Source organism: Numenius arquata, chromosome 2 (assembly GCF_964106895.1).
Source record: "Numenius arquata chromosome 2, bNumArq3.hap1.1, whole genome shotgun sequence".
Lineage (NCBI taxonomy): Eukaryota > Metazoa > Chordata > Aves > Charadriiformes > Scolopacidae > Numenius > Numenius arquata.
In genome coordinates, this window is record NC_133577.1 from 75,817,247 (window position 1) to 75,886,810 (window position 69,564).

General features: G+C 52.4%; 2 protein-coding genes across 2 annotated transcripts; both read right to left on the reverse strand.

Moving 5' to 3' along the window:
• Positions 1–20,593: 20,593 nt before the first annotated feature.
• MFNG (MFNG O-fucosylpeptide 3-beta-N-acetylglucosaminyltransferase) lies at positions 20,594–30,948 on the reverse strand. Its single transcript, XM_074168218.1, has 8 exons — positions 30,607–30,948; positions 25,076–25,124; positions 24,435–24,537; positions 24,189–24,342; positions 23,640–23,725; positions 22,149–22,314; positions 21,506–21,591; positions 20,594–20,660 (listed from the first exon to the last, which is right to left on the reverse strand). Exons 1-8 carry the CDS (start codon positions 30,946–30,948, stop codon positions 20,594–20,596), a joined length of 1,053 nt encoding a protein of 350 aa, XP_074024319.1.
• A 5,110-nt stretch (positions 30,949–36,058) lies between these two features.
• On the reverse strand, positions 36,059–52,625 carry CARD10 (caspase recruitment domain family member 10). Its single transcript, XM_074167517.1, has 21 exons — positions 52,619–52,625; positions 50,460–50,705; positions 49,977–50,114; positions 49,330–49,655; positions 47,234–47,416; positions 46,737–46,892; positions 46,482–46,607; positions 46,114–46,308; positions 45,869–46,015; positions 44,983–45,098; positions 44,687–44,727; positions 43,877–43,997; positions 43,226–43,406; positions 42,276–42,399; positions 41,685–41,925; positions 41,308–41,377; positions 40,860–40,959; positions 40,228–40,386; positions 37,905–38,026; positions 37,143–37,258; positions 36,059–36,897 (listed from the first exon to the last, which is right to left on the reverse strand). The coding sequence occupies exons 1-21, from the start codon at positions 52,623–52,625 to the stop codon at positions 36,690–36,692; spliced, it is 3,123 nt and encodes a 1,040-aa protein (XP_074023618.1). The 3' UTR covers positions 36,059–36,689.
• Between the last annotated feature and the right edge of the window lie 16,939 nt (positions 52,626–69,564).

The window sequence follows — 69,564 nt, forward strand, 5'->3', positions numbered from 1 at the left end:
CAGGGACATCAGACCTGTTGAAAATGACACATAGGAAGTTTATTGTATCCTCTTTTACCTCAAACCTCCAAAATCAAGTGGGAAAAAAACACACAGAAACACACACACTCCTCAGAGAGACAAGAGGTGAGCAGCTCTGAGAACACTTCTGGATGTTCCCCATTTGTAGATGTCTGTTCCCAGTGGATTGAATGCCAAAGCTACTAACTCCACCTGGGGTGAGAGGAGAAGACAGCTTCTCTTGGCAGCTGAAAACTTCGATTTCCTTGCCTTCATCAGTTGTGACCATGGGGGTTTTCCTCCAAGCATTTTTAAAGCCAAAATCTAAAGAAACAGAGACTTGCTTCCATTTTTTCTACCTCTTCCAAGGACAGGCACTATCTAATCTTGGAGGGCGTTGAAGCTGGAGGAAAGGTTTCCAACTCCAAATCAACACAGCATTTGTTCCTGCTTGAGTTCCTCCAGGATCATCTTGCAGTCTGTTTGGGATGGGTCTCCCAGCGGCTCTCCTGCTGGCACAGATCCATTCCGGACTCAGAAGTGCTGGGGCAGGATCCTTGTGCTGCCAGGGCCCATGGGGGTCAAATGGGCCTCACTCATACTCCCACTGACCCAGGAACAATACTGAAATCCAGCAGAACAGCCCCAAGAGGCAAGCAGAAGTAAGCACCACATCCCCAGTGGTGTGGGACATTTGGGTCCTTAATCTGATTGGAAGCCAGCCCCCCGATGTTTATTCATCCCTTTGCAGATGATCATCCAGAGGGTAGAGAAGCTCACCCACATGTTTATTTTGCAGAGGCTCTGACCTTGTCAAAAGCCCGGGAAAGACTCTGTTGTTTGTTACTTCACAAGTGAAAAAAAAAAAAAAACTTCACCAAGAAAAAAGCCTCCTAAGGACGTCATAGATACTTTAAGTCAGCTGCAGAGGTGCCTCATTCTCTATGTCCAGCACAACAGAAGAAAAATCACCTTCTAATTCTTTTGTGCTGATGTCTCTGAGACCACCACCCTCTGCCCCCTTAACAGGGATGGAAACAGCCCCGAGAACCAGCTTGGTTTACACCTTTCTGCTCAGCTGCTGCTCTGTTGGGGTGCTACATCCCCTAAGACTGGAAACGCTGTTAGGGGTGAACAAGGGAGCTGACCTTATTAGAGCAATTCCCTAGTGTTATTCCAACATATGCCAGGGAGCTGTTAAGTCCCGGAGTAGCCCAGAATCTGGGAGTCACAAAGGTGATGAAAAAAATGATTTTTTAACCCTCTGTGCCCAGACTGGGGAGTACTGGAGGTAATGTTCAGCGTGGATGGTACCTCTAGGGAACAGGAACTGGGAGCACAGACAGCCATTCCCCCCTCTTCCCCATCACCTGGACCTTGTGCCATTTGCCTGCACGAGGAGGGAAGAGTCAGGCAAGGAAGGCAGCCACACAGTCTGCCTGCACTGCCTTCGGTGTGTGCTGCCAGGGACGGGAGTCTCACTGGGAGCGTTTCCAGCTCATGGAACCAGCAGATCAGCCCTTCTCCCTCTCTGCCTCTTCCCCTGCCCGTCTGCCCGTCTCCCCCAGGGATACAACCGGGTCCCACAGCTGGGGAAAATGGGCCCCGGGAGAAGGCTGGGCTCTGCCCTCGCTGCAGTCAGAATCTCTCCGCTGATCTATACTGCGGTGAGCAGTGACAGATTGATTTTACAGCTCTGCTTGGAGCCGGCCGCTGGCCCTGGGCTGTGGATGAATCAGCTTTCTCTGGGCCTTGGCTTTTATTTCATTATTTTCCTGCAACTTCCCTCACAGGCAGCTAAAGAGAGAGCGAGAGGGAGAAAGATGAAGTTGGCAGATTTCCTTCCCTGCTCGTGCAGTCCCAGCCTTCCAGCTTGGTTTACGGATGCCAGGAGGAGGGAGGGAAGGGATTGTATTCCAGGGACTGACAGCTGTCAGGAATAAAGACATGAGGCTTCTTCTACATGGGTAACTGCACATTGCAATGTCCGTGGGAGATGGCAAGTACTGCATAAGCACTATGTAGCATGAAAGGTTCCTGCACTGTTATGCCAATGCCTCCTTCTTTGTTGAGTAGAGAGGGGCCCATTTTTCATTACAAGCAATAACACCCCATGGACGCATTGGGCATTAATCTGCTCAGAGCCTCCAGCATGGAAGTTCTTCCAAGTTCTCCCCTAATAACTGTGGACCTAAAGGAGGGGGCAAGGGTGGTTGCATGCTGATGTCTCTGTCAAGCTGAGAGGTCTCTGAACATGCCACAGCTAGGAGGTTCTCCCAGGATGAGGTAGCACCTCCAGGCATGGAATCGACCTTCTTCCCCCTCCTGGCTGTGGATATTATAGACATTGCTCAAGGGGAGCGAGGCTCAGTCCTAATTCTGTTGATTTTTGTGCTGTCAAGAACTCAACCAAGAAGAGAGCAGTGAAATTAAAAGGTAGAAAAGTGTTAGGTTTTCCAGCCCTAGTCTGCAACCACAGTACGACAGTTCAAGCCCTCAAAGGCCCCAATAGCAGAAGGCAGTCTGGAGCAATTGGTGTCCCAAGGAGAGCAGAAAAACAGAGGGACCAAGCCAGCATGCAACTATCATGTTCGTCTCCACACCCCCAACACCTCAGGAGCGAACAAGAACAAATATCTGCTCTATCAGACTTGCTGCTGAAAAATCCCTTTGTCAGAGCTGAAGAGCTTCGTAAGGGGTCCCTCACCTGTGCTGGCACCTGCCCTGCAAGAGGAGGTATAGCCAAAGGAACGCACCGCCAGTTTGGTCTTCTCCAGTCTTCTTCCCACACACTCTCCTCCTAAGAGGGGCTTCACATCATCATGGGTGGTACATTCATCACAATGGGTTCAGGATGCCTTGGAGCTTTTTTCTGCTTTGTCTCCAAAAACATAGACTGCGTGGGGAAGGAGGGTTCCTCAGAAGAGAAATGATAGATTACTAAAGATGGACAGTTAGGACATTATGTCAGCGGCATTCCCGATCTCACACATACCCTTTCTCTCTCCACCTGCCCCTGAGCAAAGATCAGAGTGGCCTTAAAGATGGTCAGAGTGGCTCAAACACTCAGAAGGCAAGGGCCATTTGATCTGTAAAGATCAAGGGGTGGGAGGGGAAAGGGAGGGGAAAGGAGGGAAAGGATGATGGGAAAAGCAGGAGAGAGAGGCTTCCCAGAGGTCTGTCCCAGCACAAGGGAGGGAGGCAGCAAAGTCCATCTTATCCACTTTGTGTAATCTTTTAATCTCTTAGTTTTTAATCTTTCACATCAGGAATGAGACACATCATTAAGAGCAGAAGAAATCCCAGTTGGAAGGGACACAGGGATGGTGAAGGAAACAAAAAGATGTCTTTTTTTCTAGGCCTTCTGCCTTGTTCCCTTTCTCTCTGTCTCTCTCTCTCCCCCTTCCTTTTTCCTCTCTGCTTAGACACAATAATATAGGTAGTGACCTGACAGACACCAAAACACACTGGGGGCCTCAGCATCTGGAGAAAGGGCTGTGCCATGGCCTCTGTGCGATGCAGGTCAAGCCCTCCCACGGTGACTGTCTGCAGGGGCACAGAGGCACAAGGCTCAGTTCCCCAACTCATCCTCAAAGGCTCTTTTGGGGCCAGAGATGAACAGCAAACATTGCTGGCAAGGTTTGTCCTAGTCAGTCAGGGTGACTGGAAGAAGCCAGTCCACCCCTGACCAGGAAAGGAGACAAGTTTTTGGAGGGCAAGGGAAGACTTAGTGGCATCTGACTGCCTCATCCCACAGGCTCAGGCTGGGTGCTCCACGTCTCAGCTTCCCCCATCTGTCCAATCCTGTGGATAGTAATCCTCACCTCTCAGAGGGTGATTGCGAGAGGTTAATGAATTAACATTTGTAAAAGCTGTAGATAAAAGGCTAAGGATTATTACTGTTGTTATGCATGGAAACAGCTCCTAACGAGCATTTCCCACCTCCTCCCTCCTTCGAGCCTGGGGGATCATCTGACACAGATCCTGCTGCACAGGAACTCCCCCAGAGATGGAATTACAGGGAGAGTAACAGAGACGGCTGCAGGCTGCCAGAGACACTAATCAGGAGAAGACTAATTGGGGGCACTCCATCAACCAGCAACCTACACCAGGCTGTGGGGCCGAGAGCCTCTCCACTCACTCTCTAACCAACAGCGACAGGTCCATCCCACTCCCATCTAAGTTCAGCCGAAAACGGGGCCGCTGATTTCTGACCAGGGCAGGCCAGCCCCTCCTCTTGCCCTTTCAAGGCTAGTTGTGCAAGATACATTTGCTTTAAGGAAAGCTTAATCCCCAAAGGAAACTTCTGTGCTGCTGGCTTGGGGCAAGACTCAGAAACAACCCAGATAGACATTCCCATCATAGGCACAGGAAGAGGCTGGCTGGGATCAGATTTTGGTGTTTTAAATCTTGTGCAATTGGGGGAACTAATTCAAAGCAGGAGTCTTAACATTGTACATCTCTGCCTTACACACAAGCATAACCTCGAGAGAGAAAAGCCCTCCCTAACTCGCCTACTATAAATACACCAAACCACTTAAAATGGCTATGTTAAAAGAGAGCTGGTAATTTGATAGTGGTCTCCACTTAATTAGATTAGGCTCTTCTTGAACTCAAGGGCTGTAAGCAGCTGATCCTTCTTTCTTTTTCAGTATTATCCTGTCAGCTGCCATGCTGACGTGACCATCAGTCCTCCCTCCCTGCTTGGTCCTCATGGGATGCTGACAGGGAAACCCTGGGGGACCAAAAGCTGCTGTCAGGCAGTGACCCAGCAGAGCATTTAAATATGTGCCCCTAACCCCGCACTGAAGTGCCCACTTGATGAAGCAGGGGCAAAGTGTTCCCTCAGCCAGGGAGGTTTCAGTGTCTGCCCTGCAGCCAGCAAAGATGTGGAGTATAGCAAAGAGTATGAAGATCACAAGGACACAGAGACCGACCAATTTTTGGCCAAGGTGACTGGCTGAGGACCTTTACAGGACCGCATGTGAATGCACATTTCCATGACATCCCATACTAACGAAGAGGGAATGGGTGGTTTAAAGGTAAATCATGTCATCACTGATGTCTGGAGATGAAATCATGGTGCTCACCCATGCTCTGGCCAAGCTGGGTCACCAACTCTGCCATGGACAACATCTACACCACACAGTGCAGAGCTCCAGATCTCAGAGCAGAGTAGTTGCCCTGTCTCAGCTGCTTATCACTGCTGAAAATTAACAGTGCTGTGCCCAGCTTGGCAACAAAGTTTTTCAATCACATCTGGGGTAAAAATCAGCTTCCCTAACTACACTGCAATGTGTGGGAATTTGCACTTGATCTAGGCAAATAGCAAATGGCACAGTTAGTCTCCCCTGCAATGAGAGACCAGAGGACAGCACTACCTTGGTCTTCTCCTCAGGAGACTAGAGCAGATGTTATTAAACCATACACACAGCCAGAAACTTTTTTAAGATATCTCGTTTTCCTGATTTCTTACTTGGAGGGAAATAAGTGACCTGTTTGTAGGTTACTAGGGCTAGCTGGCAGAGTCTGTAGCCTGAACATCATTGATAATAAGACAGAAAGTCACCTGGAAGGAAGAAGTGAAGTTTTTGTGGTCTTGGGGCAGGGGGTAAACTTAGTCAACTCTTGAGGGCCAAGAGCACTGTAAGTGCTTGTCTCTCTGAAGTCTGATCCAGTTTTCACTCAAATCCAGGCTAGTAGTGGCATTGCTCTTAAAGTGCTAGATTGGATTTACCTCCTTCCTACCCAGGTCCTTCAATCCCTGCTCAGTGAACTTTATTCTGTCCCCAGCAGGGATGGATTCTGCACAAGTTGCCCCCTCCATAAAACACCCCCAGATTTGTAGAATTAAAATTCCCAGACCTTTTGCTCTCCATCAACAATGGAGGAAGTTGGCTTTAACAACAGACAATTTGCTATTCAATATCTTCTTAATTAATATTAAAATCTATGTCAGGTTGTTTTGTTGTGGGGTTTTTTTAAAATCCTCTATCTCTTTGTTATTTATTCGTTTCGATTTTTTATTTTACCTCGTTAATGTAGTGGTGATTTAGATGCAGTTTCCTCTCTCTGCTGCACTTAATGAGTCGTCAGCTTTATTCACTCTCACCCGCGTCCTCATGGGAGCATGCTTTGATTTTCTAGTGGGTGCATGAAAACACAGATTAAAGCAATTAGACAGAAATAATCTTAGGGAAAGGGGAGAGAGATCCAGAGCGCCTAATTATACCATTTTAATCAAGACACAATTATGCAGAGACTTTTATAGATTATAAATTAACCAAACTCCAAAGGCAGAAAAAATATCATTTTAAATATGGTTCATTATGCTTGTTGTTTCTGCCTTGTGATCTCTCCCAAACTGGACTTCAGGGTTCATTTAGAAAAAGTTCTGGATGAGGTTTTGCAGGAATGGAAGAGAAATAGACTCAGGAGACCCTGCTTGCGAGGACCAGGGTCTGGAAATGGCCTCTGAGAGAGGATAAGGAAGCACAGCCGCATTTCTCGCTGACTGATCTCACCAGTCTTTTCTCAATGAACCAAGTAAATGCACCTGCTGGTAGGCCAGGCTTGACTGAAGCCCTCCAGCTGTGTCAGGTAAGGAAAGACCTAGTTCAGAGGTCTGGGTTTTGCTTTGCCTTAACAGGCTATGCTGAGCTGCCAGCGAAGGACTGTGGGTACTGTAGTCTAAGAAGCAATTTTCCAAGCTACAAACATTCCAATTAGAAACACAGTGAGTGGGCAAACAAAACACATCAGGCTGGATGTGTTTTCTTCTGAACCCTGGAGGAACTTAAGCCAGCTGCTCCAGATTTATAGCTGCTCCAGATTTATTGCAGCAAAATCGCAAGGCGCTCAGGCTCTCAGAGCACGTAGGAAGGTGCTCTGCTCCTGCCGTCTCTGCAGAGGAGCCAGAAGACTCCCCTCCCCAAGAGCTCCAGGGAATCCCAGTTGCCCATGTTGCTGTCATGCTACTTTGTGATGGGGAAGGTGTCCAGAGCTCAGGCAGACCAGTTCAGGGACCTCTGATTTTGTGGCTGCAGCCCAGCAATGTCTGTGAGGCATCGTGCTGCTCCTTTTTGCTGTAAGCGCAATACTAGCGATCCCTCCTGCATCAGTGTGTGTGGCACTCCTTGAGCTGTTTGCAAAGAGCTTCCAGGTGTTAAGGAGACAGGAGAAGGCTCACCGCAGTGATCCTCAGCTTCCTGCAAGGTTTGCCAGAAAGTCTCCTGAAAGGTTTTGCTGCACTATGGTCTGCGCAAAACTCTTCTCCAGAAGATTCTGCTGCCAGGCATCTCTCACAAGGATGCTTCAACCCATCAGGCCTTCACCAGGCCCCTCTCCAATGCCATGACCACCCCATGCCATGAGCAGCAGTATTGAAATGACTGCTATCCTCTGCATTAAGGGCAACCTCACCTCTGCTAAGATACCAGCCTCGACCATCTTCCACCTGCAAGTCAATTCCGGTGACACTCACGCAGGCTGTCTGCAAGGTGGGGATGGCTGGTATATGCCCAGAGCTGGTCTATCAGAGCGACAGGGACACCATCAGGGTAGGCAGCTGGGGAAGGAAGGACAGTGCCAGCATTAGGCACTGGGGACCGACGGGCGCACAGCTATTGAGGCTCAGCAGTCCCTCCAAGGAGTGAAAGGGAGAGCCTGCCCTCAGCTGCCCTGTGCTGGAGCCACGCTGCACCCATCGCCTCAGAGGAGAAAACGCAGAGCTGTATGCACTTCATCCACCAACCATGTCTGAGCTGTGTCTGGGACATCGCTCCCTTGCAGTTTCCTCACCCATTTTCCCCTTCCCGCAGTGAAGAAAGCAGGGTTGCAGGCTGCTGCCCTTCATCCCCGTTGCCTCCTATACCCAGGGCAAAGCCGAGAAGAGCTGTAGGGCCTTGGAGTTGGCCCTGTTCACCGTCTGAGGGCTCAGGCCAGTGGGTGAGCGGTGGTATCGGAGTGCCCTCTGCTGGCCCTATTTCTGGACTATTTGGACTGCCCAAGCCTTGCATAACCCCAGTACCTCTGGAAAGTTGGGTCTTGGCTTGCCCCCGTCAGGCCCTGACACCCCCGTCATGGTGGGCACCACTCCAGCAGCAATACAAGCCAGGCCACAAGCAGCTTGGAGTCCTGTCAGTGCTGGGTCATAGCCCCAGAGGAGCCAGCATGATAGGGAAGCGGGGACAGAAACAATTATAAGTCAGCATTCAGCTCTGCCTCTGTGGGTGCGAGGTGCAGGCATCGCTCTCACGCTTGCCGAGTGTTGCTGCAGAGACGCGGCAGGGACTCCCAGCAGCTTTTGGGATACATTTCCAATTCCATGGGAGGAAAAGACCATCCCCTGCTTCTTTGCTCCAAGAGGCAAGAAAGTCAGAGGTGTGGTGAAAGGGGCTGAGGAGGAACACAGTTTCTCCCTTGAGGGTTGGTGCCATTCAGAAGGCTGACCCTGTGATGGGAGAGGGTGAACTGGCCACTTTGAATGAGTGGTACTTAGGGACATGGGTTAGTGGTGGACTTGGCAGTGCTAGGTTAATGGTTGGACTCAGTGATCTTAAAGGTCCTTTCCAACCTAAATGATTCTATGATTCCACAGAGCTGGGGCAAAACATCCTGGCCATTCACCTGTTCTGGTGGTTGGGACCCTCCATCATACTGGCGTGTACTTGCCTTCATTCTTCATCCTGACTTCTCCTCCAGAGTTCCCTGTGTTTTGACTATCCTAATCTGCCATGGCAAAAGCAGCCCGGAAGGCTGGGATCATTCTGCCTGGACCCAGGGCACTCAGGTTTGGACCTGCCGGTGGATTCCCAAGTTGTGCTAAGAAATCTCCCAAGATTGTGCACACAGAGTGGGGGTCTTACATCCCTATGGATCTATGCTGATTTACACCAGCAGAAAACCTGACACACTATCTTAGGGATCCAGAATTACAAAAGTGACCTTCTATTGCTATCAGTGGAAGAGAGAAGGAGAGAGCAAGATTACAATCTGAGGAGTTCAGGTACCTCTGTGGAGCTGGTCACTTTGTGCTTTGGTATCTAAGTCATTCAAGCAGGGATAACACTGACCTGACAGATAAGATGTGAGCTAATTAGCAGTGCTCTCTTCGGGCTCCTTCCAAGCTGAAGTGCTGCAGAAATGCTGAATACCAGGTCTGGTTACTGTTCAGGGAAATTTTTAGTTGGAAAGAGGTAATGGAAACTGGAATATTCAGGGACATGGCTTGGGTTTGAGCCTGGGATGCTGTGTTGAGGTATTTGGGGTCCTATGATGGAGAGATGCAGCGAAGTGCTAGACATGCCAGTGCCAAGGGGGCTGATGGAGCAGAGAGGAGTCCCAGATGAGTCCAGTAGGAGAGTCCCTGAGGAGAAACTTCTTCCCAGGTGTCATGGGTAGGCAGCTGAGCCCTGCGAGCACTTCCATCAGGAACTGCCTTTTGTAAATATTACAAAACAGTGATAGCAAAAAAAAAAAACCAAACCCAAACCCCAAAACAAAAACAAAACCAAAACCCAAACAAACAAACAAACAAAACATATGCAGGGGAAGGGGTTTGTTTTTAAAGAAACAAACAAAGTCATCCTGAAGCCTCAGCAAGTGGAACAGTTCTGTGTCCTGCACTGGAAGAAAACTGAAATTGCTTAGACATGCAGTCTATCAAAAGACTTCAGCATGGGACTAACATAGTGTAACCACCCTCAATAGGACTGCTCAAGGTCTTGAAATGCCATGTATGGCAGCTCTCTGCCAGGGAGGGAGCTATGAGTGGATGTGATTCTTCCTTGGCCTTGGTTATAGTAATGTAAAAAGTATACTGATAGCATCCAAGATGGAGCAAAAACTTTACTTTTCCTCAGCTTTTCATTAAACACTGCTGAAAGCACTGCCCTCTCTCCCTTGCTGCCAGTCATCTAAATGTCGAGCCACAGACAATGCGGAGCCAGCCTCTGCTCCTATTAACCCAAAGTGCTGGGAAAATCACAGGCCAGAAAAACTTTGTCTAGTAAAAATGTAAATGTCACTTACAGAGGACAACTCCAGCTTGACAGAAAATCCATTGCCTCTTCCAAACAGTTTGTGAGTTCTTCTGGATGTCATGCTGTGGCTTGTTGGGCAAGCAAGGTGGAACACAACTGCTATTTTTCCAGACATGTCTACTCAGTCCCCAGGTACTGCTGTCCATTTACCTGTGGATGGGTCTGTCACTGCCACCATTTTAAAAGGCACCAAAAAAAAAAGTGAAAGACAGCCAAGACATCCTTCCTTTCTCCTCACTACTCAAATCCAGATGCCTAAGGTGTTGGTATGGATCCCGTTCTCCATGGTCACCTGGCTAAATCCCAACCAAAATGGTGTCAGGCTGGGAGTTCCCTGGGCTCCTGTAAATGAAAATAATTTTCTGCAACTGAAATTGAGATCCCGTTATGCCAAACTGGATCATTTCCAAGTAGCACCAAAGCCCTCAGCCTGCTTACTTGCCCACTAGGTACCAGCTCCTACCAAATAAGTCAATGCACATTACTGGTGTCCTGCAGCAATGTTGAGACCCTGCTTCAGGGACGTCTCAGGGCTTGCAAAGCTCCCAAGTGGAAGCCAGGAGTGATTCCTGTGCCATCCAGACTGGAGTCTGAGGAAAAGAGAGAAGAGAGAGAAATGCTCACTGGATTCCTGGAACGAGCCCTCACCACAACTCCCTGCAAGCCTCCCCTTTCTGTCAAGGTGTCTTTGGCCTTCTGCCCCATTCCTAGGCTGGTTGTTCTGCATGGGGACAGACCATGAGGGAAACAAAGACCAGAGTTCTTCTGAGATATAGGAAAAAAATTTTGTCAGAGCCCTACCCAATCCACCTATCCATCAGCCAGTGACTCCAACTCTCTCCCAGACTGTCTGTAGCTTTAATTCCTTCTCTGTGATTGATTTCTGCCTCTGCCACCCTGGATGTTCCTTCTCAGTTCAGCTGGAATGCAAGGGACAGAGTGTGAAACAGTGAAGACCCCTGCAGAGGATGCCAAGCTCCATAAGCTGTAACAGGGTCCCCCAAAAAAAGCACCTACTAGGTATTTTGCACCTGATCTCAACGTGCAGAATTCCAGGGCAGAGAGGGCTCCCTGATAAACTAACAGCACTGTGGAAATGACCACAGAGAAACAACCCTGAAAGGGAATGGGGAAAAAAAAAAAGAAAAAAAAAAAAAGAGAGAGACACAGAAAGGAAAGCAGTAAAATACATACATTTGAGGGCAGCGGAGACACAAAGAGCAATGTGGAGATACAGAGCAGCAAAAAGAGAGCAGATGAAATGATATTCACAGAGAGCTGGCTATAGGGAAAGAAAAGGGGAGGGAGGCTTATAGAGGGAAGGGCACAGATGCAAGGAAAGAGACACAGAGTAGAGAAGAGAAGGGGGAAGACAGACAGGGAGAAAGGGAGGGATCTGGAGGGATTGCCTGATGTCAAATCTGATAGAAAAGAGGATTTATCTGCAAAAAATAACCCAGATCTAAGCCACAGCTCCAGAGCAGCTGCATACAGAGCCATAGCACTCTGTATTTGTTCTTAAGCAAGAGCAAAAAGGGTCTGGTGCAGGTTGCACGCCAGAGCAGGGTCGTGTCGTACCAGTAGGCTGCTCGCCAGCCTGGACAAAGACGAGGGGAAAGGCAAGGCAAGGGAAGGAAAGACAAGGCAAGGGCAGAGGAAGGCAAGACGAGGCAAGGGAAGGAGAAGGAGAAGGCAAGGCAAGGGAGGGGAGGAGAAGGCAAAGAAAGGCGAGGAAGGAGCAAGCAAAGGAAGGCAGGGGCGCGGCGAGTCCGTCCCTGTCCAGGGTGCTGACCAGAGCCTGCCACCTCCCAGCCCCACAGCCCCTCTCCTCTTCCTGCCCCCTTCCCGTCACAGAGGGCAGGGGCTACTCTGGGGACTTCAAACAGTTACAAAAGCAGTGTGCTTTCTGGATCGAGCTGAGCAAGGGGAAAAGAAAGACACGCTCAGCTAGATGTAAGAGATATTTTTTCCCTTCCTCTCTCCCGCCAGTGTTTTCAGCAGCAGGACTGGACTCTCTAAGGGTAGGAATAGATGACTGGTATTGAATTGTGTGTCCATGGCTGGGGAGCTGAATGAACATGAGGCATCTCCAGAGCTGCATTTCTGACCTGTCTGGAAAGGTCACTGAAAGAATCAACCATCCTCCTAGCCTCTCTGTGAGGGACAGACCACACTCCTCCTCAAGCTAGGCTCTCACTACTCCTAGCCTGTGTTGCCCTGGATGTGTCTGGATCTTCTCTGTCCCCATTGATGCTGGATCCCAGGCTCTCAGCATCCACAGAGCAGAGATTGAGATGGGAGGATGGACTCGGCTGTCCCACCTGCACTTGCTCTGTCTAGGTTGTATGACCAGGAATTGGCAACCACACAAATGCTGTGTGTGTTGGGCCACATTTGCCACCAGGGAACTTTTGGTGAAGAGATTTATCTCCATGGACTTGAGGATTACAAAAGGCTTAGTCTGAAAAGTGGTCTTAAAGCCATGGTCCACCCACAGGGTGGACAGGTGCTCTATCTCCACAGAGGCTCAAGACACTACTGTGGACTGCCAGGTCATTTTGCAAGATGAAAAGGCTGAAAAGGAGCTGGCCTCCTCTGTCCTCAGCTCTAGTATCTGTCTCTGCCTCTTTCCAAACATGTTCTGGCCTCACCAGGCCATTTTTGTTCCAGAGAATTGCAAGTTGTCTGCCCCACAGAGGACAAAGCAGTGCCCAAGAGCCTGACAGAGTTGCTCCATGAGCAGCTACAAATCAGTGTTAGCACAGAGTTGCAGAACAAATCTGTCTTTCAGAGATCAACCTGGTACCAGAGCTTTGTTACCAGCAATTTGGTTTTCCAATCTGATGCCAATAGTTTGGACCAGAACAACATGTTTTAAGAGTCGGTTGGAAAAACATCTGACAGAAGGGGTGTAAGGTGGCTGGCCTTGCTGCAGGACTAGATAATCTCCCAATAGCTCGATAGCACCACATCCTTAACCCTCTGTGATTCTAATATGTGACCAAATCAGAGGGCAAACTCTCCAATCACACAGACCCTTGTGCTACTGGACTAGTAACAACACAAACATTTCTTTCCAACACTGAAATCTTGCTCACAGTTGACATGTAGCAGGAACCCATAGTGATTCCTGCCATGACCATATAACAGCAAGCACAACTTCATGGAATCATATAATCATAGAATGGTTTGAGTTAGAAGGGACCTTAAAGATCACCTAGTTCCAACTCCCCTGCCATGGGCAGGGACACTTTCCACTAGACCAGGTTGCTCAAAGCCCCATCCAGCCTGGCCTTGAACACTTCCAGGGATGGGGCATTCACAACTTCTCTGGGAAACCTGTTCCAGTGCCTCACCACCCTCATAGTGAAGAATTTCTTCTTTATATCTAATCTAAATCTACCCTCTTTCAGACTTCATAATCACCATTCTCCGGGTCACCATGGAAGGCAAAATGCCCTTCAGGAATGCAGAAGCAGGGCAGCATATGGGCCCCAACTCTCCTGTCAACAGAGCAAATCAGGGAGTCTTTAATCAACTGGGCCCACGTTTCATGGGGGTGTGCCGCCTGCTAGAACACCCACCCCATCTTTCAGGATGACTGAAGCAAGGAAAATGCACAAGGAAGAGTCAGAAGAGAACAGCACAGTCCCAGACCAGCCAGGATGAACTACCTGCATTGTGGCATCTCCCCCAGTTCTGCTCTCCTTGGCTGTGCTGTGCCCAGCAGCTGGCTGGATGAGTAGCCATCCCTCTCCTGTGGGCCAGCACCACGTGTCCAAGTTGGAACATTATTCTCCAGTTCTAGGAAATTGGATTAAGGGTCAGAGAATACCGACTGTTATTTACCTTTGATTAAAACCAGCCCTCCTCCCTCCCGGGCTGGAGAGGCCAATGTTGCTGTTATTTATTCTGCTGCCAAACCTGGAGTTCAATCCCTGCCCTGCGGCACTCAATAAAAGCCAACGCAGGGAGCAGGGGGGGAAGCAGTACAGCAGGCAAGCAGGCAGGGCTGTGTGGGTGGAAGGGGAGCGATTATCCAGGCCACTAAGTCCAGTTTGTTTCTTTTGCATTCAGGCTCTGGCTCAGAAAGCACACGGGTGCTGGAAGTGCCTGCCTCTGTGGCTTGCAGTGCTGATGGAGATCCAGCCAAGGTGACTCCAAGCAAACACTGATTGCCCCCATGCCTGTCTTCTGGTCTTCTCCCCTCACCACATCCCCTCTTTTACACAGCTCCCTTTTTTCTTTACCTCCTTCTCTGTCTCTCTCCCCTCAGCCTCTGCCTTCACCCTCCTCTCCCCCCCATGACATCCCTGCCTCCCCTTTTTGCCTTTTCCTCTCTTCCACTCCCCCCTCCTTCCCACCCTCTCCCCCCAACCCCCGCCTCCATTTCTCATTCCCCTCATTCTCCTCCTTCCCTCTCCCCCACCCTCCAATCCGCTATTCCAGGACAATAGAGCAGATGGCAGGCTGTTTGTTTTATATGTCCCTTTGGAAAATCAGCTCAGCTGTTGATTCTGTGACTTTTTCTAAAAACAGCCACTGTCCAACACTAGCTGAATGCTGGGGAAAGGGAGGGGGGTATGGAGGGGCCCTGCTTTCCCTACCAGCTGCACGGCGACCTTGTCTATCTGCGTCCCACAACATGCCTTTGGGAAAGAGGACTGTCCGAGACCCTGGAGAGGAGCATTCTCCTCTGCACCACTAGAAGAAACACCATCACAAGCAGAGAGCTTGGCCAGCTTCTGCAGTCAGTCTCTCTCCAGCCAAAGATGAAGGTAATGTGGGGCAGTGAGGAAGGGGCAGTCTTTCCAACACATCCATCATGCTCATTGCCCCAGTCTGCTGCCTAGTTACATATGGTCTCCCCATGCAGAAGACACACAGCACAGAGTAGAGGTCAGTGCTGTTTCCAAGTCCTACATCTCCTCCCATGCTACTGGGGTGGCCATGAGCAAGAAGCCACAGGCAAGCGCTGAGTGTGTGGGTTGGGAAGACAGTCCTTGCCTTTTTTTTTCCAGCTTCCCCCTCATTTTGTTGAATCCCTAAGTACCAAGGTACCAGTCCTCAAAACAGCATTCATCAGTTGCTAACACAGCCATGAAGAGGATATAGATTTTGTTCTGGTTCTTTCTCTTATCCAAACTACTTTCTTCATCCCTCATCTCTTCCTTCCCATGTGCTTGTATCAGCCACCCTTCAGATTTGTTGCTTCATGGTATTTCTGGGTGGAAAGGGATCTTTGCTGCTGAACTCTTCCCCTTACTGTCCCAAGAACCATCTTGTTCCCCTTCTTAGATGTGACAGTACTGTCCCATTCATCCTGTAAGCCCTCCCCTCCTTCTCACCCTGTCTCTGCTTGTAAGTGCTTCAGAGTAGGTACCATTTTTCTCTCTCTTCAGCATCAAGCACAAACTGACCTTGGCTCACAACGAGGGTTGCTGGATTCTCCGCCAGTGCAAATACTGGATATTTCATGGCATATCCTCCACCTGATACACCATGGCCAAAGGCACCAGATGCAGATTCGCTCTGTGCCCCACTTCTAGGGGTGGGATGGGGAAAGCAGGGGTTCAGAATAGCTGCATCTCTCCCCACCCAATTGTCCTGTTTAGTTGCACTTTTTCTTATGTTGTTAACATCAACACTGTCTTCTTCTCAAGCAGCAGCAGAAGGGTCAGGGCCAGCAAATCCATGTACAAAGCACTCGGTTTAATTTGTTCTCAAAGTTCACTATGAATCAGATGCAGCTCCCAGCAAAACCAAGGGAGACTTGACCAAGGCACAGTCAGATGTAACATCTGAAGAGGCTCCTTAGCCTTGCAAAATCCTGGAAGGCAATTTAAACATGAGAGATAGGCAAGGAGCCCATTCTCAGGGTCTGTAATTAATCACATACAGTTCAAACAGGGAGAGAGATGAGTTCCCAGCTTTCTTGGAGTCCAAGCTGGATCAAACAGGGAGTAACAAAAATCTCAGGCTGTCAAGGAACAACCTTAAAGAAGCAATGCCAGCTGAGCAACAACAGCTCAGTCCTGCACTCCTTTAACCTCTCACGTAATTGGGCAGAAAGTCTAGAGGAAAAATTCCTGCATCAGCTGGTAAGAACAGACACAGTTATTTGTACATTTGTGATGTTGTTCTTCTTCTTGGCCTTGCTTAAGTCTCTGGTAATGTGTCCTCTTCAGTGGAGCCATAAGTCCAATGGTATTTGGGACCGAAAAAAGTCCCAGTTCGTATGAGATCCCATCTCTGGCACTAGAAGCTATCAGGTGCCTAGAGGAAGAGCATAAGGATAGTCCATGCCTTTCTGTGCCCATGCAGTTACCGAATGGAAGAGTCAGTCACCCTCCTTCACCTTTGCATCCATCTCAGAAGTGTGCTCAGGTGTGTAAAGCCCTGGTGGCCAGTGGTGCAAAAGGGCAAATCAGCTGTCTTGCAGGATTTTTCAGGGCTTTAAGACAAAAGAAATTAAATAAATGTAGGAAAAGAGCTGCTGATCCCATCCCTGGACTGTCTGAAAAGCCTGTATTGGAAACAAAGGCAGAAGAAGCCTTGAAATTACAAGGCCAAGTGTGCTGTAAGGAATTGAGTATACCTATTAGATTAAAACATATCAACTTATCTGGTGTGTGTTATTAAAAAAAAAAAAAAAAAAAAAAAGATTAAAGAGAGAAAAAAGAGTTTTGGGGCCAACCAACCTGATCTTACCTTTTCCAAGGTGAATTCTGACTCACAGGCTGGCATCCCCTCTGGCACTGGCGGGCAACAATTGTCCTGATCACAAAAACATCCAGAGCTGGGGGGCCAGGCAACATCCCCTTTCCCACTATTGCTGGGAAGCTCCCAAACAGCCCTTTCAATGAACAGCTGAAATTCCCATGCTCTCCTCCAAGGTCCCACTTGGTGGTTTCTTTCCCTCCAATCTCCTTTCTTCTTGTTCCTATTTCTCACCTTTTGGCTTCTGTTTAATAAACTGCTCATCTTTTGAAGGCTGCATCTGTAGCAAGAGGCCTGAGGAGAAAGCTGAAGGCTGCGATCTGGTTACAAGTTGGGTAAATCCCATGGTGGCTTAGAAATCTGTTTTTCTTCGGCAGCAGAGTTGTTAAAAGGAGTTGGCACCAGGGACAGAAGCATTGTACAGCGTTGTTATTCTTCTCTCACCCCTTTAAGCCTTTAACAACAACTGCAGTTTCCCACCTATTTCAACTAACTTCTCTTTTCCCCCTAAAGAAAGGATAGTCATTAGCATTTTTTGCACTGTCAAATAGGGGTTTCCTTATAAAAATTCTTCACAGCTAAGGGGAAAGCAAAGAAAGGATATTGTTAGCATGAAAGCCTCACTTAATATTTTACATTTCAAATACTGTAGCTGTTTTTTTCCCCCTCCTTCTCCTTTTTCTGAATCTTCAATATACAGCTTAAACATCATTAATAATGTTGGTTGCTATGGTGTTGGGCAGACGAAGGTCTCTGCACTTGAAACCTTGAACTACACTTAATGTTGTACAACAGCAGGGTCATGCCAACACCTTTGACTTTGACCCCATTTTTTCCAGTAAAATAAAAAGACCACATCTCCATCCCTTTTTGTTCTTGGGATAGGTTTTGTTTTTTTTTTTCCTGCAGTAAGAAAAGGGAGTGTGAGAGAGAGAAGGAGAGAGGGATATAAAAAAAGAAAAAGAGAAAGAAAAAAAAATTTAATAGACCCAGTGGAACCTTTCCAAAAACTTTAACAGTTACATCAGAAAATCATAAAGGAGAATAAAAACAGACAGTCCCCTGAAAAGTTTCACGTGAGATTGTTTCTCATTTTCCCAAGCAGCTAAACATTTTAATAAACTAGGAAAATGAGACCGTAAAACCACAACATCTGACAGCAAGCCCCAGGGACAGGAACCATTCCTGAAACTAATTTTAACTCAGGTTTTAACATTGATCAGATTTCATGTGGTGAATGTCCCCTTAAGCTGTCTCTCTGTTCTTAGAGAAAACCTGGTTTCTTTTGTCAACTCTGAGAAGCTATTTTCTTTCCAGCACATTGTCGTCACAGGCATAACAGGACTCTTCTGTCATTCGTTTCTCTACAGCCCAAGAGATGCCCTGCCCCAGACATCTTCTCATCTGTTCTCGGTTTCCTTATGAGACAAGACATTTTCCACAGAAGTGGCACTTAACTGCTCCAGCAATGAAGCTGAGTCTTAAACCAGTCCCCATGCAGCCACTCAAGGACTCAACCCATTTAACATCTGATCTTCAGCCATGCAAAAGGCACCAGGCCAAAACAGACCAGGATCCAAAGCAGGCTTCCAGGTTCTCTGCCTTCCTTTTCCCTGGGGAAGGGAGTCCACTCTATCAGTTTCTTCTCCAGGCACACAAATCGCATTTTGCTTTGATTGTCACCAGGATATCTACAGATAGGACTGACTGGCTTTTTAGCTCAAAGACTCGATTAACAACACAGCTGAGAGTTTGAATGGGAAAAGAAGAAGATATCCGGGTAGCATAGATTTCTCTTGAAGACTCCCATTTCTTCTCACAGAAACATTTTTCGTCTTCTGGTTAAGTTCAGACAAAATCATTTGCCCTGTGAGGCAGGACTTCTTTATGCTGCACCTGTCTTCAAATAGTTGGGTGCCTCTTTTTTGAGCCGCATTGTTCCTAGGTTCTTGTAGCTGTGAGCCAAGTGCTTTGCACGACTCAAGGAATGGTCATTGGCATCAGTTAACCCCTGTCCCTGCTCCGGCTGAATTTCCAGTTCAAAGGCATGTTGTGCAAGAGAAGAAAGCAGGGCTTTCCGCTGCTTCACAAGCTGGTTAAATGCTGGTAAGAATGACCAGGCTGGAAAACAGCTCTACAGGCTCCTCTTTCTGCTTCTCCAGAAATTAAAGTGCTCCTTTGTTTCTACATCCTCCTTTGCAGAGGTGGAAGGTTGTTCTGACGCTTTTCCTTTAAATATCATGTGTGCTGTGTAAGAGATGCTGGTGCTTGGGGGTCAGGGCGGAGGAGGTGACAGAGTGGCCAGTTTTCAAAATGGTAGAGGCGCAGTGATAGTTGCCCTTGGCTCTTCCAGCCCACCAGCAGCAGGCTTAGTCACATCAGCAGCATCAAAGCTAAGCAGCTCTTTGGAGAAAGGGCATTTGTCCTTTCATCTGGATATTACAGGAATCTTTCACAGATCCCAGCAGTGTGTTTTGAAAGGCTCTTTAAAGAGAAATACCTGTTTGTGGCACCACATGCCATTTAAAACAGCCTCTTTGCCTTCCAGCTTTCCCTGCAACGCTTTCCCCCAGCCATTTAACCATGTGTACAAGGACAAAATGGTGCCAGAGTTCATTCCCCAGCAAGCAGAATTGCCCAGCTTTCATGCCAGGCTCTGTACTGAGAAAAGAACCCTCCACAAACATGCCAGAAAGCTTGTAACCTATTTGGGCCTGCTCCTTCCCCCTGTTGGGCTCAGCAGGGACAGCGGGAAGGCAGAAAGCTGTTCTTAGCATCTGGAGGAAAGAAACACAGAGATAAAAAGCTCTTTGCCTTGCTGTTTCCATTCCTTCATGACTTAATTTTTTTTGGTCGGGGCACAGAGAAGATTATAAAGCTGTAACCTCTAATCCGTTCCTGAGTGCTCCTTCTCCATCTCTTCCTTTCTCCTCTTTTTCAGCCAGTCTTAATCCTTTATGTCTCCTCTCTCACAGGTAAGAGTTGGAGTCTAATCTCAGACGACAGTTTGGTAATTAGAGCAAGAGATTATCCTGACCCCATATCATGTAGGTGAAAAGAGAGGAATAATGCAGGGACATACAAGTTCAAGCCTTCAATGTTCAGCGCAGGAACGAGCCTCATCTCAATCTGTCTCCTCCTGGCTCCCCACCCCACACTCTCTTCTTTATCCCAGCAGGCAGGGCGATTCCTGATTCTTTGTACTTCGTGCCCATCTCCCCTCTGCCAGGCGAGGACTATGCTTTTCCAGCACTCATTCAGCACAGAAATGGTCACATTTTCCATTTCTATAGACCTTGCCTAAGCAGAGACTCAGTCAAGGGGCTGTGGTTGGGAAGAGTGGGCGGTGGGGAAAGCACAGGCAGATACAGAGGAAGAGGCCCTGCTCAGAGAGGCTGGAGCAACGACACACTATCAGCCATCTAACCAGCTGGGCACTGGTTAGCCATACCCAGTGCCTTTCTAGTCCAGCAAGATGAATCCACAGCAAGGAGCAGCAGCAGGTCCCCACCTCTACCCACATGCCCAGCAGTCACCACCCAGTCCTTGATCTGCTCAGGAAGGCATACTGCTCCCATCCCTTGCACATATCCCACCACAGCTGGGAAGCCCATCCATGTGTCCAGCCCATGTTATCCATTTTTGGCACAGATCTCGTCTCTTGCCCTGTATCACTGGTGTTCAGTAAGGGCAAAAAAAAGCCATCACACAGCTCCAAGACCGTCATAGAAAAGGGAAAGTTGGGACCACCAAGCTTCTCCAGTGTCCCACCCCCTACACGCACAAGGTCAATGGATGTCACCAGGACCTCTGTAGCTGAGGCTCAGGCATCACCAGCCAACAGCCTGCAAGCACCAGGAGGTGTCAGGATAGAGATGGCAGTGGAGTGATCGAAACCTGCTGGGGAGAGAGCAAAGGAAGGTCAGGTGACAGTTTTTTACACCTGAACACAGTTGGAGAATGGAAGACCTCTCCCTCATGTCCCATCCTACGTAGGGCACCCACCCCACCTTACAGAGCTCCAGGACTGGTTGTTCACTTCAAGATACCTTTTCTCAGCAAAGCTAAGCAGCAGCCAAGCTCCCCTCCGACACCTAAATACAGTTCTGCCCATGTTGCCCAAGCCCATGGCTCACCCTGATCACAGACAGGGCTATGGGCCCTGAACCAGCCCCAGCTACATGGTTCTGTTGATGCTCTTTTCGTCATCTAGCTGCTTCCCACCCCTGCCATCTCCAGCCAGGAGCTTTCCACCCATGCTCTGCAAATAACAACTTTAGGTTTGTTCACTCAAAGCAGAGAAGGTAAATCAAAGAATACTTTTGTTTGCAGTCAGCCTGAAGTGAACCTTTTTCTCTTTTCCCTTCAGTTTTCTCAGCAAAACAAAAAATGAAAAAGCAAGCAAAATTTCCTTTCCTGAGTTTAAAAGAACGTTTCTGTTCCTGTCCCAGAAGTAAAAGGTTAGCTTGCTCAGTCTCAAAATATGAAATAAATGGCAATACTTTTGGCTCAGGAATTGTCCAAATAAAATGTTTTGATACTCCTTTTCTTCTCACTCATACAAAAAGGTTTGCAAAGTTTGTAAGTGTTCACAAGCAGCTTAATGCCGGTGTGCTCCTCACCCAATAAGCCATGCAAGGTTTCTGTCCCTCACTCTAGACCCCATTTGGCTGCCTCCTCCTCCCAGCCTATTGTCTGAAAGCTCACACCCCAGCAACACCCAGAGCACTCGTGCCCCGTACCTTGAGGGATCCTCTTGGGGTGAGAAGGGGCCGCGGAGTTCAATAACGTTGAGCTTGTTCTCAAGGACACCATAGCTGAGGGTGACCTGCAAAGAGGGGTAGTGAGAAAGGAGCAGGGAGGGTGAGGTGAGTTCAGGAGCAAGGAACTTGCATTGGGTGACAGAAGCTGCCATTCCAGTTCCTTCTCCACTGGCTTGGCCTCTGCCTTCTACCTCTCCTCTCTTCCTTCCCATGGTGGTCCACCATGCCAGTCCTTTGCCTCTCCAAGTCCCCTATACCCATTGTTATCTCCCCATGCAAGGCAGACATGGTGCCATCTCAAAGCCCCTTCCCCAGTCAGTCATCATTTCTGCTTGTCCTTGTGCCACATTCCCCCAGGGATGCCTTTAATCCTTCCCATCACTCCCCATACATGTGCTCCCTCCCCACCACTGACCCCAGGGGCACTGTGACTGGCATCTGTGATGCCAGCAACATCTGCTCCCTATTTCAAAGAAGCATTTGTCAGGAAAACCTCCTCAAAAGAGCAGACGATTCATTCAATCCACATCAGTGCCACCAACATGGCAATGTGCCTATCAGCTCCCCTCCTTCACCTCTCCTTCCTCACGCACCTCCCTCTTGCTCCATTTCCCTTCCTCACCTGCTGCGTGAGCCGAGAGGGGGGGATGAGCTGCAGGTTCTCCAGGTGGGAGTGGAAGAGCTCGTTGGGCAACAGCTGCCCCCCGACTTTGCACTCAATGATGTAACCCACGGTGCAGTCATCCGGCAGGCGGATGAGCTCTGAAGTGCTCAGGAAGTTCCTGCCACTGGAAAAGAGTACAGCTGCGTGGGTTAGGACAAGGGTAGGGGAGGATATAGGCATCCACTTGGGTGGGAGATGAATGAAGGACGTGACTTAACTGAAAGCCAGAGTAAATCTTGGAACTAGGCAAGAAGTCCCTGAGTTCCAACTGCAAAGATTAGGGAATGTGTTTGCTCTTTGACCACTCCCAGCTATACTGTCCCACCAATTCTCTGGTGCTGTCCCTAATGCATATCCAGCTCCTTGGTGAGCTGATGCAGAGAGCTGGCAGACTTTGCCGAGTCATTTTTCCACCTGTTTGGTGAGCTGCACTCAGCCCCTGAGGGGTCAGACAAGCCAGCACAAAAGATACAGTGGGACCACACGGCCAGAACCAGGAGGAAGAAGAAACAGGACAGTCTTACAGCTTGAATAAGCCATCCTTGGCTCCACTGTAATGTAACAGCACATGCTTTGCTATCCTTTGATGACAGGCTAAACCCAATTTTAAGGCTCTTGTAACTGGAAGCAGCCACACAGCATGAAGCACTGTCTACTATAACGACTCTCAGCTAGTTCAAACATGGTTTAAGTGTTTTAACACAGTAGTGGCAGATTTTATGACAGGTTAGGCGTTATCTATGCATGCCACTTTCATTTTACTCTAGATCACAGATCATCCTCCCATCTGGGTCTACCATAAAATGCATATCATGGGCTTCAGCTAAACCAGCCACTTGCTGTCGATGAGATCTGTCTTTCTGGGTATGCATGGATCTGGTTAAGGCTGGAACAGCCATTCCTTACAAATGTATGGGCATATAGCCTGTGATATAACCCAGGGCATCATGGAAAATACCATCTTGTTGTAGGCCTGGGACCTACCTCTATTCCCCATGCACCAAGCTGAGGAAATGACAGTGGCAACTGTAAGAAGCTGAAGAGGGTTTGGGGTGGGGGAATGGGAAATTAGCTCAGGAGGGAGGTTAGAAAGAGGGAGATTAAGGGGAGAGGAGACAGGCAGACAGGGAAAGCACTTAGGAGGAGTCAGAGAAAGCTGAAAGGGATGGGAAGGAGTGTGGAGGAATAACCAAGAGCTGAAAGCAATTGGGGACAGGGGAGTATGTCATTCTGTGACCATGTTTGCTGAAGTGCCTCCTCTTGCCTTTTCAATCAGGTGACAGACCATCTTTCCTCCAGTCCCATGTGCTTGCACATGTGTAGCACATGGCACTCTGCACCCTTGCAAACGCCACATACACAAATCCAGACCTGACGCTGCCAGGAACCAATGTGCAGCCATGCTCCTCATCTCCAAAGGCTCACATACTCACCAGCTGTTCAGCTCACCTGGCCCATGGCACCATCTTGTTTGCCAGCTTGCGGCTGATGCAGAACCCGGCTCCTCCCGTGGCAAACCAGAAGCGCACAGATTTCTGGAGAGAAAGAGCAAATCAATGGCAGAGGCTCAGACAATACCATACTCCCTGAGATGGGAATGCTGGAAACCCAGCTTTGATGCCAGAATAAACACAGCCCTATTGTCACCCCAGACCCCTGACTGCTGCCCAGAAGAAGGACTTGCCAGCAGTACAGCTAGGATTTTGACCTCCTCATATTTGGAGCTGCCAAGTTCCTGCTGGCAGCAGCAGGTAGGCTGCCCATGCCAGGCTTATCTCCTGGCAGACAAGTACCCAAAGGCACAGCAGCAACATGGGTCTCTCTCTAGGTAGAATGGATGGAGTCAACACCTAAAACAATGTTCAGACAAGACCAGAGAGTTTTCAGCTGCTGCCTGTTGCTCTTCGAACCTGTCTCTTCTTGGGGTACATCTACAGCCAATGAACCAGAGCACTAAAAACAACCCATTCACCCACACACCACCACCATGGGCTGTACCGTCTGGTTGTTTGGCAGTGTTTCGGAGGCTCGGATAGGTCGGTTGAGGCTGGGTTTCCCCAGGTAGACATCCCACGTAGCAGAGTAGGAGGACAAGAGCTTCAGGAGGGCCTGAGGGTTTAGGTAGTTGTCGTCATCCAAATGGCAAAACCAGCTAGGGGGAGATAGGAACAAAGACAGAAGAGGTTTGTGGAAAGGAAGGTGCCTCTTTCTCTCAGAGGTCCCCCCACGGCAGCCCTGCCTTACCTCCTGCTGCTGGCCAGGAAGGCGTCAAACTCAGCGGCCATCTTGCAGGAGAGGGCTGGGTGACTGTGCTCAGCAGAGCAGTTGGTAAAGACTGCATGGTCACCTGCCGGGAGAGAGAAAGCTGTAGCTTGGAGCTGGTCTGCTTCACACGATCGTGGGGAGGACCTCTGGGCAGGAGGGAAGGGGTTTGTTCACAGACAGCCTCCTCACAGCCCCTCAGATAGGCATCCAAGCCTGCAGTGATGTAGGCTCCATCCTTCCCCCTACCAGGAGATAAAACCTAGAGAAAGCCAAGCATCTTGGCCAAGACTAGGACACTTGCCAACTGCACTTCCACCGTGCCCGCTGCCAGCCGGGGTGTTGGGGCTGAAGGGCTCTCTGATGGGCTGCTTCCACCCATGGATGCTTTAAGGCAGAAGGTACCCTGCCTCCAGCTGGCTGCGTGTTCTGGGGTAAGCCAGCTAAACCAAATCATCATCGCTGCAGCTTGGGGTCGTCCCATGGGATATGGTGAGGGATGGGCTTCAAGAGGCAGCACTGGCGTAGGAGACACAGCCTTCATGCTGGACACCCTCCCAAGGCCGTGACAGTTCAGAGGCTGAAGGCAGGTGGGGAGGTGGTGTTATAGGACAGGTTATTACCCATTCTCCTTTTCAGGGCATCATCTTCTTCATCAGTGAAGATGTAGGTCTGGGGAAATAAGGAAATGAGGTTACTCTCAGAGCTGGAGCTGGTGCTGCTCCTGGCCACCCACCCTTTTCTCCCCACAGCTGGTCACGCTCACCATGGTCACCCCACTTCATCCCCTGCTGCCACTCCCCCTCCAAGGCAGCAGTTCAGCAGAGGGGTGGCCACGCTCCCCCTTCCTGCATGACACAATCATCAGGCTTGTGTGGCTTCATTTTCCCCCCACCCTGACCCTGCCATCTCGGGAACAGGACAAGGGGACCTGCAATACCAAGTGAGGGGGTGAGGGAGCCCTGGCTTAGGTGTCAGTGGTAGAAAAATGAAAGCACCCATGCTTGAAGGGTGCTTTGGTTAAAAGGAGAACATCTGTTTGTGTGTTAAGTGTGCGCAGACCCCTGCTGCTTCCCGCCTCCTCCTCTTCCTCCACCCCCAGGCCTCTCTAATCCCCCTCACTGCCATTATATGGCACATCTCCCCCTCTTCAGGGCCAGGCGGGGATCAGGGCTGGTGGAGAAAAGCTTTCCTCAGGCAGAAAATGAGCTTTCATGAAATCAAAAAGGAGTCGCGAGCCATAAACAGTCTCTCCACCAGCTGCCCACAGGCTGGTTAAATGCAGCACCTGGGCAGGGACAAAGGGAACGAGGCAGGCAGACAATAGCTCCAGCAGCCACCACTGCTCCCAAAGGCTCTGAGGAGGAAACGGGAGTCTCTACTTCTCCCTACACCCACCCAGCATTTGGGAGACATGCCTCCATCAGGAGAATGTGGCAAGAAAAACATTCTGCACATGAAAGGAAGGCAATGAAGGACCCTCAGAGACCACCTGGCTTGAGCAGAGGCAGCAGGATGGTTTCATGATCTCAAACATACGTGCTACAGCAACTTGGTGAATTACTCTCCAACAGCTGAGCTGCAGCAACACACCACGCGTACATTCCTACCCCACTCCACTGGTAAAGTCTCTTAATTAAAACCACTTTCAAGGTGATTACGGGACAAGAAGCAATTAGCTAAGTCTCAGGTAAAAGAGTTGTCGCTCTGGGTCAGGGGACCGTAACACGACCTTTAGGCAAGGCAGGAATTGTCAGCAGCATGGGATTTCCCTCGCTAGTGTGTCAGAGCTAGAAATTTCCACTATGATAAATATTTCACCTTATGAAAAAGATTCTGAAACCATTGAAACTTTCTGACATTTTCAAAAAAACAGAAACATTTTTGCTGGAAATGACTTGCTTACAGATATCAAATCGGCTAATAAACACCATATCTGATTGACTTAAAATGGGAACCCGTATCTTTTCCCAGATTTTCTACTTGTGAAAATATTCCAAAGTTCCCACTTTCCTCTTGAAAGGGAAATACTTTTTTGCAGACATCCAACATGTTTCTGTGGGAACCCAGGGATGAAGAAGAATTGTCACTGTGGGGAACACCCTACTCTCCAAAAGAAGCGGAAAAAGGCACTATGAATATGGGGTCTAGGTAAATCTCATTTCTCTGGCTCTCCCAAACTCTGATCCCCATGGTACGCCTGGCTGCAGTGCTCCAGAGATGCTGGTCTGTGTGCCCTGGCTCTGTCCTGAAGGAGATCACAGCAGCACAGGCAGCTGCCTGCATCTTCATGTCTCCATCTCTCAATGCCTCCAAGAGCGGGAGATCTGGAACAGCAGCTGCTGCCAGCATCTGAGCAACTGTTGCCTTGTGTCCCTCAGCAAAGCCACACATGATGGCTGGAATGGGAGAGAGAGAGAGGAGAGTCCCAGCTAAAAACCTGCCTGGAGAGCATTTGGCCCAGTTAGACAGGTCTTTCTCAAGGAGGCACCAACTGCTGTTGTCCATACTAATGTAGCCTGGAAAAGATTCAGAAGGTCTCTCTGGCCACGCCAGACCTACTCTCCCCATTGGGGATATGCAAGCAGAGGAACACCCAGTGTCACTTGTGTCCCTTGCAGGCAAATGGGGCGGACAGAAGCAGCCTCCCCACTATGTCCACCCTCCTGTTCTCCACCAGACCACCTAAGGGGGCCATGCAGGATCTCCTGGCGCCTCAGCGTCCACAGGCTGTGCACTCTGGCAGAGATCCTGTGGGCTCATGGAGCAGCCATTCAGCCACAGCTTTCCACTCGCCTCCTGCCCCACATCGCCTGCAGCACGGTTCCTCCTGCCAGGGGTGGGGGGAAATCAGAGAGCCCAGCTCCCATACATACTGAGAGCAGCTCAGGGTGGCTGTCACTGCTGCTGCAAGGCAGCCGATCTGGGCTTGAGGAGGGATGCAGCATGGAAGGCATCCCTCCAATCTAGAGCAGAGAAGATGGCTGGATAAGGAAGGATGTCTGCTGGCCAGCAATGACATGGAGCCACTGGTGTCAAACGGCTTTGCCTGGTGGCTCTCCATGAACATAGGAGCCCATGCAAAGGATAAACACTAGACTTTGAGATGTCCTCACCCAAAATTGGGAAAGTAGCCTAGCAAGGAAAAACTAGGAAAAGGGAACAAGGATGTGGAATCTGACAATCCAGGGCCACGTTCATTTCCCAGGCTTCCAGAGTATTCCTTCTCTGGGAAGAAACTCTCTCCAAAATGCAAACACCTCAGCAGGGTTATTGTTGTGTTCTGCCTGGAGAACAGCTTCAAAATCTACGGTGTGTTCACAACACCCAAAATGTGAAAGCCAGTTCAGCATCGGTCATTCAAAGGTTTAATTTCAATCAGTTGAATGTCTGGGTTTCTTGAAGGAGGGGTGATGCTAGAATTAGTTTCCATTATCAAACAAAATGCCATTTCAGATCAGAAACCTAGACTTATCTCCATCAAAACTACTGGGGCCAAGAATGTAAGCCACTCCAAGATACTGTCCAGTATCAATCAAGTAAACAATCATCAAAACCAACACTTCTGTTTAGACGAAAACCTTTCTGAGGAAAAGGCCTTTTGCTGAAATGAATTTCACACCAAGCTCCAGTGGAAAGTTTGTCATGTGGATCAGTTCTCAAGAGGCAGAGCATGGTCCAGCAAAGAGTGCCCGCCTCGCACTTCCCCTTCCCCGTCTCCCACCAGCTGCTTATCTTCTCTTCTGTTTAAACAGTGCAGTTTCAGGGAAAATGTCTCTCTCTCTTATTGTCTGCCCCGACAGAGTCCAACATAGAGGACTTTTAATTTGGCTCCTGTACAGTTTGTTCTAGCCATAAAAACCACAGCTGTTCCTGCCTCCTGTTCCAGTCACCTAAGCCTGACCTGTGAGGTCTGGGTTGCTTCCTCTGGGAGGAGACCATGCAGGTAATCAGCTCTGAAACCAGACTTGGCATCAGCAGATGGCCAGCTGCTAAAATTTCCCCACTGGCCACCAGCAGAGAAGGACGCACTGAATCAGTCTCCAGCCATGATTATGGGTGGGTGAGACAGCAAGACAGTGGATCAGCCCTAGGAAAAGGCAGCCTCTGCATATCAGGGCTTCTGAGACCTGGATCTTTCTGAGCCTGGCTCTTAAAGGCTATGACTCTCCATAAAGACTCAATAATAGGAGGCCTGGTGCCCTGCCCCTGGCCCCACAACAATTAAATGTCCTTTGCCAAACTAAGAGCTCTTTTTTTTATTTTTTTTGCTAAGAGAGGTTTCTATATTGTCAATTTTTCATAACTAACCCTTTCCCCTACCTCCAAAATAACCCTCCAGCAGTATTTTTTTTTTTTAAAAAAAGGCTTTTGACTTTCATGTACTTCTCCTTACCTCCCTCCCCGCCCCCGTTTCCCTGCCCTCAAGTAAAAGGTCATTTAGTAAAAAAAGCAGAAGAAAAACATGGAAAATTGAGGAGGGGAGAAGAAAACACTGAGCTTGCAACAAAAATTGATAAAAATGAAAAAACTCTGTTTAAAAATGACTGACACTCCCTCTCTACCCTTCCTTCCTATTCTCCTGCTGAGTCTGTGGAGCTTTCCCACAGGCTGGCAGCAGCATGGAAAATTCAACACCTCTTCCCAGGTTTGGAAATAGTTTGCCTGCCCAACAGAGAGGGTCAGATGAATCTGGGGAGCTAGCATCTAATTCCTGTCAACAGTGGAATGGCCAGGCACCTGTTTGTCAAACGCATGAGGAGGGAGAGATGAGCTGCTCCTTAAAATCCCACTCCAAAAGCCCCAGCCACGCTATCTTAATGGCAGTGCAGCCATGTGGTTGGGTTTGGTTTCTTCAAAGAGCTCCTGGGCTGAGGTCGGACAGAGAGGAGAAGTGTATCTGGGGGAGGAAGCAGGGCATCTCAGATGCTGAGGGACGCATAGACAGAGGAGAGGAAGCATGCTCAAAATAGGACATGGCTTCCTGTGACAACCACAGCAGACCAGACAGTTGCAGCACCATGAAGTGGAAAACCACCCTTACCCAGAAAACCCTGCATCGCTTCAAGCGCTCTCCTACCCAATACCTCCACCCCCGTCCCACTCCCTTGCTGAGATCTGAATTTGTCTTCTAAGTGCCCATCACACACAAGCAGAGGTAAAAAAAAAAAAAAAAAACAACCTTTGGGGGCAGCCACAGGATTTCTTCTTTCTTGAGGAGCAGCTCTGCAAGGGAGGGAGGGAGAGAAGTACCGAGGCTCTGGGGAGTACTTCTGCCCACCAGTAAGTCAGTCTGCACAGCACCACCAACGTGGTGCCCCACATCAGCTCCTCTAACAGGAAGGAAACTCTCCAAACTCTGCTTTAGCAAAGGGTGGAAACATCAGCCCCCCCCCAGTTAAAAAAAAAAAACACCTTAAAAAAATTCAATATGCACCCACATCACTTCAAGATCATGCACATGAGGAGAGCTGCCCAAGAAAGCAAGGCATTGATTGTGCAAACGTGCTGGGGAGTGATCAGGGCTGCAAACACCCCTCCTGCACTCCAGGAGGTCCTCCAGGTCCCCCCGCCTTGCTCTTTTGCCCTCTGCACCACACCATCCCTGGGGCAAAGGGTGCCCAGGTGCAATGCAGGTATCCTGACGGAGGGCCTGATGGAGAAGTCTCTTAACTCAAAACCTGGCAAACTCATGGCACTAGAAGGTAGAAAACCACCATTTCATACAGACTCAGGACAGTCTGCGCTCTCAGTCTGCTGTGGCTCAGGTAGTCTGCACCCACCCCAGTGTTATTGTTAAAAAAAGGAAATTAAATCCCTTCCACCTCACGCTGAAAAAGTCAGGCTTAGGTTAGGGGCAGGTGATGCCTGCTAAGAGCACTTGTCCTCCCAGCCTTCTTGGGAAGAGCCCACACAAGTTCTTCGTTCTCTCTGCCAGCCTTTCCCATGAAGCAGCTACCAGTGAAACATCTTGCTGGGCAGCATCCCCCTTTCAACGTGAACAGAAGTGAGAATTAGGAAAAATGAGGCAAAGTACTGGGTGTGACTGCAGTGCCCAGCCTCCCCTTCCTTTGGCCTTTATTCACCCCCACTGACACCCCGTCCCTGCCCCGTTACCAAACACTCCCTCTCTAGTCCAAATCCACACACTCACCTGCTCTCTGGCCCGGGATATCCATGTGTCCAGGAGCAGCTCCATCCTGCTCTCGTGAAATCTCTTGGTTGTCTTCACGGCTATGAAAATGTCCCCAAGGGTCAGGCTTCCCTCAGTCCTGTATCCCTCCGGAGGATGGACTTGCAGGTCCTTCTGTCCCCTGCCACCACCTCCATCCTCTGGTCTTGCTTTACTCCGTCGCTCCAGCTTCCCCGACATTCCCTCCCTGAGTCCTGGGTACTGAGCTGTTTCCTGAGCCCCACGATGCCGCACAGAGAGGAGAGCCATGCTGACAAGGAAGACTGCGGCTCCAGAGAGACCGCGGATGAGCCGATGGCCCATGGCTCCCAAATTGTTCCCGCCGCAGCCAGTATCCTATTGAACAAGGACAATCTCTGCCTGTACCTCCATGTGAAGCTGTCCACTCTTCTCGAAGCCTCCGAAGGGGCAGGACCAGCCGAGAGCAAGGTCTGAATAGGATGTGGCCAAGGAATAGGGTGGGTGAAGAGCAGAAAGCCAGAGACAGCAGCCCCGGAGGATACTGGTGAAGTGGGGGGAATTTTCACAGACTAAGAGGGTTTGAAGGCCCAGCGAGGCAGAGACACGTGATGGGAAAACACTCCGAGGCAACTGGCAGGTGGCTGGCACAGCCTGCCAGGAGGAAAGCAAGCATCCCCACTCCCGGCAGAGAGGCCGAGGGTCCCAGGCTGGGGGGTCGAAGGGGCAGCGAAGGAAATCAGAGCCATCGGTGGGGAGTCTAGACCAACAGCATCAGTACCCCAGAAGACACCAGCCCTTGCGTCCAAGCCAGGGGCTGTGGGGTGGAGGCGAGCAGTGGGTGCCGGGTTGCAGGGAAAGGGCTGGGTGCCATGGGAGCAGCGGGGCTGTCTCTCCACCTGCTTGCTCCCTCCGTGCAGCCGGCTCTTGCTCCCTGCCAGCCCCGGCCCCGGGCCCGGGCCCCGGTCCCGCCTCCGGGCACGGGGCGGGGCGCCAGCCCCGGGGGAGGAAGAGGATGGAGGGGGGGAGGATGGAGAGGGGGGAGCCCCGGGTCCGACCGTGGGTTTGCCTCACCAGGGGGGAGCCAGGCTGGGATATCTCCGAGGTGACAAGGAGCTGATCTGGGAAAACAAACCTGCTGCTGGACTGTTTCGCCCTGCTCCTCTGTGATAGCCCAGCCCTATCCCGGCAGCCCTGCTGAGCCCTGCACCCTTGCAGGGGGAGGGGAAGGTGGCACACATGTGGGCTCGGGTGAAGTTAAGGTGCAGGGTCCTATACTGTTCTTGGGAAGAACGATGTTTCCCCAGGAATTCCCCCAGCCCTAGACTTTTCCGAAGGGCACTGCTCTGAATTGCTGCTGCTGCCCTTTAACCCCACTCTGCCTCCCCAAATCAGGACGGTGTGTCCCCTGCTGCCCACCACACCACATGCTCCAGAGTCTCAAACTAGGGGCTGACCCCCACTTCTGACACCCATCTCCCCAAACCCACTCTTGAAGGTCCCTTTCCCTCTGTCTCCAGCCATGACCCCTCCCTGTCTCACACCCCCACCGGGGATGCCCAAGGACAGCCTGCTGCCCAGGTGGCTGCAGAGCCTGTGGCACTCACAGGAACAGGTACACCAGAACCAGAGTGCAAAGGAGGACCTGCTGCCTCCCTTTCAATGTCCATCGCTCGGCACTGGGTTTATATTCCACCAAGATACTTGCCCCCTGTAGCAGGGCTGACCTCAGCAACTTGTTTCTCGTGGCTCTTCTGCTGTCAAAGATGATTCTTCCTTTTCCCCTTCCCTGGGCAAGGAAGAGAGGGGAGGTCCGCTCTCCTCTCCCAGAGAACCCCACATGCAGAGGAGGAAACTCGCGCCTCTAACTCCTTACCACCACCACCACCACCACTCCCTGCCACCATTGGGTACGACTGTACATCTCCCCTGTGCTACCTTCACCCCAGCCCTCTGGCTTCTAACAAGGCCGGGAGGGCAGCCTGTAGCTATGATACACAGCATGCTGAGTATAGCTGAGCAAGTCTTGCATGGAGAAGGCCTTCCCCATGGATAGGGATATTAGAGACCCTCAAAAGGTGTGAGAGCCCCTCCCAAGACAAAGACCACTGCAGATGGGAAATTTTGGGGTCAGCACCACAGATTGCTGCATGATGTTGCTGGTTCAGCTGGATATGGGGCAGATGACCATGAAGGTTCCCTTTCCACTACCTCTAGGCCACTTTACAGAGCAGCCGCGGGGTACAGAGAGGCTAACAGCCCAGGAAGGGGACAATACCCGCACCCCCACCCCAGCTTCCCTGTGGCAGCACGTGTGGGGACAGCAGGATGAGAGTGCTCTACATAAGCTGCCAAAATCAGAGCGCCTCCTCAGGGAGCTGCAAGCTGTGGGCATCCAATCTCAGCATACCAAAAAAATAAAAATAAAAAGTAATAAGTTGGGGACTCAGGGGAAATGTGGTGGGGTCATGGCTCCATGTGGCAAAGTCCCCCCCACCCCATTCACACAGGAGCTTAAAAAAAGAGGGTCAAGGCAGGGATCAGGGTCCTTCTGTTCCACACTCCCACCATGTGTCGAGACACAGACACTTTCCAGGCACACAGAGAAGACCTCCCTGCAAGGCTAAACCTATCTGTTCAGCTTCCCCAGGACTCACACACACAATTTTACCCCAGTCCTGTCCCTGGGTACATCTTTTTTTCTTTAGTAAGGAAGAAACCACTGAATCCACTTCTCCTCCCTCCTCCCATGTATTTCTCCAAGTTTCCAAGACTCCTAGCCTTCCCCTGAAGCAAGAACATCTCCAGAGCATCTCCCATACCCCCCTGGGGGGTCCCTGCAGGTTTTATTTTTAGATCCCTTTGAATAGTGATGCTTTCTTGTGCTGATTTGGGACAGGGGGGAGGAATCATCCACCTTCAGGCCTTACGTTACTGCAGGGATGTGAAGCTGTTATGACTGATCCGCTGCCTCTGAGCTAAATACTAGGATTGCTCCCATGGCTAGCCACTGCTCCTGAACCAGAAATTAACCTCTCCGAGTGCTTCAGCCGCATGCCAGCAGCCCCAGGCAGCTGTAAAGGCAGCTTTCATGGCTCCCAGGCATCCTGCAGCACCTCCCAGCCCCAGCCTAGGAGATCATCTGGGAGGCAAAGGGTGAGACAGGCAGAGGGTCCTCAGTGATGTCCCCAAAAGACATAGAAATATGATTCAAAGCTACCTTGTACAGAGTTGCCGGGCAGCAGAACAGGCCAGACCCAACCATGTACAAACCAGAACATGCCCAATGGTAGAGACGAGCACAGCCTGCTTCTTGCACTGTGAGAGACTTCTTTCTTCTGGGGTGCCAGGGATAGGGGGGCCATTCAGTGCCCAATCCTGCTCCAGGGTGGGGCTGGCTGACCTATCATTGGGGGGGGGGGGGAGGGGTGCATGGGACAGAGACCCCATACTGCTCCAGCTCTGCTGGGGCAGGGGGAGAGCGTGGAAAAGGCTGGTGGCTTCCCAGGGCAGCACACATGCCACCTTGCCCATCGCCTGTCTGGAGGGAGAAATCTTGCTCTGGGTGACTCATTACAGGGGTTTGCACAAGGCTGTTACAGCTGGTAATTGGTGCCCTGGGCTGCTAATTGCATTCTGCCTGTTACCTAACCCGTGACTCATTCCTCTGAGCAGGCAGCCACCCCCCTGGAGGTACAAAGAAGGTGGGCTGGGGTGCGCAGGGCAGCAGGAGGGTCATTTATGTTTGCCTTGGAGCCCTCTGCCCCGCTTCTCACCCGTGTCCAGAACAAGTTGAAGCTGGATTTTGAAAGCCTCAAGGGAGACAAGAAGGATAGAGGACCTGGAAGAAGCCTGGGAGCAGGCAAGGCAGTGGCACCTGCTGCTTGGAGAGCTGGGTACTGCCACCCTGCCTCCCAGCACCCTTCCTCTGCCTCCCTTTCCCTCCTGCTGACAAACACTGATGCCCTAGAGAGATGCTGGGGGACATCTGTTTACTTGGGAGGGGGCTAGCAAATGCCAAGTTGGGAGCACAGCCTGACTACCCAAAATGGGGGGAGGGGGGGTTGCTCTTTACCACCCTCAGCCTAGGCCGTAAAGCTGAGGATGGTTCCCAGCACCAGCAGGGGCAGGAGGAGTTGTCAAGCCCTGATTCAGAGTGCCTCATGCAGAGTGTTTTCCCTGGGTACTCAAGCACTACTTTTTTTTCCCCTGCAAAGATGCAGGCTGTAATCGCCAAATCCATGCTGGGGTGGAGGAGATCTTGCTTTGGGACTTGTCTTCTCATCAGCTCAACAAGAGTCCCACTTTGTTTGCCTGCAGGGCAAGCACCCTCCCAGGGGGCTGGCTGTGCTGGGATGCTCAGGCTGCATCCTCTGGAGTGGATGTCATTTGGGAGTTTTCATCTGGAGCCATGTGTTACACCAGTTCCCCCTTCCCTGGGAGCAGAGCTATATTGCTCCAGGGCAGATCTGGGACTTTGCTCTACATTTGAGTGACTGCAGGTTAAAATCTTTTCATTTTCTTTCCTCCCCCCCCCTTCACTCTCGTCCTCATAAAAGACACAGGCAACTGGTTTACAGCCTGAAATAACACCTCACAGGGGACCCGTGAAGATCAGGAAGTTAATCTTTGCTCAGAGCTTCAAAAGTGCATGGCACTGGTAGTGCCCTAATCGCAGGGGCAAGGAGGACTTGACTCTCTGGGGCTGGTTGCCCATCTTCTCCCATTGACCCCAGGAGCCTTGTACCCCAAGGAACCTCCCAGAGCCACAGACCTCATTTTCCTCTTCCATGCCCCAGGAAAGACCTTCTACCACAACAACCACCACCTCTCCATGGCATGGGTATCCTGGCACCTCTTTCCCATAGTAGGGCTGATAACGGTGATTGGTTAGGAGCCAGGACTGTGCTAGGCTGGGTGAGCACGGCTGCTGCTACCCAAACCCTCCATCTTCTCTCTGCCAGAGTCTGAACCCACACTTGGCCCCATATCAGGGTGAGAACAGCCCTGATTGGAGAGGCAAGAGGATCCCCACTCTCCTGGCAGTGTAGCTGGGCTCAGTCACACTGTTGTACCCGAGGAGGACAAGGGAGCTGGCTTGTCACTTCACAATAACCAGGGCATGGAGGGATGCGAAGCTCTAGGGATCTCAGCCAGACACATCAAGTGAGCTTTTCCCTCACTTTCCCAGAACGACCTGGCCAACATCAGCACTAGGGAGAGGGGACTCAATAAACAGGGGGCAAGCAGAAATGGAAGGGGGCTTGGTCTGTGGCATGCTCAACCTGTCCTCACCCCACCCCTCTTGCTGTCCTACAACAGCAAAAGCAGTGATCCCTGCTTCCCTGGAGCCCTGGGCAGTTGGGCCTCAGCTAGAGGAGAAAAATACCCCGTCATGCATCACCCGAACCTTCCCAGTAACACACAAGCCCATGGCCTGATGCCCATTCCCATTATGAATGGTATTTAATTCTCTTTTATATTGCAGTTTGCCAATAAAAGGCTCCATTAATAATTTACAAGCAATAAAGAGTACAGCTCCTATAAAACAAGGGTTTGTTGCAAGCTTAGTGTCACTCCAGACACAGCAGGGCATTGGCACATGAGCCATGCTCCCTGCACCATGGGCCAGAGGCGAGGTAGACAGGGGAAGAGAGGACCTGGAGCACACAGTGCCACAGGGCAGGGGAGACGGAGGTGATGGGAGAAGGGTTACAAACGTGTGTGAGAGATGCTCCTACACAGCCTGATCCCACACAGTTCCCCGTCTGACAATCTGACCGTATACCAGAGACAAGGGCAGCCCAAGGTGATGGGGAACAGCCCACAAGGGCTGTTTCCACCATAACGGTGGAAGACATCTCTCCAATAAAATACAGAAAGCTCAGACAGGGGAGGCAGCATGCATTACTCCTTGGCTCTTGGTGGCTTCAAGGTGACCAGTTAGGCTACCCCTGGGGGCCTTTGCTGCCAGCATCCCCTCAGGGAGGAAGGACACGCTACCTGGAGGAGCTTGGGGAGGCAGGGACTTCCAAGAACATCTCTTGGGGACGATAGCTGGCAGTGCCTGCTCCACTACACCCAGCTCAGTCGTCACCCTCCTCAATCCACAGCGGGCGGGTTTGCTCTTGGAAGATGCATCCCCGAACCACTTTGGGCAGCTCCTCGGCGTGGCTCCAGGCGTGGGGCTCCACACGGGCCCAGGAGCATGGCAGAGCATGGAGAGCCTGCTCCGCACCACGGCACACCTTCAGCACCTCTGAGTCTCGCTGGCCCACCTTCCCCAGCAAGCTCCTGGAGAAAACACAGGGACAAGCGTTACCTTTGGCATAGAGAGACAGGGTGGCAAAAACACCCAGGAACTCCCTCACACATACACAAAGATGGTTTTCCTGCCCTTTTCCCCTCACAGCAGCCAACCCCACCACATGCAGAGCACGTGCTCTCTCCCCAATCCTTGTCTCTCCCTCTAAACAGAGACAAGGGCTTGTCTTTCCTCCCATGATACCCTTCATCCACGCCATTCTGTCTTTTCTTACCTGAGTCCTCTAACATTCTTCTCAGTGACCTCGACATGGATAACGATGGGGTATATTTCACTTTTAATTAGATCCCTCACACTCTGAACTCCCAGCTCTAGTAGGCAGTGTTTATTCTGGAAGGGAAATTGAATAGATTTACTGATTAAAATGGAGAAAAAATAACCCCAGTCCCTGACAGTTACATTAAATCAAACCCCATACTGTGAAATATCATTGCTTTTCCAATAGTAATTCCATTAAACGTGGGATTTACGGACAGGGCCAAGAGGGAAGGGGAGAATTAAAGAGCAGGGTCACCCATTCCATCACCGCCAACCCAGCCCCAGGGCCCACCAGAACCCTTGGCTCAGCCACAGCCCATCCTCACATTCCCTTTGTCATGGTTGTCACCCACAGCCCCACATTTCTCCACATGCCCTGAGCAAAGCTGTTGCTGCTTTTGGTGAAGATGAGGAATGTGAGAGCAGGGAGATCACATCTGCGTATGGCATTTCCCACCACCTCCCCCATGGATCCCCAGTTGCCGTTTCTTTCACCTGAGTTCAACAGTGATTCAGGGAAAAGTCCATATCTGCTGCTTCACAACCCTGCAGCACCTGCACCTAAAACACCCTCCAAATTACACAACCCCCAAGTAAAAAAATCCTCTATCACTACGCTGCCCTTCCTCTTCCCCCATTCAGCTGTCCCTTGCTCTCCTCCAGCCTGAACGGGGTGCCCCATCTGGGCCCTCTCTCCCCACACCGAACAGCTCAGCACCTTCTCCATCGCCTCCCGGATCATACGGATTCGCCCACTCTCCCTCCGGTCCTGGGGGGCACTTCTAGCCACAGGGTGCTCCTGAGCATGAGCGGCACTGGGATCCCCTTCTGCCAGCTTCTCTATGAGTCAAGAAGAGATATGAAAAGGGAAACGTCAGCCCCTTCTCTCCTGCATGTATTTTCTACCTCAGACCCTGCACATTTGCTGCCACGCTGATGCTTATCGAGTTCACTGTTTATGGATTCTGGAGAGCGAGTCTAATTATACAACATTACATGTTGGCATGGATCTCCTGCAGCTTTCTGCGTACAGAACAAGCAAGATATCACAGCTGAAGACAACTTGCAGGGCAAGAGCAGCTCTTGTGTTGCAGTACCACAGCAGCCTAAGCCAGCTCATAGCCATTATCTCCTCTTACCCACTGCCAGACTGTCTCACCCCCTCCGTAACAGAGTACAGCAGAAAAATAATCACTTTATTTTTCCAGATTTGTGAGCTGCACTGGCTCATAGATGGCTCCAGTGAGCGGCTGGGATGAGGAAGCAAGGGAAGCATGCACCTTGGCATGGGAGAGTGGGAAGAAGATGGGGAGCAAGCTGAACCTCCTTTTGTGGTGGCAGCATGAGCCACCTCTCCCGCACCCCTACCGGGATGTAGAAGGACAGCACCCACTAGGCAAGCCAGTTCCAGGCAGGAGAGCAGCAGAGAGGTGATGCTGAGGCAGAAAACTGGGGGCAGAGCTGGCAGGACAGTGATGTCCAGCCAGGTTGAAGCAACGACTGCCAGATACCTCCAGGAACTCCCATCAGAATACGAGACAATGCACACATGGAGACCTCACTTGGAAGCCACAGGCTTTGCAGCCTGGCATGGCTGAAGCAGGCTCCAGGCTCTACCTGCTGCCCTCGGCAGCTGCCCACACAGCCACTGAAACACAAGCGGGGAACCTAACAAGGCTTGTAGGAGCTGCTCACCCCTAAGATAGAAATAAAATACTGAATTTTGGAGAAGGCCGGTTTGGAACTGGGTACAGAGCACGTTCCAGCTCCCCTGAGCACATTCCAGCTCTTCCAAGTTCCAGGCCGGCTGTGCATCCACTGCTACCTCTGCCTGGTGGGCACAGGTACTTCCCAGGCAGAGCTGGATCCTGCAAAGCCATCTGCTTCCTTTGGGGGCAGCAGGCTCCTGTGGAAGATCAGTTGGCTTTTACTAACTGCACTGGCTAGAGAGTTCTTCCAGGGAAAATATAAGCAGTGAAGGAAAGAGAAACAACTCGAGACTCCCAGATCACCTTCCTTCCCTCACAACAGGCAAAACTGACACGGAAGAACCGAGGTTTTGCCCTCGGTGTAAAGTCTCTAGCTGCAGTAGTGGCTTCGAAGCATGTCCCTATGCAATGTGAGGGGGACCCTGCAGAGGGCTCAGTAGGACAGGATATATGGCCAAGTCACTCAGATAAGAAGCTCAGCGGACAAAGTTTGTGGAGCCATCCTTCTTCAGCAAACCAGAGACCTTCCACTACCTCCATCACCACCCCCCAAAAAAAATATATCAACTCATTTTTCAGTCCCACAGTTGGCAAAGGGAGAATTCTAAACACAGGGAAAGGAGAGAGATGGAGAAGGGAGGAGGAAGTAGGGGGAAGGAGTTGTCCTCTGTGAAAATTCCCTATGGGAAAAAAGCCCTTTTCCCAGCAGCCTCACACTGCAGGAAGAAGGATGACAGCATTAAGGCTGGATCCTCTTGTCCCTGGGGAGGAAGAATTGGTATGAAGTCAACCTGCAGATCACACCTCAGCCAGAGGCTTCATCTCTGGGAAGAGGCACCCAGAGCAGCAAGGCAATGCCATTGGCACCCACTCAAGAGAAGAGAGAGGATCCCCATGCCTCAGAAGACCAGAAGGGAGGGCTGGCTTCCCTGTGGGCCAGATAGACAGGGATAGAACGCAGTTAAAAATAAGAGGGAGCATCTTGCAGACACTCTGCCCAAAAACGTGACCTATCAACAGGTATTGTCTGGGAAGACTGAGAGACCTCCACTCTTAGCCACTGAAGAGACACCTCGTGACCTCTCCAACAGTCCTATGAGATCATATCTCATGCTTCCAGGACTAAGAGCACCTCTTCCCAGAACTGAACTAAGGCCTCCATGAAAGTGACATCCTTGACCAACACCTTGGCCTTCCACTGTATGGCTAAGAAGTGGCAGGAGGTAAAAGGGGACAACAACCCTGGGAAGTAGGAGACTTGTGTATTCTACCTCACTCAGCCACATGCTCCTAAAGCAGCCTTGCACATATCAACCACTTACTGCTGCCTACCTGCTGGGCACACATGGAAGTCCAGGCGAGAGGTGGGCAAGTCCAGCAGGTTCCTGATGAGCCGTGGTGCAATGCAGTTAGGTGACAGCACCACAGGACGGGGTGTCTTGACCACCACAGGGCGCACCAGGCTGTAAGGCTTCAGGCTCATGTCCGGGTCTGGAAGACAGGAGCAAAGAAGAGAAAGCCAAAGGTGACAACATGAGTGACGAGGCTGCCACTAGCCCAAGACCATTCTGTTCTTCCTGTACCATCCCCTCATCCTGACTCATAGAGGCACCTACCAACCATCCTATGTCCCAGGAGAGATCTTGCCCTGGTTACAGCACTCACCCATAGGCAGATACCCTGGCTGTAGTCCACCCTTGCCCATTTCCTGGGACTCCCTCAAGTTACACGCCAGTTTTTTCTCCACAAAAAGTTAGATGACGCCAAGAATCACAGAAACAATAGAAAGCCCCATAGAGCCTCTGAAAAGGAGCATGGGCTTCCCAAAATCCCATCAGGGGATTTTGGGAAGGGACCCCGGGCAAAGAGACTGAGGCATCCCAGATGCCAATATCCCTTCAATGCCCACAGGGGACAACTGGGACTCCAAAGTTGATGGGGCAGGTGCAGGGGTAACAGCTCACCTGAGCAGGGGTCCAGCCACAGCTGCTGAGGGGGCTGTTCTGAGCTCCTCTGTGGTTTGGATTTCACCAGGCGCAGTTGGTCCAAGGCCCGTTTCTTTAGCTGAGAAGAAAGCGAGGGCAATAAGACTGAGAGCATAGACCATTTCACGCACACAGGGAACAGAACTGCAGAACACCCACTGGCAAATGGGATGGAGCGCACATACAAAAAAGCATGGGACCAGGTCTGCTGCCCACCAGGTTCAGTCTGAGAAGCAGGGAGGAGGTAGGAAAGCAGCCACAGAGCAGTAATACTGCCTGGGCTGTAATCCCCTGCTCTGCTTGCTAACCCAGCTGCCACCTCTATAGGAGTTTGTTTACGATCAGAGTGGGGCAGATTGAGTGCTGAGGTGGTGGGGTGGCCATAGGCACACACACAGAGCTCTCATTGCTGGCTTCTTTGGCTTACATTATTTTTGTGGCCCCTCTGCTGCCCAGGCATCTGGCCCTTCTCCTGGATCTTCAATAGCTGGTGAGCCCTGAAAAGACAGAGAAGTTGCCCTCAAGCAACTCTAGAGCCCCCAGGGACCATAGCCTGCTGTAACCCTCTTCGCCAAACCCCACAGAGACTTGCTGAAGCATAGATATATCAAAGCCCTCACTCAAACTCCCAGTCACTCAAGGGCATCCAAACACTACTGCACTGGTCCCCTATTCAAGTCTTGGGCAGCCCACACTATCAAGAGTCGAATCTACACCTCTCAAGACTTCTAGGGGATGATCACCACAGAGAAATCGAGTGGGTACCCCCAGGTACTCCCCTGCCTTCCCCCTCACCCTGGTTACCTGCTGTAGTTGGGCACTGTCCCCTTGTCCAGGTCCCTCATGGTCAAGGGATCAACGCGAGAGCAGTACCACTCCAGCCGCCCTTTGTGCATGGTGTCCGTGACATGGAGAATCTCCCGACACTTGACACACAGCGCATAAGGGTCTGACGACTCCAAGAGGGACAAGTTGGTGCGTACGTAGAACGAGTCTCCAGAAAACTTCTTCCCTTCTTCTAGGGCTTCACGCAAAGGCTGGTATCCTGGAGTGGGAGACACAGGTCACCAGTGGGGACATAGGAAACAACCGTCACCAACAAGACAGGCACGTTCCCAGCACAGCTGCAACACTACAGATCGGGGTGGGGGGTGCAGAGGAGGCAAACAGACAGAAGGTCTGTACCTCCATCCTGTAACTCAGAGGATGCACATGTCACACCAGACAGGGAAAGCTACCGGAGATACGGCCAACCCCTGTGTCAGACATGGTGGCCTAGGACCAAACAGGAGAGGAGAGAGAATAACTGAGATCTTCCTCCAGGGGTGGGTGGAGGGTCTGAAAAGGGAGGCAGAGAGCTCAGGCTCAAAAGGAGACCCAGCGCCAGGGCCTTACCTTCCAGGTCCATCTGAAAGACAAGACTGGAGGGCTCATCCCAATGCAGCAGGCTCAGGTAGGCGACCTCCCGCGTGCAGTTCTCCAGGGAAAGCACCTCTTCCTTCAGCGATGGCACTCTCAGCTGGCAAGGACCCAATGCCATTAGACATAGAGGCCAGAAGAGCAGGCTCCCCCCCAGCCCCCTCACTCATCAGGGTTACGCAAGAGATGTCACAGAGCGAGGCAGGCCCAGAGAAAGCTCTAACCAAGGACAAGGCATCCACAGTCTGCCTCTGGTTCCCTCCTCTGCCTTCAAAATACCTGCTGCCAGCCACCACCCAGTCTGGAAGCTGGGCTGCTGTGAAAGCAAACGTGTGTGCATGAACGCGTGTGGGAGTGGGGGTGGGAGAGCTGGTTTATTTTCAGCTACAGGTGGGATATTAATTCAAGTAGCGTAGCTGTATTTCAAGTGGTGTCTTTCTTGCCAAAACAAACGCCCTTCCCTCCCTCCAGGAGCTTTCTGCAGAGCAATTATTCTCTATAGCTCAAGAGGGTCACGAAGGCCCGAGAAATCTTGCTCCAGAATTGATGGCTTTGCAACAAGCACGTGCGGGATGCAAACTGCTCTGAAACACTACAAGGTGACAGACAACTCCAGGGACACATAGCCACGTTGCTATCTTAATCTGTGTTGATTCCTTTTTGTTTCTCCCCTCCCACAGCTGGAGAAAATGTTTCAAGTCTCAGTATTTTTACATGCATAGGTACACTCAAGTGCCATGGCACTTGGATGGGTGTTTGTGCTGCCGAAAGCTCCAGGCAGGGAGCAGTCCTGGGAAGCAAGAGAAACGGAGGTGGACTTCAAGCTGGGTAGAGGTCAGCTTGTACTGGGGATCACACCACACTCCTTGCATCATCCCAAGTTGATCCCTTGCAAACCCACAAAGCAAGCCCGCTCCCGGACTCACCTCAATGAGCCGGCACCCTTCTCGGAGTCCTGCATCCTCGACTCGTGAGCCTGGCTTGACCCACTGGACATAAATCCCTGTCCTGTTCCCTCCAAGGATGGAGATGTCTGCTCCGAGCCTCTTCTTCTGGGGTGAAGTGTTGCTAGGGTGACCCATGCTAGTGAGCTGTACCACCAGTGACCTGGCAAGGAGAAACGCCAAGTCCAGCATACCTGAAGTGTGTTGCCTTTTCTAAGAACTGGTCCCTCAGGCCTTGTGCCCAGCTACAGGGTATTTATTGTACTGAGCACTGCGGTGCAGAGCTCATGATTCACAGCCATCACCAGGTCACACACACAGAGCTTATGAACCCCCACGACCCATCCCACCCCAAAGCTGGGTTCCCACAGTCCTGTCCCTACCTAGACAGGTGTGTTTCCAGCCCAGGCAATATCTCCACCCCTGCTGTAACATATGGGACAGCACAAAAAAAATGGAGTCCCATTAGGAAGCAAGGACTATAGGATCTTCATTTCTCTCCTCTCCCACTAGTGAAAGAGCCCTCAAGGTGGGGAAGACAAAAAGGAAGGATCTCCCAAACTTGGTCCCCCAGCACCACACGTTCTCCCAAGCAACTGTTTCAGAGTGCTTAGCTCAGAGAGCAGCAGTCACCTCCTAGTGACCTCCTCACGACTGGGAAGCATGGACAAGCAGATCTCCGACTTCACCCTGGCGTAGGTGCTGCTGGAAGAAGAGGAGAAGGCCCCAAGCGAGGCGCTAGCAAAACCACTGCCTAGGAAAGAGAGCAAGAAGGAGAGAGGGGGCACATCACCTCTCCGAGCGCTGCAGGGAACTCATGTTCTTGGGGTAGCAAGGGTCTGTCACCCTCTCCTGAGCATTTCCTAGCATCTGACTGGGAAACTGAGGCTGCAGGGAGGCTTTGAACAGTCACCCTCATGAAAGGGTTTCCCATGTCTCCTGGGAACAAGCAAATCTTCACTCCCTTCATAAGTATTTCAGTCAGAAGGCAGCAGCAGCCAGGGCCATGTGGATGTGCCTGGACATCAGCCACCAGCACCCTCCACAAGACCTGCCAGCATCAGGAACTGCACTCCAGGAGATTTACAACACATCACCCAGGTAGTAGCAGATGAAGGGAATATCCAATAACACCCCAGGGCAAAGGCACTTCTCTCCTCTGTTACCTACTCCCCCAACTCCACATCCAGTTCTCCATGAATTAAATAGACCTGATGTGAATGGCTATCTGCTCTGCAGAGGAAAAGCCAGCTTTTCCAGCTGCTGTGCCTAGCAAGGCACCAAGGGAAATGTGGGTCCATAGCTTCCTGCTATGGGTGCAGGACCCCCGCAGTGAGCTGCACAAACCAAAGACATGAGGGAGGGTCAGTTGTCCAACCCCTCTCCCCACAGCCACCACTTATTTTTAGCTAAGCCCCTTGGGGAAAGCCCCTACCCTGGTACCTGTTGCATCTTCAATGCTGCTAAAGGAGCCACAGGACAAGCTACAAAGGAGACACAAAAGGGAGCTGTGAGGCAGCAGCTTTTCCAAAGCCTGTTTGCATCCTGCTCTCAACCCCATCCCCACAGCCTTCCCGTGCCCCCTAGAAGCACTCTCCCCCAGCCAGCACACAGCTCCCAGCCAGCCTTCCCACTCTCAGTCCCCACTCCAGGTTCCCTCCTCCCCTGCCAGCCTGCTCTCCCTGGCCCCCACAACCCCCACAGAGGAGAGACAGCCTCAACCAGCCCCCAGTAATCACCTTTTGTAGGGCATGCACCTATCTTCCCGCTGCCGACGGAGGATGGAGCCAATGCACGGAGGGAAAGGGAAGGTGGAAAGGCGGTTGATATCCTTCTCGCTGTCAGGAGTCACCTCCTTGGGCAGAGTGAAAGAGAGACACTTGCTAACACTAACACCCAGCACCACCTCTCCCCTCACTTCAGGTCAGGCTGCAAACAGCTCCTCGGGTACCACATGGCTCTTCAGGGACCATCCACATCCCTCCAAACACCCAGGGGCACCTTGCTTTCCCAAGGAGAGAGCACGGATGGAGATGCATGACACTGCGTCCCCATCTTTTTGCAGTGTACGAGCTGTGGGAGTAGTAGGAAATGAAGGGAATATCCAACCTTGTCCTTATATCTCACTTTTAGCCACCACACACCCAGAGATGTGAGCAACCTGTGGGACTGCCCATTTTAGGGTGCTCTAGACTGAGAGTTCAGAGTCAAAGGAAAGAACCTGACTCCCTTAAAAACAACACGATGCTGCTACAGGGTTCAAAAGAGCTGGGATTTCTTCCTCAGCATGTGTAGATTAAACAGCTTTTGGGGGAGGATAACATCTTACATGAGACTGTTGATTTCTATGGTGTCATAGAGATGAAGACAGTTTCACCTCCCCATCTTTCCCACCCAGCTGAGTGCTGCACACTTTGGTGCAATATTGGCTGGTTCGTCAGAGGCTGCGAGAACAAAGCTTTGCATCTGGGATCTGCTCCCACCTTACACATCGCCCCATGCCCAGACTTCCACCAAGTCATAGCCCCACGATGAACCTGCTTCAATGCCTCTGTGCCCTTCCTGAGCAGCGTGGGTCACCACTGACCTCAGCTGAGGGTCTGCCTCTCATGGTCAAGCACTCACCATGCTCTGGATGGCCGAATCCCCTGGGAACGGGATAGCAGAAACCCCCAGTGCATCCACAAGTCCAGTCGTAAAGCTGGTAGGGTTGTCTATGAGGCTCCAGGTGCTGCTGAGGTTGGAGCAGAGGGAGTAGGAAGAGCTGCACATCTGGGAAAGAAGGGACTTCATCATCCCATTGCGTCCCCCAGAAACCAATCCTGACCCCTCTGCCTTCTCTGTTCTCCCTTCATTCTAGCCACCCTCACCTTGCCCAAGCTGCGGCTGCCTTGGCACCGCTGCAGCTGTGCCTCCAGAGTGCTGTTCAGCCCTTCTGCCTGGCTCAGCTTGCTTAGGAGCTCGTCCCGCTCCTCCTCCAGGGCCCGCACGCGTTTGCGGTACTGGTCCTTCTCGATCAGGCTCTGGGAGTATTGTAGCTGCACCCCATCGCGGCTCTGGATTGCCTGCAAGGAGCCAGGCTGAGAGTGAGAAGAAGCAGAGCACTGCACTGCTAATCCCAACCTCCCACCCTGGCATGGATGAAGAAGATCCACTGGGGAAGGAGGGGGTATCCAGAGCAGAGAAAAAAGCCCTGGTCCTGCTGGAAGGCAGAGAGCCAAGGGGGAGAGCAATTTACCTGGTCCCGCTCTTTTTCAATCTCCTCCAGCTGCAGCAGCACTGTGTTCATACGATGCTTGTAGAGATCACAGTCTTTCTGCAGCGTCCGGTATTTCAGCTGCAGATCTTCCACCTCCTGGAGGTACTGGCAACAGCAAGCAGCGAGCATTAGCCCTCCTGGAAGTGACTGCTGTGGCTTCCCAGCCCCCTCCCTCCCCTCTCTTCCAGGCCCTGCTCAGTGCATGGGGAAGGGGAGCGGTGAAGGATGCTCTACCTTATCCCTCAGCTCTTCAGCCCACTGCAGCTCATTCTGCAAGGAGTTGAGTTTCTGGCAGAGGTCCTGCCGGTCATCTTGGGCTTCCTTCCAGTCGTGCTCCAGGATGTCCAGCAGGATCTGCTCAGAGCCTGGCACTGGGCCCTCACCAGGCGTCTAGGAGGTGAGAGAGTACCATCACTGCACCACAAGCACTGAGGGAGCACCAGTCCAGGGCAGTGACAGGCAGACTGGCACAACTCCCATCATCACACCTGCATTAATCTACTGTGTGCTCCAAGGCACAAAGTCACACTTGTGAGCACATCCAAGAGTCACAGAGCTGGAAACAGGCCCAGAAGCAATGCTAGCCACCACAGCCAAGCAATATGCCCAGAGGAAGAGACAGGCCAGCCTAGGACAGTGATTTCCTCCATCTTTCCAGTGCCATGTCCACAAGCACTGGGAGTGCCCCAGGAAAGGAGGTGACCTGGCACCTGCCCTGCCCCGCCAGGTACCTGCAACATGCCCTGCAGCTCCTGCAGTGATGCCGTGAGCCGCTGGTTCTCAGCCCACAGCTCGGACACGGTGTCAGGGTGGCCCCGCTCCTCTGCCTCTCGCTGGGGCAGCACAGATGCCTGTTTCCGCAGCAGGCTGCACTCCTCCTCCAGGCTGGTCACTTTGCATTTCAGCTGGTCCACCTGCAACCCAGGGAAGAAACAGAGTCTGACACACACAGCCCTGTACCTCTGCCTTAGTGGGAGAGTGAAGCAGAGAGGATGCTGGGCAGAAGGGTCTGGGGGCGAGGAAGGCGAGGGCTGGGCAACCACGAGAAGGACTATCCTCCTGTTGGGCCAGGGTTAGCACAGCTGCACACAAAAGCTTTTCCCTGCAGGGCAAAGGAGGAAGATGCAATTGCGTAAGCGCATTCAGTCTCAGGATCCTCTCTTGGTGCAACAATTTTCTTGCTACCTTAGGGCATCCTCAGTGCAGCTGGCCTTGACCCTGGGTGGATCAGGAACCTCTGCTGCACTGCCAGGGCCAGCAGCTATGAGTCTCTCAACGGCTTCCCAGCTCCTAGAACAGCTGAGAAACAGATTTGCAGCAGAAAAATCCACTGGAGGCTATCCAGTGCAAGGAGGCCACCTCTGGCCTGGGAAGGATTTTAGGCTCAAGCTGCTGGAGGCTGCAGAGTACCACAGATGCATCATCACACCCTGGCCTGATCTCACACTCCTCCACCAACATATCACTGTAGACAGGGGAGGTCAGTTACTTTTAGGAGCAAGGAAGGTCCTCAAAGACCTGTAACAACTGATGAGGGTGATCACAGAACCAGATTTTCACAGCCAGGTAAGGCTTTGAGTGCAAACGGGACAAGGGAAACCTATCAAAGCCACCAAGAACTAAGCAGCACTGCCAAAATTGCCAAGGAGGGAGTCGGGAACCAGGTTACTTCTGCATATCTGCCCAAAAGACCTAGAATGGCTTTCGGGGACCGGCCACTTCTGGACCTGGACACCAAGAGGGAAAGGCAGGCTGGGACCTGATGGCCCACCCTGCTTCCAGGGGGATTTCTCCACCCCAGTCACTGGCAAGCAGTTCGCCTCCCTGCTCAGAGGAGGCCCAGGGGAGCTGGCATTGGAGGCCCAGGGGAGCTGGCATTGGCAGGAATACTGGATAAAAGGTAGGGGAGGCTGGCAGAGCAGGATGAGGAATAAAAGATAACCGTGGGGCTACGTGAAAGGTCCAGGCCCAGACTGGTGGGGGGAATGCCAGGAGGCAACAGAGCACTAAGGAAACTGGGTTATTAATAGATTCAAGGTAGGGCTGTCCTTGCCCAGGCAGGAAATGGGCGTGTGTTTGCTGGAGGTGAGAGCTTGGCAGATGGAGTGCAGTGTCACGAATTCCTTCAGGTATGCAGCATGAGTCTCCAAAACGTCATGAGACGAGGAGGCGGTGGAGAGCAGCAGGGAGAAGGGAGGCAGAGCCTGGGCAAAAATGCTCCTTTGAGCATCAAGGCAGGCTGGGCAGAGGTCCAGGCAGCACGCAGGCACCCAGCGCCCCGTGTGAGGGTGGCTGCACAGCCACCATTCTCGCTAAAAAGAGGAAAATGCAAGCCCTTTCCTGGGGAAGGAGCAAAAGACAAACACGCAGCTTGACAGAATCAGCTGCCTGCTGCATGCCTGTGCTGCCCGGACACAGCACAGGCGCCCATCAGCAGAGCAGGCAAAGCAGGACAGCGAGTACACACAGAAGACAGGGCACCTCATGGTACCAATGGCCAGGCTGAGAGCTGAGAGTTGCCAGGGAAGGTATTGCCCTGGCAGCTCCTCTGAGGAGTTGGTTCTGACTCCTCTAGGTGATGTATCTCCAGCTGTCCCAGGACAGTGGCCAGTCTCCCACGCCATGCCCATGACTTGGATGCTCTGCCCTGCTCAGGGCACACACCCCATCAAAAGCAGGGGCACTCACCCCAACACAAGTCCCACCTGTCATCAGCTCCTTCACGCTCACAGGCCACCACACACGGACATCCGCATGCATCCCCCCTTGGCTGTCAGACCCCTACCACCTCCCACTGCCCACCCCTGTAATCCCTGTGGGGCCATACCACCAGCTGCAGGTCCCGGCTCCGCAGCACGGCCATGTTCTTCTCCTCACAGAGCTGCGCATAGCGCATGGCCATCATGTAATTTTCATCCTTCAGCCTCAGCAGCTCCACACTGTTGGTGTCCCACTCCTCTCTCAGGCGCTTGCAACGCTCCTGCACCTTCAGGAGCTCCTGCAGCTGCTGCTCCAGCCGGGCCTGCTCTTGCTCCAATGCCTGGTTTTTCACCTGGAGCTGGTGCTCCTTCAGCAGGTGCTCCTTCCGCTGAGCCCTCACCTTCTTCACCTCCATCATCAGGAACTGAGTTAGTCCCTCAGGGCCTTCCTCATCTGAGGGGAGACAAAGGAGAATCAGGTCCTGGCTGCTGAGACAGAGGTAACCCTAAAAAAAAGCAACCCAACGTTGTGTTTTCCATCAAGGGGTGCCAAGCTCTTCTGTGGGTTTGCAGCCCTTCTTGTCCCAGGTTTATGGCACCACAGTCCACCACACACATACCTATGGCCCCTCCCTTCCAGATCCAGAGCACAGAACTGTTGGGGTTCCTTGCACACAGGTAGCATGAATCAGGGCTTCATACATGCACATGCACAGATTTCTGGCCCTTCCCACACAAGCAGCAGCTGAAGGGGGGACAGAGCACTTGTCCCTACCCAGGATCATAGAGCAGCGCTGGGCTGGCTCCCTCCCTGTCAGCCGGGTGTAGTGCTCTGGGTAGTAGAACTCTAAAGACTCCAGGAAGGCTTCGTAGCCTCGCTTCCCACGGCGCCGGAGGATGTCCATCAGGTAACCTGGAAGAAGAGATAAAAAGCTCGGGTGAACTTCCTGCAAACCAGAGAGAAAACAGTATCTCCACCAGTTCTGCTTCCATCCACAAGAACGGGAATGGCCGGAGGAGGGAATGGGTTTGGAAGCACTGCCCTCCTCTGCGTGCACTCGGGGTGGAGGCACAGAGGACAAGAGGGAGGTCTGGCTGCAGAGCATCTCAGAGAACAACAAAGCCAGGGGTAGCACTGCAAGTGGGAGGGACCAGGAGGCCACACCACCACATGCTGGGTAGCATCCACTGTGTGTCAAAACCAGGTTGTCCCCAACAAACCAGGCCCATCTAAGTGCAAGTTTGTGCTTTCTCCCACCTGTCTGGTTGCTCTTGCACGGGAAACGGCATGAATTCAGCACCTCCTCCTCATCCTGCTCATCTATCACACGGCACTGGCGCAGGTACGGGGTGAGCTTTGCAGGGTTCAGGGAGCGGGTCAGCTGGTGCCGTGCACTCTCAATCTTCTCCCAGATGGTGTCTTCTTCCTCCTCTTGCTCCGAGAGGCTGCAGGCTTGGAGAGAGGCATTCTCCAGGGCTGGGAGGATAAAAGGAAAGAGGAGGTCTGAGGAATGATGGAGTAGCACAGGGTAAAAGGCATGAGTAGGCATGGGAGAACATGAGTCGAGGTATGATCCTGCAAATGATTTGATAGTCTTACAAGTGGGACTCAGATACATCAGAAGCCATTTTACATACAAATTGGTCCAGCGGGATCTTGAGTGTCCACCCAGGGCCTTAGATATGCAGAAGGTAGTGGTTCATAAAGAAGTTAGGTGCATATACAGTAGGAAGTCGAGCAAAGAAGTCACCTTCATCCCCAAAGTACTTTTAAATCCCCCTGACCCTCACACATCTTCCCTTTTTCTCCATCCCTGAGAACAGGAAACTCTCAGGAGCAAGAGTTTTCACAGCCTGGGACATGTTCTCTCATAGTGGGGTTGGAGAGGAGGGTTTTCCCTGGGGATCCATTTACCCTGTGCATGCCACAAGTGTCAGTGACCAAGCTGAAGTTCTCAAGGGCACTGTTCCATAGCACACATTGGTTACAGGTACTGGAGTCAATGGGGAATCACAGAAGTATATCTTCCATGTATCTTCCACGTATCTTCCACACATCTGTGTGGAGCTCTGGAAATATGTAGCAACAAGGCAACCCCTCTGTCAACCAAATAAAGCAAGAGTGACCCCTTGAAGTTCATGGGCCGAAAATCCTTACAGCAGTGGTGAACCTGCTCTATTAAGTCCTACAAGCTGCAATGGAACAGGTATGTGCAAGGATCTCTCTTCCCAGCTGTATATCAACTCAACCAGCATTACTCATTTTCACTTGAGAATAAGATCTGTTTCACAGGCCACCACGTATCCTTTTAGCTGGCAAGGCAAAGCACAGCAAATTACCTTCTGAGACCTAGAAGCCATTTCTCTTCTCCAGTACGCACTGTTACCTGCCACTCTGGTGCTAGCATCAAGTCCAGCTTTCCTGCCCCATCTATACAAACATCCCCAGGGGCAGTGTAGAGGTTCATGCTGTATGAAGGCAGAGAGAAGGAAATCTCCCTTTCCTTTTCTCTGGGTTTTGGGTTCTGGTTTGTTTTTTTTTTTTCCTTTCTTGTGGTGAGAATGATATCATGCGATTTCAGACAGCCAACTAACACAGCAAGGAGGACGGCTGAGAGAGCTGGACAAGAAGTTAATCCTCCAAGCAGAAATATGGGAGGCTCAGGATCTGCTGGATGATAATAGGAAAAGAGAATTGTTGAATCCACAAAAGACACTCAAGTGTCTGATTTCCACCACTAAAGGGCTTAGGAGTCTAAATACCGATATAGATCTGGATCATCCTAGGTTGAATACAGAAAACAAACTCTGTTTCTTGGAGAAACTGATCTCTCTCATTTGGGACAGGCTCGCTTGCCACAGAGACACAAGTATGCTGAAGGAGGACGCGACAGCAGGTCACAGAAGTTGCGCTGTTTTGAGCTCCGCTCCTCGGCAGCAGATTTATGCCTGTAAATCAAAGGGTTTCTCCAAGAAACCCAAGCCGACTGTGCAAGCAGAGACCAGCTTCTCGGCAGGCAGGCTCGGCTGAGAGAAAGAAAGAGAGAGAAGCGAAGGGGTCTGGGAGCCGGTACCCCTCCTCCCGCCCGCCGCGGCCCCTCCAGGCCGGGGGGGCTAAGGGGGGAGGCAGTGCTTCCCCTTTCGGCCAGCCCAAAGACTCTTGTCGAAGAATGGCCAGCCAGAGGCCATCCCTGAGGAGGTGGCTGGGAAAGAGGAGGAGAAGAGGAGCAAACACCCCACCATCACCGCATTCCACCCAGAGCTCGGGCGAGACTCACGCCCCCAGCCGCTCCGGGGCGATGCCGTCGGGCGCGGCGGCAGAGGGGGACACAGCGGGGCTGCGCCGCCCCCGAGGGCTCCGCGAGGCCCGGGGAGAAGCTCCCGTCCCCCGCTCCCGACCAGGGGCTCGTCCCTTACCCGCCATCCCCGCCGCCGGCCGGGCTGCGCCCCGCTCCGCACCGCTCCGCGCCGCCGCCGTCTCACCGCCCCGGCAGGTGTGTCTGAAGCGCCCTCCCCACCCTGCTGCACCTTCCTTCCCTCCCTCCGTCCGTCCCTCCCTCCTCCAGCCGGCTGGGAGGGAACCGGCAACCCCCCGGGCAATGGAGAGCCCAGCCCTGCCCGCCCCCCGAGGGTCGCGGTGGCACTCACCGGCGGGGCGGGGGCGGCCTCCTCCCCTGGCCTCTCCCGCTTTCTGAGACTCTCCAGCTGCTCCTCACCTGGGCGAGCTAGGGAAGGGTTTTCCTCTGCGTCTGTCCCGTCTTCCCCCCCCCCTCCTCCCCCGCCACTCCCCCTTAGCCCCGGGATGGAGCTGCTCTCCGGAAGGATGTGGCTCGCCAGTGACTTCTCTTCCGAAACACACACGGCTTCACCTCCCGACAGACCGGCGGGGGAAGGGGGTGCCCCGCTTGGCCTCCCAGCCAGGGTCCTACCCGGGCCGGGGGCGTGGGTGTCTCTCCTGGCAGGGCACAGCCTCCTCAGCTCTGCCTGCAGAGAAGAGGCAGGAGGAGGGTTTTTGGTTCAAGGGCTCCAGAAGTTGCTGCCTGGCCACCCCAGGTGTAGGGCAGGTTCTGGGTGGGTTGGGGAGAGGGGGTGTCAAGCAAGGCTAGAAAATTAAGTGGTGGAAAGAAGCCCGGTCCATGCCGAGAAAAGGTTCCACAGGCTTAATTTTGGCCCCCAGTCCTCAGTAGTGTCTGTGGGTGGAGGTGGAGCTTGGTGAGAAGGCACCCCCGGAGCAGTGTGACTGAGCCATACCCCAGGGCATGCAAGGGCTTGCACCAGCCTGCCTGACCAGGCACTGAGAACCCCCAGGCCAGGGGCAGATGCTGGGAAGCCTTCCTCCTCCCCCAGTTCAAGTAGTCACAGCAATCCCAGGAGTGGATGTCAAAGAGCATCCCAAAGACCTCGCATAGGTAATCTCCACCCCTGCCATGTATCCAATTGCCCAAATCTGTGCATACCGCTGGGACTAGGAGGGGTCTGGGAGAGATGGAATTGGACACTGTGGTTCAGTCCCAATGTCATATGCCCCCCCCTCAAAGGATAAGGCGTTTTTCATTTTCTCTAGCAACCCCATTTCACTCTCATTTCTTGACTCTTAACCGTGTCAAACCTCAGACCTCAAGTGGCCAGGACAGACAGTGTGGGCTTTGTGCAAGAGATTCCCAAAGCAATATCAAACTCATAAGAAATGGGAGTTCATCTGACTCCCCCCAGCCTCGGGGTCAAACGATAGGGTAGCCCAAAGTAGTGCTGTGCAGCCCTCCAAGGAACTGGACACAACATGAAGGAGCTCTACATTGCTCCTGTCCCTGCCAACACGTTCCCAAAAGGGAGATGCCCTCAGCATCCCACCTCTGCAGCTTCTAGACCCCACCTCTGCACGGAAACCTTTCTCTCCTCCCTCGGAGAAGTGAAGAAACCAAAGCGGACAGAGTATGAAACAACCTTTAGGTATGAGCTGGGCCCACTCCCCTAAAGGATTCCCACTGCACCCAAAATGAACATCTTCATTTGTTTCTCCTCCAGGGCCAATGGCAGACACATCCCCTCTGCTCCCCACAGGGCTCCTCCACCAGCTTCAGCAAGGTGCTTTGAGAGAAGGGAGGCTTTAGGAAGACCTTTTCCCCACGCTGCTATGTTGTTTTCAAGACCAAGCATAACCCCCATCGGGGAATTGAGACTGTACCAGTGTGATGCACAGAGCATCGCACAGATACATAGCATTTTTGTTGCAAAACATACACAGGTATTGAGCAAACACCAGGCACACGGGCACATGCAGGGCTTTTGGCAAACACCACCTCCTCTCGCATGGCACCCGTCCCAACAAGCACCGGTTGACACCCCAAGCGTATGAATTTGCTGCTGACTCACCCCCTCTGCATGGGGTCCCAACGGCTGCCTTCTCCTCCCTTGCAAGCCCAGTGCTGCACAGCTCCCTCACAAAGGTATGTGCTGACCCAGGACCACCAGCAGCAGGGTGCAGCTCCGGTCTCCAGCCCTTACCTCCAGCCAGAGGCACCCAGTTGAGTGATCAAAAGCAAGTACAAGCAAGGCTGCCTGCAGGGAACCCGCTCTGACTCAACCCATGTCAATTTTTGCCTGCTCAGTTATTCTCTTACAAACAAGCCAGGTCTCTCTCTTTCTAGTGAAAAGATTTCCTGAGCAGGATATTATGTGGTGATAGAAGATAAGATCTCCACAGTCACGATAAAAGCCCCAAAACAAGGGGCTTGGTTTTTCTCATTCACCCAGAGAGAGATGAACTCAAGGCTGATGTCAAGGAAACCTCTCCCTCCACCCACCCCAACCCCATGGGCAATGGCTGTGGTGCTTTGTGACTCAGACTGTGCAGACATCAGATGGAGCAGGTCCCACATCAAGAACCATTAGTCGCTCTCCTTCATGAAGAATGTCTTGTGAGCTCAGCAGGTACCCCAGGAGCAGGCAGACCATCCCTGAAGGCTCTGAGCTGGGCAGATGATCTCAACAGATCAGACACGCAGCACCTGGGAGGAAGCAGATGGTCTGTCCCAGTTTTTTGACCAGGGTATGGAGGCACAGAGATGAAGAGCTTGCCCTTCGGAAGGGACCTGTGGTCATACAAGACAAACCCATTCGTCTGAGATGCACAGTCCCACCTGACTGCACATGCTCACAGCCAGGTATTACGTTTCCAAAATAGCTTTACTTTTAGAAGCTGCTTTTGTGCTGGCACACTTGAGTTCATACTAGGTATGACATCGGGGCATTTGGGTGGGTTTTTTTTGTGTTGGGTTGTTGGCTTGGTTGTGGGTTGTTTTTTTTTTTTTCAAATCCTGACCAAAATAGTCACACTGGTAAAATTTTCCAGGCCACGCCGGCTCACACAGGAAATCTATGACAGGCCAGCAAGTGGTGAGCCACCCGTTGTTTCCATCACCAGAGGAAGGGGTTAGCACACATGGCCCACAGAGCATGACAGGCAACTGGGTCTTCTGAAGGACCTTGCGGTGTGGGTGCAACCAATGGCATTAAGAGGTCAGCGGGATCCCTCGGAGGCGAGCGAGACGGTGATGCGGGTAGCAGGGCTTGGTATGCCACAGCACCGCATCACTTGTCCCCTCCTGGAAAGATTTAGGAAGGTCTGAGGCGTGGAAGGAATTCATCAAATTCCTGATTGTGTGGCTAAAATTATATATAAAAATATAAAAATAAAAGTATAAAGCTCAACCTGTGGTTACAGATGGTGAGCATAGATGCTTTGTAAAGTCCTGCCCTGTGTTTTGGGAAGCGTGGTATCTTTACAAACCTGCCCTGAAATCTCCTACCCATGCAGTGTCCGTAATGGGAGCTGGTCAGAATGTCTTCAATAATATATTTCTTGCTTGGTCCTTTTTCTTTTTTTTTTTTTTTCCAATCAAAATATGCTATTCTTCTTGCAGCCCAGTGGTTTGCAAAGACCTACAGCTTCCAATGAAGTTTCAGGTGGGAGGTTTGCTAAGGTCCAGGGTGGTCTCCCTAGTCAGGTCAGGGAAGAGAGTTCTAAGTATCCCGCCCCCTTCCCCCAGTAATAATAGTAACTTCTACCCTGCAAGAGCGGTTCCAACACGATTTGGTCTCATGAAAAAACTCGGCAGTTTTTGTTCCTGTATGGAACAAAAACAAATGCTGAAAACACAAAAGAGGTTGTGAAACAGAATTATCGACTCCAGCCTGATCTAATTGGCTCATACGCTGGTTCACACCAGATTAATTAACACACACAGAAAAAAAAAAAAAAACCAAACCAACTTTTATTTTCCTAATGACATTCATTAAACCCGGTGTTTATATTAACAACCTTTGCAAGGACTTTGACTACCTGCTCATCTCCCTGACACTTTTCACAGCCGATGTAAGACTGCCCCAGCAAACTGATAGTGGTTTGGTCCCTTCACAGTAGTGGTGGTGACTGCAGAAGAGGGGGAGAAACAAGCTGTCCCATCCCCCCCCCCAAAAAAAAGGATAAGTGGCCTTCATGGCAGGAAGGAAATGCGTGTATCTGTGTGTGGAGATAGCAAAACAAGCAAATATTTCCTTCAGCATTCCTCCCCCTCACAAACACACCCATCGCCTGGAGCTACAGGAGGCAAAAACGTGTGGGGGCCTTTTGGGAAGGTGTTGGCAACACACCTCTGTCCTCATTAGGGCGTTGAGGTGTGCAGGGTGGCAAGGAAGATCTGAATTAGAGTAGGCTGATGGGATTCGAGTCACCGGGTTGAGCTTCCTCACAAGCTGCCTGTGCCAAAGGGGCTGCACCTCAACAGGCCTGAGCCTGGAAATCTCCTCCTGCTTGGCTGCTACCTCAGACTTGTTCGCAGTTGCAATTGCCTTACTCTTAAAGCATTATCCCTGTGGGATTGGTCCCAGCTTTTTTTTTCCTCTCTCTCCAGAAAATGTGCCAATTGATGGTGCATCTTGCTGCTCATTGTGGATCCAATTTGGTTGGCTGCTACTGCATCAGACTTTGCAAAGGGACTATTAAAGTCTGCCCTCCACGGCACAAGAAGTGTCCAAACATGGACTGTACAGAGGTCACAGTGAATTCAAGGAGCAGTACCTGCTCTCCCCAGGTATGACCGTGTCTGTCTAGAAACTAGGAGTGAATACAGCTCTCCAGCAAAGGATCCACCTTTGGTTTTTAGTATGCAAAGAGAATTTGACTCTATGAAAGAATTTGACTCTATGAAAGAAGATTTTCTATCAAAGAAAATCAAAAAGAATTTTGACTCGTGAACCACATGGACTGAAGATGTATACATGAAGAGGAGGCAGATCACACCTGCTTTGGGCAGAGAAGAAATGACTGTCCAAGAGGCAAGGCAATGGGGGAGGGAGCCCAGAGAAGGAACAAACCCAACTGCATTTTAATTGAAGCAGGAAACAGCTCACCAAACCCACCCTCTTTTCCTTAGTGCTTTCCTTGCATGCTGAGGCTGCAGCCACCAGAGGTCAATGTGACCACGTCAACCTCCGCCAGCTCTTGTTGGGTGCTCCACAGAGCCCTTTTGAAACTGGGACAACAGAAATATAAAGTAGGTAGTGTTTTCCACCTCTCAGGACATAACTTTGGAGTAGATTTGCATGTAAAGCAAAATTCAAAGCATTAATCACAATGTGACTTCAGCACTACCCTTGAAAAAAGGGCTTGAGAATGACAATGTCCCCAATTAGCATCCTGCAAACACTCTGAATTGAGACCCTGTTACTTGCCCATGGTCCTACAGGACCCCACAAGTTCTCCAGTCACTCTCATACTGCTGGTTTCAGTGTCGCTCAGGTGTTTTCATCAGTCCCAGACCTACCCTGTTAGCACAGGTGGAAATGGGCTATCTATCTGTCCTACCCTGAGACCCACTTCTGCTCCCTGGGGCATAAGGTTTGTCCCAGTGAATGAGGTCTGCCATAGATCCAGGCTGGCTGAATGAGAACTGACCTGGAGCCAGAAGGCGGCAAATGGGTTAAATGAGCAGGGTCATCAATCTGGATTAGAAGTCAGAAAGGGAAGATGGCACTGTGCAGAACAGAAATCAATATGTCTAGATAGCTCTGTAGCATCCAGCCATTCCTCTGTACTCCCACGTGTACCAGTTACCTTCTCCTCTCCACCCCACCTATGTCTTCGCCTAGACCTCCTCAAAGAGTCACAGAGAGGCCATTTCCACCCTAGCCTCCCAACCCCTTTATCATCTATGTGGACACCTAAGTAGTGAGACCAAACAAAACACTCCTACTACCATTCCAGCAGAGCTCCAGCCTTATCTCCAGTCTTGTGGGATGTCAGGTTTCCCTAAACGAGAGAAGTTTTCTTCTCCAAGAAGATTCCACTGGACTAGAGAATCATCAATGGTTCTCTGTGCAAAGCTAGCCAGCTGCCCAGGCCAAACATGTTTCCACCATCTCATATGAGCTCTAGCTTAGGATGGGAACAAAGACAGACCAGAAGGCAGGGTTTGCCCTTGTGTTTGCAGGGCAGCTAAAATTGAAGACACCAAAACAGTGAGAATCACCAGCACCACCTCAGATGCCATCATACAGATGAGCAAGCTGACTGTGAGCAGTTTGAATTTGGAAGAACAAAGCATCACCAAGAGATTAGCTGCTTAACTGGGAGCCCTCTCTGCCCACTTCAGAAATGCCCTGGTCCCTCATGCAGCTTTGACAGGAGGGAAGGAAGGAGCTTAGATGGAAAACACCATTTCCATCTTCCCTTCTTCCTCCCCAAGATGTTCAGTCCCATATGGTTCCTCTCCTGAGCTGGTACACGAGCATAGCCCAGAATCTCTATCAGCCAGAGTTCCTAAGAGCCACTGTCAGGCTGAGACTGGCTAGATGCTGATGGAGGAGGAGCAGGAAAGGGCAATACCATCCCATAACACTCGTGACACTGAACACGTGCCATGTTCATGAGGAAGGAAGATGCTGCCCACCAACAAATTTGCTCCATAAAGCAATAGAAGACATAAATTAGGTCCCCCAAGCCCCTCTTCTGCTACAACAATTGGGGCTTTGAGGGCACAGGCTGGTAATGTACATGGGAGGGCACGTTGGCATTTCAGCCTGCAATCCATCAAAGCTCCAGCAGCAACCGTCAGAGGACAGATCCTGCTTCATCTGTGCACCTGGCCTTGCAGTTCATGGTTTGGGCAACAAACCCTAGCTTGGTGGTTTTCTAGCCCCAGGAACACCTGACTGTCCCAGGGAGGGCAATGCAACTGCAAGAGAGGGAGGTATGCTGAGACTTTTCTGGGGTTTCAGTAGGCCAGGACCAGGCCAGGACCTTTTCTCCATGGCTGGGGAGCAAACCTGTCCAGGACTCAGGGAAAAGAGCTGAGCTCATGCTAATGGGGACAAAGTATCTCTGGAGAGAGCAATGAACAGTCACTAGCACTTGTAACACTGCTCCAGAGCCATAGGGTGGCACCACCCCACCGTCCAACCCCTTGGGGAACGAGGTGGCTGGGGAAGTGCCAGGGCAAAGCCCAGAAGCCTTGGGTCAGCGTGGCCTTCTGCTGGAGCCCTTGCAAAAGGAAGGATATAGGGAGCCAAGGGCTGTGCCTGTTCCTGCCACGCAGACCTGCCAGGGCTCCTTGCTTCTGACTGCTGAGGCCCTTCCCAAGCCTTTCCACTCTGAAGATGCTGGACCCACACCAACAGGCACCCACTCCCTTCCATCTCTGTCCTGATCTACGCCAGGGCCAGCTACTCTCATCCTACAGTTGATCAGAGATCAGTGCTGCACGGAGCCAGGACCAGGCTTACCTGCAGGACAGCAAAGGGGCTGTAACTCCCCTCTGCTCCCCTTAACACTGCCCAATGGGGTGCGCTCCAGGACATCTGTCAGAGGTGGGTCTGCACAGAGCACCCCTCAACCCATGTTCAGCATGAGCCAAAGGTTACAAACCAAAGCTGAGACCCGACAAGCCTGGTACAGATGTCACCTCAGCCAGAGCGGTTAGGTGCTGGAGGTGAAGGCAAGAGCAAAATATCTTGGACCTCATTTCCTTCTCCACATACCATCATGGCCACACCAGATGCCCTGCAGGATGTGACCCTAGATAACACGGGAGGTCTTGCAGCCTTTCTGCCTGCTGCCCGGGCTCTGTGCTGGAGCCGCTGTGGCTAAGTATGGTGTGATTTGTAACCTTCCCCTAAGCACTCTTCCATGCCTGGCATTCCCAGAGCTCCCCATTCCTGTGTCCCAAAGCAAATACACCCAGCTACCTCATTGGCTTGGCCTTTTCCCCTTCAGACCGTCCTGCGGAGACCAGCATCAGATAAAGCCAGAGACTACCATGGGAGGAATCAAAGCCTGGGGTGCAGCAGGAGCTGTGCCTCACTTTCCAGGAAGCCGACAACCAGATCTTCGCAAGCCCCAGGAACTTAACCGCAGCCCCCTCCCCAGGAGCTGGAAGCCCATTTCCCCTGGGAAAAAGTTGTGCCCTGCCCCAGGGATGCGTTCTCTGGGCTGAGAGCCACAGACAGATGCTAGCTGGAGCCCGCCCAAGAGCAATGAGCTTTCCAAGTCCTTTCCCTTTCTTGGGGGGTCTGGTAGTCACATAAACAGGAAAAGCCTGGCCCTCTCCCCCCTCTTCCACAGCTCTGCCTCCCTCCCCTCCTCTCCGACGTGCGCCGGCGCAATATGAGCCCCAGCGTTGGGCTGCTTGGCCCCCACGGGAGGAGCTGCCGGCTGGCCCCTGACCTCCAGGCTCCGCATTTCCTGTGGCAGCCGAGGAGGGAGACGAGGCCCCTTCTTCCAGATGCTGGGGCTGGGCGTAAAGGGGCCTCTGAGGGCCAGCCCAGGGCGGGGAGGAAAGGTCGTGGTGGTCCTTTGCCAGTATGATGAGGTCCGAGGAGGCAAAGATGGCAGCTGCCCCGGGAGAGGTGGGAGCATCGCCAGGAGAAGGAGCCTCTAGCCAAAATGACAGGGCGAGGGCTGCTCTCCCGCCCCAGCCCTGCAGTCAGCTCTGCAAACCCTTCTTTATCTCCTGGCGCTTATTTTTAAAAGCTTTGTGGCCTTCCCTCCTAAAACCAAAGGCGGCCACACCGGGTCAAAGTGGCTGCCCAGGAGGGACCAGAGCTGGCGACTGCAGGAGAAGGGTGCAGTTCCTCCTCCAGCTCACACAGTCTCCCTTGCAGAGCCCAGCGCTGTTAACCTCCAGCAAGCTAAGCCCAGCTGCAGGAATTGGTGCCTGTCCTAAGATGAAAAAGCTGGGACTACTGCCTAGGAGGGTGTTCCCCTTTTCCCCCAGGTCCCTCTAGGGAGGACTAACCTAAGACAGGCATCTCCTGCCCCTCCGCACGTCTCCCATGGGGTCATCATGGGGAGCAGGACTGAGATCTCTGGAGAGGAACAGGGAGAACCGGGCCTTGCTGAAGGCATTTGGCTTGAGAGGCAGATCCTTGTTCCTGGGGTCCAGGTCCATGTTTGGGCTCTGTGCCAGCCCTGGCTTGTAAAAGCCCAGGATGCTGGCCAGATGTGATGCCCGCTCTTCACAGCCTGGCAAGAGGTGCCGGATGCCTGAGGAGAGCAGGGAGGGGGGATGGCATCCCGGATGGAAACCTCTGGCATGCCTCTGTGCTGATCTCCACTCTGCCCTGGAATGCGCCCGCCAGCAGCATGTGGGAAAGTGGAGTCAGCAGAGACCTTGGATGTGTCAGCTCCCCGGCTGAGTAAACAAGAGGAGCCCTGGCAAGCTTTCAGCCCCAAGCATCTGAGACCTTGAAAAAAGGGGGCTGGAGACGGGGAAGTTCTTCTGTCCCCTCCTTGGTCAACCCCTGAAAAATACCTCCTAACCTCTCCCCTACCTCAGGTGCTAATGCCACCTCTCACCCCTACCTCATCTGGAAAAGTGTGGGGAGAGACTCTCCCTGTGGCATTTCCAGCACCCAGGCAGATCTAACATCCCAGGAGGAAAAGGCCTCTGGGAGAGATGCTGCCACAAAAGGAGGGTCTGGAGAAGAAAGAGGTGGGATAAAAGGATTTGTCACTTTCCTTCCCCCACCACGCACACCCATCCGTGTTCCCTGGTCGTCCCCCAGGCAGCGGGGAGCACGGAGTATGGAGAGATCTTCCACCAGCAGTACTGGCACTGCCTCGGCGAGCACAGTGACAGCCAGGACAGAAGGGCATGCTGCAGTTCCCAAATAAATATCTCCCTGTCCTCAGCTGGGGGCATTCCTACCGGGGGATGCCAGCTCCAGCCACCCTCCCCACAGGTTTCACAGGGTCAAGGAGAGGCTGCAAAACAAGAGGTTTCCCCAGTGCTGGTTGGAGACATGCTCCCACCGCTCTTCAGGTTGCCAGCGTTGCCTCCCTTGTCTCCTCCATAAAGTGCACTCATGCGAGATGGCCCCTCATCCCCTCTCCACCTGTGCACAGGAACCTGGTTTGGGGTCTGGGGAAGAGGGATGGGCTGGGGGAGGCCCCCCCACATCCCACCGGTGGACCCCACCATCTCCTGAGGGGCGAGCTCCCGCGATAGCGGCTGTGCCCGCCTTCTGGCCACTGTCCCGTGTCCCCTATCGCTCCTCGGCAGGCGCAGACTCCCAGAGAATGAGCCATTGTTCCCCAGCCTGCGGCCTCTTCCTGTCCCCGTAGGGCTTCGAGACAAACAAAAGCAGAGCCAGACACCGTGGGGAGGAGGCTGGGCCTGCTCCCCTCCTCCAGATCCCGCAGCATCCCTGCAGGCAGGCAGACAGACGGATGCCCGCCTTGGGGGAATGGGCAGGGACACCCCTATTTTTAGCTGCCTCTGCATCCCCACCCCCTTCCTTCCGTGGGCCAAAAATACACTGGATGGACAGGCAAAATCATTATGATAAAAGAGTTGTCCAGGCCTTGTGTCCAACCACTCCCCTGGCTTTCACCTCTTCCCTTTGACCGGGACAGGTTCCTCACGCATGGTCTCTCTCTCCCGCACAGACGACTTATCTCTTGGTCCTCATCCCTCGCTCCCTTTATCCCCACATCCCCTCTCCGCATATCTCACCCTTCCTCATCCCCACACCCTGATCCCCATCTGCTCCATGGATGCATCCCCCATCCCTTGACAGTCCCCTCTCCCATGCCATGCCAACCCTGGGGACGTACTCCCTTCTCATGAGACCCTCCAGCTCTTCCTTTCCCCAAAGCACCTTCCCCAACCTCCTCATGCAATTCCTCCATCTCCAAAAGGCTCTTTGCCCTCAGAGCCCCCCAGTTTCCTCTTCCTCAACCCCATCCTCTGTGCACCCTTTCTCCCTGCTGCATCCCTCCTACTCTCACCATCTCCCCCTTTCTCTCCTTACCCCAGCAACCTTCATCCCACCTCCCCCCAGCCTGCATGGGCTTTAAACTCTTGCAGATGTGCTCCCCCTCCTTATCCTGCTGAGGGAATTTATTTGGGGGAGGGCAAACAGACCCCCAGATGCCCCCCCATGGATAGAGCTGCTTCTCCAAGCAGCTCCAATTGATATCTGAGCCCCCCAGTCCCTCTGGCACCTCCTTAAGGTCTATGAAAAGGAACCAGAGAATCAAGTTATGTTTGGAGGGGTTGTTCTGGGGAGATGTAATGTACATACATACATATATATTTTTACATCTCCTTTTCCAGTGCCTGGAAATCACAGAGGTGTTTCCAGGCCACAGGCAGTGGTTCCTGGATTGCTTCTGGTTTATGCAACACCCTCTCTCCCTTCCCAGTCATGTCCCAAACCCCCCCTTCCTTCTCCTCTTCGCCTGGGGGGGAAATCAGAGGGAGAGCACAGATCAGGGTCTGTCCCAGGGTCCATCCCTCCATTCTCCCTCCCACAACACCCCCCCAACACGCCTACAGCACCCCCATATCCCCAGCCCTTGAACAGGATGAGCATAGGAGGAGGAAGATGGGGAGGGTGGGAGGAGGAAGAAGGATGAAAACATTGGGATAGGAGGAGGTGGGTAGAGGGAGGGAGGCAGCCCGCCAGCAAGCCTGGGAACTCATCCCTACCTCCTCCTGGGCTTTGGCAAACCCTGAGGCTTTGAGTTCCCAGCACAGCTCCTGGGGGAAAAGCACCCCCCACCCCTGCCTTTGTAAACCCCACAAGTGGGATGTAGTCAGTCCCGTTCCTTCGGCCTCCCACTGATCCAGGGAGGGGAGCTGGAGGAATCAGTGGGAAAAATTAGAAATGGGCTTTTTACAGAGGTCAGGCCACCCTCTTCTAGTATGAGTGGGTCTAACCCAGTGCCGCTGCCTGCCCTGTGGCACCCACGTCCCTTCCCCAGTGCAGCACAAGGATGCTGGGAACCACACTGGTCTCATCCCTCTCCCCAGTTATCACAAAGGGCACAGAGCGAGGGACCCACAGCACAGTCACGAAAAATGGGCTGAGCCTGGCCCAGAACATCCCAGGAGGCACCACTGGTGGAGAAATCCTCCTGGTGAAGAAATTATGGGACATGAGGGATCCCTTATCCCCAAAGCCAGCACTGGCATCAGACTAGGGATGCACTGGGCAGACGCTGGGTGCCTCACACCTACCCCTCACCCCAGGGTGTCATCTCCTGCCACCACCCCAGCTTGCTCATCCTAAAACCGGCTCTGCCTCTGGCTCAGCCCCAGGGCAGTGAGATGCAGGGTGGAGGCAGCACTGAGAGCCACAGGAGGAGAGACCCAGAGGCACCAGCATGATGGGGAGATGAATGAGGCCACGCTGGGATGTGTGGTGGGGCAGGGGGCCCTATGGACCCCCCTCGCCATCATGGCAGCGGTCTGTCCCCCACTGCTGGTAGTAATTCCCATACCCATGTGGTATGTGCCCTCACGGCCACCATGAGGAGAATGGAAACATCTGGAAGTCACCCGCAAACGAGCAGTGCTCCCAGTTAATGAGGAAATATGAGCCAGAGACCCTGGGCAGCAACAGGATATCTGCTTCTTGTGCGCCAAGCGAGGCACCCCCTTCCCAGCCAGCCCCCCGCCTGCCCTCCTTCCCTGGGATATTTCCCAGGGGAAGGAGGGCAGGCGGGAAGGCAGCAAACAGACATGGTAAGGAATAGAAACCCAGGGGTGAGCACCCCATCCCCAAACTGGGCTGCCCCATCACCCTCCCTTATCTCCCCCCGGGGGCCGAGGAAAGGGAGAAGTGGCATTTTCTTCTCTGGAGGAGAGTCCTGCATCAGCCTCCTTCAGGCATCGAGTCTATGAGTACCAGGGGCTGCAAAGCAAGGTGGGAGGAAGGACCAAGTACCTGGAGATGTGGGGCAGAGAACTCAGCTTCCCTCCCCCCCAGCACCCTCCAACCCTCTCTCCATTCCTGTTGCACCCAGCCACCCATAAGACCTCAGCCCGACGGCAGAGGGATGAGCACCGGGAAGAAGGTGGGGAGGGGGAGGGGGGGGCAATGGGACGACAATTTGCACAGCCCCATCTTTGGTGTTGTAGGAATCAAAGCAAATCCTCAGCCAGGAAGGCTGCGGGGTCACTTGTCTGCTCCCATGATAAGCCCAATGGCCGGTTCTCTCTATAATGGTGAGACTGGTACCGCTGCCTGGGGCACAGGGTTACAGATGGGATGAAAGATTGGGGCGACTGAAGGTAAATGAGGTAGCCAGGCGTCTGTGGTGATGGGGCTGGGAGGGGTCCAGGTATTAGCTCCTGCCCAGGGCACCCATGGGTGGTACAGTGGCTCTGCAGCACTGTCCAGCCCCAGAGCCACCTCGCATTTGTCAGCTGAGGTGGATAAACAGGCCAGGAGGCAGGATTGTATGGATTTGCATTCCAGGCAGCTGTATATGAAAGAAGGGGGTCTCAGGAGGGTGCAACCCCTGATAGGGAACAGCCAGAGGGGCCGCACCACTTCTGCTAGTACCCAGAGGCCAAGATGGGTACTGAGTTCTGGAGCTGGTACATACCCTGGAGGTCTGGGGCACTAGCCCCAGAAAGACAGAAGTCAGAGCCCGGCTGGCATGGCCACAAGACCACAAGGTTTGTGGAGGGGTGCTGAAGAGGGGGGATTTCCTACCGCTTCCTGGAAATGGAACCCATCCTGGCCTGGAGCACAGAGATGCTTGGAGTAGGAGTGAGGAGGAGGAGGAGAAGGAGAAGGAGGAGGAGAAGGAGAAGGAGAAGGAGAAGGAGAAGGAGAAGGAGAAGGAGAAGGAGAAGGAGAAGGAGAAGGAGAAGGAGAAGGAGAAGGAGAAGGAGAAGGAGAAGGAGAAGGAGAAGGAGAAGGAGAAGGAGAAGGAGAAGGAGAAGAAGGCGGTGAAGAGCCAGCCGCCCCACGACGAGTGGAGCATGGCCCCTGTCCCATCTGGAAGAGATTTGTTCTGCATTCCCCGGCGGAGGCGGTTGCCGTCGCCTGGGCTCTGCTCCCCGCCGCAGCCCCTGCTGCAGGGCACGGGAATGGGGGTGAGGGGAGGGAGGTGGAGCCCCTCAGGCTGGGGGGAGAGATGTCCTGGCAGGCCATGCAGAGGGAGGAGACCCAAAGGAAGGGCTTTTTCCTGCTTCTCTCACCACCCCACTGGCATCCTCTGAGCAGGACATGGGGGAAAAGATGCTTAACATACCTCTGGCAATCAGGGAGATGCAAATCACTATTTGTCCTTTCCCTGCTAGTGCTCACCCCACCTCAGACCTAAGATACAATCTCCCTCAAAGATGTAGATTATCTTAGAAGTATCACCAAAATGCACAGTCCATGTGCTCTTGATCCCTAACGGAGAAGACCTCCACAGAAGGCAGAAAACCAACTATTCCATTTCACAGAGGAAAAGCCTGAGGCCAAGGGGCTGAGAACAGTGCCAAAATCCTACTGCTGCTTAGCAAACTTCTGAGCAATACAGTGCTCCTGCCCGGGCACCCCAGCACGGGCCACCTGGGCCTAGCGAGAGGCCAGGCTCCATTTTGACATCTGCTCTGCAGACATCTTGTCATCCCTTCAGCCAGGCCCTTCTTAACCCCAACAAGTCTTGTCTCGCCTTTGCCAGTAGAGACACCTCCCTTCTCCTCCATAGGGCCCTGAATAGGTGCTTGTGCCTGGCCAAGTGCTCCCCAGCAGAGCCACCAAGTCTCACCTAGAGGTCATGAGGGTGACAAGTGGCACTGATGATGCCGTACCCACCAGCAGGTTGCCCCTCGTTGGCACTGATAGGGTCTTATGCCCTGTGACCATCAAGGGACAAAGCAACAAAGCGTGATACCAGAGGGATGCAGTGTCCCGTATGTGGGCAGAACCCCCCCCGGTGCCATTAAGGAACACCTCCTTGAATTTACCCAGTGCCATCCCCTCACTCTGATCTGATGCTGTGCCGCTGATATGACACTTGTCCTGACCCTGTAATTCTTGTCCTGACCCCATAACACCCATGGGGCCCATGCAGCCTTCAAGGTGGCTCTTATCCCACAGTTAACACTCAACCCAACACTATCCACAGGTCCTGGCATGACCGCCCACCCCCAGATCCTATTCCTGGTTTCCTCTACCACATCACGGGCACTGGGGACTTCCCATCCAATGTGGGATGGGACAGCACCATGTGATACATGAAGGGGTCACACACACGGGGGAAACTCCTTTCCTTTGCCCCCGGCCAGGCTCCCCTAACCAGGTTTGCTGGTGACCTGGACTTCCCCCTTCCCCCAAACTCATTGAAGCCGGTGCCTGGGAGTAGGAGGCAGCTGATGCTGGAGGACGGGAAATGGCACTGGGGAAGCAGGGAGGGGAAGGGGGAGGGGGGGGCGGCAAAGAAGTTCCTGAAGTTTTCTGTCCTGGATAGTTGGAATAAATCTCATTTTCTCTGGTCTCCTTGCTGAGGAGAGGATTGGCTCCGCAGTGCTGCTGCCCGCCCTCCTCCTTCCCACGTCCCCTCCCCGCCAGCTTCGCTCCCTCTCTCCCGTGGCATCGGGGCGTCAGCCTGGGAGAGCCAGCCTTGGGGGGACAGCCGTGGGAAAAGGGAGGGGGGGGAAACGACTGCCCTTTCTCCCCTCCCTGCTCCAGGACGCAGAGCTGGTAACCCTCGGAACAAGTTACAGGGGCCCACGGAGAGCGTCTCCCAACTTTTCGGCTGGAGGACGGGAAAAAAAAAGTAATAACCCTGATTCGGAAGAGGTAAATCCTGAAAGTTTTGATTCCTCTGTATGGAGAGTTGGGGGGATTTCGGGAGCAGAAGGAAAAGGGTGGAGAGGGTGGTAGGAGAGGGGAGAAGTGGGAGGGGTGGCAAGGCGATGGAGACAGGGAGGATGGCGAAAAAGAAAAGGAGAAGAAGGCAGGAATGCAACAGGAAACTGGGAGGAAGGAAAGCGGGAGCGAGGAGAGGGGAGACAGGCAGGGGGGCGGGGGGGTGTCAAGAGAAAAAGGGGGTGAGGGGGAAGTCCCAAGGAAGAGGGGAAAGCAGCTGGGCACCCCCGTCTTGCACCCTGCTCTGGATATCCCTCGAATCTCCACAGGCTCTCAGGTGCTTCGATTGTGGGGGTTTGGAGGAAGAAAATGAGCACTTTTGGGGCAAGGGGGCAGGGAGAGGATGGCTGGAAACTGCCCGCCTTTGGAGCCCCAGCCTCCCTCCACATCCCAGTGTTTCTGCTTGGAAAAATACCCTTGTTATACAGAGAGATATAACTATATATATAGCAGCCGGCAGCACAGGAGTTGAACTCGGGCTTGTCCGCCTACTGCCCGGCACTGCTCCAGGGAAGCTGGAAGAGGCCCAGCCTGGCCAGCCGAGCCCTTTTCCCCCTTCCCCAAAAGCCTGTCCCAGCTGGCTTTCCCCATCCCAGAACAAAGTGACCCAAGTGGAGAGCCTCTGCCTCCCTTCCTCTGGGGAAAAGGGAGGTTTTTCGGCATTCAGGAAGGCTGGGAAAGCCTTCCCAGCCACCCACAGCCATTTCCACCCACTCTTCCCCCTGTTGAGACCACCCCAGACATTTCCTCGCCCTGTTTTGGAGTATGTCTCCTTTTGGGGGGGGCGGGGGGGGAGGAGGAATTGTGTGTAAGAAGAGGAGGAGGAGGGAAGAGGCTGCTTTCAGCAGCTCCAGCCAACTAGACATCTGGATTATTTTCCCCCCCTTTCTGGTTTCCGCTATTCCCAGCAAGCAGAACAGCTCTGGCCATTCCTGGCGAGTGGAAAACCAGTGGAAACCAGCTGAACTCGGGGGGGAAACAGGGGAGGCCAGGCTGGGAGGAGGAGGAGGTGCCAGCGGCTGGTCTTTGAGGGCAGGGGGCTTCCCGGAGGAGGTGAGGAGGGAGCCGGGAAAGGGGAGGTTGGGACGGGCTGCAGGCTCATTGTGCCAGGGGATGGCGAACGTGGCGGGCTGCTAGACATAAGCAGCATGAGGACAGATGAGTGGCCAGACAGGGGGTCCCCATGCCCAGTGGAGGAAAGGAGA

Excerpts from the sequence above, each read along its gene's own strand:
- MFNG (XM_074168218.1), bottom strand. The coding sequence starts at position 30,948 with ATGGGCCATCGGCTCATCCGCGGTCTCTCTGGAGCCGCAGTCTTCCTT. Across the intron at positions 24,343-24,434 it reads TTCCTGGCCAGCAGCAGGAG|CTGGTTTTGCCATTTGGATG; the intron begins GTAAGGCAGGGC and ends ATCTCCCCCTAG. Across the intron at positions 22,315-23,639 it reads AAGATGGTGCCATGGGCCAG|TGGCAGGAACTTCCTGAGCA; the intron begins GTGAGCTGAACA and ends ACTCTTTTCCAG.
- CARD10 (XM_074167517.1), bottom strand. Across the intron at positions 46,608-46,736 it reads CTGAAGAGCTGAGGGATAAG|TACCTCCAGGAGGTGGAAGA; the intron begins GTAGAGCATCCT and ends TGCTGTTGCCAG. Across the intron at positions 43,407-43,876 it reads CGTGAGGAGGTCACTAGGAG|GTCACTGGTGGTACAGCTCA; the intron begins GTGACTGCTGCT and ends TCTCCTTGCCAG.